At 51.6% G+C, this 69846-nt stretch overlaps 2 protein-coding genes across 5 annotated transcripts; one reads left to right on the forward strand and one right to left on the reverse strand.

Moving 5' to 3' along the window:
* Positions 1-22001: 22001 nt before the first annotated feature.
* On the reverse strand, positions 22002-25424 carry ZIC1 (Zic family member 1). Its single transcript, XM_056121696.1, has 3 exons — positions 24377-25424; positions 22658-22821; positions 22002-22245 (listed from the first exon to the last, which is right to left on the reverse strand). Exons 1-3 carry the CDS (start codon positions 25356-25358, stop codon positions 22048-22050), a joined length of 1344 nt encoding a protein of 447 aa, XP_055977671.1. The 5' UTR covers positions 25359-25424; the 3' UTR covers positions 22002-22047.
* A 396-nt stretch (positions 25425-25820) lies between these two features.
* Positions 25821-46601, forward strand: ZIC4 (Zic family member 4). Of its 4 annotated transcripts, XM_056121697.1 has the most exons (6): positions 25821-26380; positions 29215-29350; positions 32749-32833; positions 38641-39258; positions 43418-43739; positions 45826-46601. In XM_056121697.1, coding segments are annotated over exons 3-6 (1011 nt in total). In that variant the 5' UTR covers positions 25821-26380; positions 29215-29350; positions 32749-32763; the 3' UTR covers positions 45827-46601. The 4 variants fall into 4 exon arrangements, with proteins under 4 accessions (XP_055977672.1, XP_055977675.1, XP_055977674.1 ...); XM_056121700.1 differs by lacking the exon at positions 29215-29350; XM_056121699.1 differs by lacking the exons at positions 25821-26380; positions 29215-29350 and adding an exon at positions 30938-30991.
* The last annotated feature ends 23245 nt before the right edge of the window (positions 46602-69846 follow it).

A 69846-nucleotide genomic window follows, 5' to 3' on the forward strand; every position in this document is an offset into this window, starting at 1 on the left:
TTGGTTTTGGTTTTGGTTCATACCCAGCAATGCTCAGGGCTTACTACTAGCCCTGAATGCAGACATCATTCCTGACAGTGCTCAGGAGACCAAATGCAGTACAAGTGATCAAACACAAAGCTGCTTGTGTGAAGCAAGCAGCTAATCTCCTGTACTATCTCTTCAGCCCAAAATCCACAGATCTTAATACCAAGGGAAGAAGAAAGCTAAGTCTGATTTGTGGTGTTGTAGATTTATCTTAATTTGTATTATTTCACCTACCATCATTGTTTCATTGTAAATTGAATTGCAATTGATGCTATTATTTATTCAATTAAAGCACCTTAATTCTACCACACCTACCCATCAATTGGAACCCTTTTCAGCCTGAATATCCCACATGGCTGATGAGAAGTGGCAGGTAATTCGCTTCTCCTAAAAAGTACATAAACTTATGAATCATTTCTCTTTATTTTAATCAACAGTTGCTGCTTCTTTCTTCCAAAAGCACTTGTCAGTGGAAGAGAGTAGTGGGTTTCTGGTAGATTTAAAGGAGTGTCAAGTTACCTCGGTCTATTTTACTTTGTCCCAATCCCTAATTGGAAATAGATGAATGAAGTATGTTAATACATACATGAGCTCTTTCTGCCACCCTCTGTAACATTTGCCCAGAAACAGAATTGCACACACACTCTCTCTCTCTCTCTTTCTCTCTTTCTTTCTCTCTCTCTCTTTCTCTCTCTCTCTCTTGCACATTGCTCCGCCAACTCAGTAATAATTTGTTCTTTATCATCAGACATTTGTTTCTATTTATCTGTCCTCCTCACTAGAACATTATTCTCCATGGGAGTTTGCCTTCCATGCAGTCAACCTGGGTTCGATTCCCAACATCTCATATGGTTCCCCTGAGCATCACCAGGAGTAATTACTGAGTGCATGGGAGTAACCCCTGTGCAACGCCGGGTGTGACACAAAAAAAGCAAAAACATAAAAAAGGCATTAATAGACTTTTGTTAGATGAGCAAGTAAAGGTCGAAGTTTGTCCTTTTAGTTATTGCTGTTGTCAATCCCTATAGTGCTCAGGGGCTGTTCCAGGCTCTGTGTTCTGGAGTGACCAAGGGTAGTACTCAAAGAGAGACCAAATGTGATGCCAGGAATTCTCTGGCCCAAAGCAATCTTTTATTTGGCGGAGTGAAGGTGAGTTGGAACCACAATCAGTGATGCTCGGGGCTTATTCCTGGTTGTGTGCTCAGGGGCCACTCCTGAATTTGTTCAAAGACTGTATGTGAAACAGGGGGTTGAATCAGGGTCAGCCACATACAAAGCAGGCACATTAGGTCCAGTACAATCTCTCTAGCCTTGAAAAATATCACACTTTTAAAATACATATCCACAGCTGAGATGGTCGGTTTTCTGTAACAGAATAAAAACAGACAACTAAATCATTATTTGAGCATGTCATACTTTTTACAACTATAACTTCATACAGAATAGAGATTAAATGATTGCTTAAAAATTCTATTCCAGGGACTGGAGCGATAGCACAGCAGGTAGGGCATTTGCCTTGCACACGGTCGACCCGGGTTCGATTCTCAGCATCCCATATGGTCCCCCTGAGCATCGCCAGGATTATTTCCTGAGTGCATGGGAGTAACCCCTGTGCAATGCCAGGTGTGACCCAAAAAGCAAAAAAAGGAAAAAATTATATTCCAGGGGGGTTGGAGTGATAGCAGAGTGGGTAGGGCATTTGCCTTGCACACGGCTGACCCGGGTTTGATTCCCAGCATCCCATATGGCCCCCTGAACACTGCCAGGAGTAATTCCTGAATGCAGAGCCAGGAGTAACCCCTGAACATCTCCAAGTGTGACCCAAAAAGCAAAAAAAAAACAAAGTTTATATTCCAGGGCTGGAGCGATGATACAGCATGTGCTTGACTTACACACGGCCAACCTGGGTTCAATTCCCAACATCCTATATGGTTCCCTGAGTGGCCAGGACTGATTCCTGAGTGCAAGACTTGGAGCAACCCCTGAGTACTGCTGGGTTGGTTGCCATCAAACCAAAAAATATTATATTCCCAGGTACATATAGATTTCTGATTGTATGTAAGTGATTTATGATCGTTAACTGGTTCAAATTTAACCACCCTTACCTATGAGTTGTCAAGAAATAAATCTTCTCATCTTTCCTCATATCAACTGAAGCTAAAATTGCAAAGGCTTGGGGACCAGAGCGATAGTACAGTAGGTAGGGCGTTTGCCTTGCACGTGGCCAACCCAGGTTCAATCCCTGGCATTCCCCAAGCACCGCCAGGAGTAATTCCTGAGAACAGAGCCAGGAATAATCTCTGAGCATGGCTAGGTGTGACCCAAAAAGCAAAAAAAATAAAATTAAATAAATAAATAAATAAAATTGCAAAGGATATTTTGCTACAATTAAATTGCTATTGAGACTTGGCAAATATTTGCCTGTATCCAATGTATACGTAAGAAGACAGGCCCACTTCTAAGGAAGAAATTGCCAATCTAAACGTCTGTTCACATAGGCTGGAGTGATAGTGGGTAGAGAACTTGCTTCGCACGCAGCTGACTTGGGTTTGATCCCTGGAATCCTGTAGGATTCCCCAAGATCTACCAAGAGTAGTGTCTGAGTGCAGAGCCAGGAGTAACCCATGAGGATGTTGGGTGTGGCCCCCAAGTCATAATAATAATAATAATTAATTAAACAAATAAGTCTCCTTGCCATGCCTACATCCCCATGCAGAACTCAGTCCTACTTCATAACAAAGTGGGTGGCATCTTCCTCTGAGTTGTGTAATCACAACACAAGCCCCAAGACACTGACTCCTGAACTGGCCCTTTTCAGGAAGGCAGCAATGCCTGGACATGGAAACACATACCATTAAAGCTGCTCCATCTTTGATTCCAGAAATCCCTCCTTCAACAGCCAACCCCAGCCACCTTCCAGCACCTGCCAGCTCTCCTAAGAGTTGACATCTTGTGGAAATCTTTTTTTTTTTTATTGAATCACCGTGAGTTACGAAGTTGATCATGGTCAGGTTTCAGTCATATAGTGTTCCAACACTCATCTCCCCACCAGTGTACATTTCCCCCATCAATGTCCCCAATTTCCCACCTGCCCCCCAACCTGTCTCTGTGGCAGGCACTTTCTCTCTCTCCTCTCTCTCTCCTCCCTCCTCTCTCCTCTTTCTCTTCTTTCTCTTTCTCCTCTCTTCTTTCTCTCTCTTCTCTCTCTCTTCTTTCTTCTCTCTCTCTCTTTCTCTCTCTCTCTCTCCTTTTTGGGTTTGCAATACTGAGAAGTTATCATGTTTGTTCTTTTATCCATTTTCAGCACACAGTTCTTATCCAGAGTGATCATTTCCAACTATTTTTGTCATGGTGGTCCTTTCTCTAGCCCAGTTGCCTTCTCTTCTAGCACTTAAGGTAGACTTTCAATACTCCTGACTCTTGTTTCTACTATCCTTGGGTATTGGTTTCATATTACGTATTTTTGTATCCCCCTTATGGAAATCTTCTCTGGGTGTCTTCACTCTACCATAAGAACATAAAGATGGCCAACAATCATCTTTTACATCATGAGTACACTTGGTAAGCTGGAAATGTATCAGTCAACATAACATTCTCCTTCCTACCCTTGCACCTAAGCACCAATTAGTTTGCAAAGCATCACCAGTGGGGTCACCAGACCTCCAGAGCACTGCGGAGCTTCCCAAAATGCTCATTCTTATGCTGGTGAGATGGGCAGGCATTGAAACACTTGTCTTGCTGACCTGGTTCAATCCCTGGAGCTGCAATTTCCACCCACCCCCTGTATATTGACTACAATGGATGATCACTCTTGAGCACAGAATGAGGAATAGCCTCTGAGAGGCATGGCTTAAAAATCAAAAACAGGGAAGAAAATGCTCAACCTCTTGGAAAGCACCTATAAAATTCATCACAATAACGTGAAAACAGACAAATGTAAAGATGGCAAACAGCAGAGGTTTGATAGAGATAATTACCAAGAGCAATAGACGCGTCAGCAGTGGATAGTACGTTTTAATCTGTATCTCCCAAGGCAGCGGGGTAGGGGGACACTGAAACTCTGAAGTATTTGAAATTGTAATATGAAATACTCAAAACTCTGTTACTAACAGCTCTATAAATCAAAGTGTTGAGATTTAAAAAAAATTTTTTAATGGACTGGAGAGATGGTACTGTAGGTAGGGTGCTTGCCTTGCTGACCAGGTTCAGTCCTTGGTACATCATATGGTCCCTGGAGTCCTGGTAGAAGTGATCCCTGAGCACAGAACAAGGAGTAACTACTGAACACAGCTGAATGTGACCCAGAACCAAACTAAGACAAAGTCTGAGAGATACAAAACAAGGGTTAAGGCACTTGCCTCACAAGCAGCCGACCCCAGTTGATCCCCTCCCCCCACTCAGCTACTGAGCACCACTGAGTGTGACCCAAAAAAACAAATTCACTAATTATAATTAAGATTCCATTAATGCAGAAATGGTCAGGGGGTAAATAAAAATCAACAAAACATTTTTTGGCTTTTTGGGTATCACACCCAGAGATACTCAGGGTTTACTCCTGGCTCTGCACTCAGGAATTACCTCTGGCGGTGCTTGGGGGACCATATGGGATGCCAGGGATCGAATACATGTCAGCGCATGCAAGGCAAATGCCCTACCTGCTGTACTATCACTCCAGCCCCTCATTTTTTTTAACGATGTAGATTCTTCATTAATGTCCTACCCCAGACTTTGTGTCATAAGATCTGAAGGCACACAAATTTTGGCAAATATCTCCCAGATAATACTGTCCCACAGCCTCTGAGAAACACCAGACTGACAGAACTTCCCTGACTCACTGCAAAAGTTAACCTAGGCAAGGTGAGTAGAGGTCTGGGTTCGAGAATGACTAATGCTGTGACAACAGCAGGGTACTAAAGCGCCTCTCTCTGAGCTGTCCAGATGTTCCAAGATCCAACAAGTCCAGGAAACAAAGAACTAGAAAACTTCTCAAGTCCTAGTCCCATATTAATGGACTCAGGTTGATTTATACCCCAAAGACTCTGAGTTTCAGGCAAGAAAACCAGGAGTAATCAGCATGGGGAAGAAAACCAAGAGAGAATTCTAATTTGGGCGTGACAGCTTGGAAGAGAACCTCCCACTCTGGGTTATTTGTTCTCTCCCAGAAAACTGCTTTAATTCTGCTAAGGAGATGAGGAAAACCATCTAAACAGATAGTAGAAACCGACTCAGACGTGGGTCTGGAAAACGCCAGTCCCATATTGTATAATGACAGAGAGCTGAGCATCTTTTCTACCTTGAGCAAGAAATAGCCCTTATGGCTGGAGCAGTAGGTGCTTTCTTTGTATGTAGTGAGCTCTTGTTAGGTCCCCTGCAGTTTGTAATCCCCCAAGCAACCCCAGAGCACAGAAATGGCAGCAGCCCCCAAGCACCTGGGACTGTTACACAAAAGGGAAGGGAAAGGAAGGGGAGGGGAGGGGCCTGAAAGAATTCCATCATATCCAGGGCATAAAACAAATAGAACGTAACAAACATAATTCTCTGGACCTGAAACAATTAAGTGGCCAACATTCAAGCAACTGCAAATTTATCTCATTAAGCAACAAGGTAAGGTATTTTTATGAAATGATATTGAATGCCTAGTGGTATGAGGAGAAATGTTCACATTTATTTAAACCAAAGGAAATATCCATGTTGAAATCACAATTAAAAGATGTGTGCTGACTTTTCCAAGGATATGTGCCAATTGTCCAAGATGAAGAAATTTACCATCAGTTTTCCCCCACCCACCTCATAACATCTTCTGCCTTTTTAAACTCTAAATATTTTCTTCTTACTTTTTTAATTCTCTGCTGTTACATATAGACCCTTCAGTATAATTTCTCCTAATCTTTATCTCTTTTTGCTAATGTCTTACTCAGAAGAAAATATAAATAATCTAGAATGGAAGTACTATAGAAACTTTGCCCAGCAATAAAAATCTTAGTAATAATAATAAAAATTTTAATTCTTAGATATCCTCTCCCAGAGTACTTGATGCAAATGTCAGACATTATATGATTCCATCATAGTTTGGTACAGATCTCTAGAAGATCAACATTATCTTTTTTTAAGTCACAATCAGGTATGTCCTTATGTAAATTTTGAGACAAGAAAGCATTACACTTGAATTATAGTGTGATTCATATTTATCATTTATTAATATTTGTAAATTGCCTTGAGTGGTAATAAGCTGAAATCCTGTGGGCTTGTGAAAGTTTTTGAAGTACAATGGTTTTTCCATACAAAGTAAAAGTTCATCTGATATTTTTTAACAAAAGGAATTCCTCATCATCACATTTTCCCAAACTGTAAAGCTTCTTGAGTGAATTATTCTGAATCCATTATGACTACTGGACCCTGGGAATTGTAAGTCTTCCACTTGAAGCCTCATCTTCATTGATTATGATAATAATCAACTGAATTATTCTTTTCCACTTGAGAACCACAAAGCTCCTTGATTCCAGTGGTTAATAAAGGCTCTGACATTAGGAGCAAAACTGTTAAAAGGATCAAAAACAACAATCCAAAAGCTCAAACCAGCAGTGTCTAAGAAAATGCATAAGTTGCCTCCAAAAAAGCCACTCTGCTTTGTAACAAGCATTAGCTGCACATTAGTTGATAACAAATATTGATAGATTAAAATAGCACGATGTCTAGGGTGCGCTTCAAAATAATCCTGGGTGTGTGGGGGGCAGGGGTAGTGGTAGATGGGTTAGAGGTAAACTAAACCGGCTATGGATCCATCAATATTGAAGTTGGCAGACCACGATTTATTAACATTGCTGTCTTCATGTATGTTTGAAATAGCAATGAAAATCTTCAAAAAGGGATTGGAGTCACTTGGAAAGGACAAAAGTCATTGACTTAGTGATCCCTTCTCCATCCCAACTGCCTTCTCTCTCAGCGCATGAGGCAGACTTCCAACCATGGAGCAGTCTTCTTGGCCCTGTCTCTACTGTCCTTGGGTGTCAGTCTCATATTATGTTACAATTATAAATATATATAATATAATATTCTATATTCCAAAAGTAGAGAGAGAGTATGGGGGAAATTGTCTGCCATAGAGTCATGGGAGGGGTTGGATGGGGGAGGGGATACTGGGGACATTGGTGGTGGGAATGTGCACTGGTGGAGGCATGGGTGTTCAATCATTGTATGACTGAAACTCAACATGAAAGCTTTGTAACTGTATATCATGGTGATTCAATAAAAAAAATGTGTCTGGAAAGGTGGGAAAAAAGAAAATTACGAAAGTCTTCAAACACACTCTGTCACCTCTCCTGTCTGAATTCCAAAATCCTAGTGGGTATTAATCAGACTTGTCTGGATTATACCGTTTTCCAAGCCACAGTGGTTCCAAGGAACAGCAAGAATGGAGAAAAATAAGAAGCTGAATAACATATGAACAATCCAGTCATTTTTTGTTTCTTTGATTAGTTAGTTACAGGTTACATCTACTTAGAGCTTCTACAGAATTTGAATGAAACCATTTTGGGAACATGAATAATTCCCTGGTCTCATGGAGTGACTACCAAACAATATAAGGAGGACACAAAATTTCCTTGGAAAATAGAACCAGAAAATTAAGCCAGGTTTGGGATGGAGAGGAGAGGGTGGGAGGAGAAAAATAGGACTTAATATTTTAGAACAGGTCAAAAGTCATGAAAAAAAATGGTCAGTATGCTGATATTCCACGGCAAATACTTTTTAACTAAACAAATTAGAGGGAGAGAGAAGAAGAAGAGAAGAAGAAGAAGATGAAGGAGAAGGAGAAGGAGGAGAAGGAGAAAGAGAAGGAGAAGAAGAAAGAAAGAAAGAAAGAAAGAAAGAAAGAAAGAAAGAAAGAAAGAAAGAAAGAAAGAGTCTGCACAATGTGAATGTCCTGTTAAATCAGTAGGGCCTTTTTAAAAAAAAAAATTAGAATTTTCTGAACTTGATCAAGGTTTAGTCTGACCCACTTCAACCATAATAACGGACCCCCTGGTTGCTGAGAAGCTCTGAGCTGAACTCACTGAGCCTCAGCCTAGCCACGGGAGCCCATGCAGGCTGACTGTGGATAGGCACGCAGACAAAACTGGCCCTCAAAGACAAAGATCCAGCGGGGATTCCGGAAGCCAGTTCACCACACCAGCGCCACCACCACACCCAGAGAGATCTTTTGAAATTCCCCAAAAGTCTTAGCTTCCAAAGTCCAGAAAGGCAAGAGAGGGAGGAGGTGAGGGGGAGGGAAAGGAGGAGAGGAGAGCCTGGAGGAAGGAGAAAAGTTAGTCACCTGTTATTCCAATATTCTAAATCAGCCCCTGACAGCTGGGATCTTCTAAATAGGAAGGTTAATCAATTTCCCACTGGAAGTTTGTGGCTGTCTCCATTATGACAAAGTTTACCAGATTTTACCTGTGCATCTATTTTAAGGGCATTGTGTCTCTCCTATTCCATTCCTGGAGGGAACAAAAGCTTGAGAATTTAATTTTTTTAAATTGCCATATAGGTTCTGGAATGATGGCCATGCTTGACTTTTGTGTTGGGGCTAATTAATAAATTAATAGGTGCAGTCAGCAGAGAGGTAACAAGCACCAGCTGCAGAACTTGGGGATGAAACAATATATCAGAATATCCCGATCTTCCCACTCAGCCAACAAGAAGAGGGCATAAGGGAGAACTGGCTTCTTCTACTTCTGTGACTCTGTGCAGAGGGATCTGGATAACCTTCTTACACACAGAGTAAACATTCTCCCTCTGTTTATGTCCGGTGAGAACTTAAAGTGTGCACCCTCCTAGATGCACCCCCATGAAACTGACTCGGGTTTCCTTCTCCTCAACACCCTCCACCCCTGGTTGGTGAGAAACAGTCTTTAAAGTCCATGTAAACAAAACCCCAGAGATATATTCTATTTCCTTCTCAAACTCTGAAACAGAGATAGATTTTCTCCCCTCCCTTTTTATTAGAGCACCTAATTCAGAACTCTGGGAGCGCGGGGGGGGGGGGGGGGGGGGGGGGGGGGGGGGGGGGGGGGGGACCCTTCAGCAAGAGATTTTACGTAGGAAATGCCAGCAGTTGGTTTGCATTTATATCCAAGTCAGTTCAGAAGGTTTCCCAGAAATAATTTTCCCCACAAATATAACTCTACTTTTAAAAAGCTTTTTTATTTCAAAAAATCATAAGAGAGAATAAGCAAACTCACTGCTTTAAGAACTGTATAAAAAAGATTATTAGTGAACAGTTAATTCCTAAAAGAAAAGCTGAGAGCTAGGGAGACCAACTGATTTCACAGGCCAACAAGTGAAAGCAAAATAGAAGCAGTATCTAAAAATCATATAACCCCCTAGAATATTGTCTACACCATACAAACCACTCAGTTGAAGACCCGCACTCACATAACAACCTTGCAATTTGCCACTTCAGCTCAATTAAATCTTAAATCTGTATTTTTTTTCAGAAACTATAATATTAGCTGACACTTTAAAATCTAATGACTGTCCTGGGAGTACTTACACACATAGCCTGGGATATATCTCAGACCTATAAATTTCAGACTTTTCTACCAAAAAATAGCAGAGTTCTCTGCAAAGATATATGGTATAGAAAAGAGATAGTGAGCAAAGTGGGAACATAGCACAGAAGCCGGTCAGTGCCTGACTGCTATTTCCAATGCAGTTCTTTTTAACTGCAGTTAACACACATTTCTGGAAATTTAAATAAAGTCTAGTTGTAGGAACTATCATAATATAGATAGTAATCATTCAAAGAAAAAATAATACTTTGGACTGTGGTCCAAGTTTATTTTTATTTACATTGTATGAGGTAGCTTTGCATTTCTCGTTCTGTGTACAGGTATTCTCTTGTAATCCATTTAACACACTTCCAAAAAATTTTTGCTCATACACATTTGAGGCATTTGGTACATTTATCGACATGTTTTAAACTTTAAAAAATTATCCTTCAGAAGGATTTTAATGCTACTAATCTATTTTTGCTTTGTATGAGAACGAGCTTCATTTTTGCTTCTATTTTGCAAGGCAATTCTTGCACACTTCTGAGGAATATATTTGCTAAATATTTGTCACGCAATTGCTGGTTCCAAGTAAGTCACTAATTTTAAAATAAAATCATCGACATCATAGCTCTGAATCAACAGCTGCCTACAAGACTATATAAATTGTTGCAAAAAAAACAAATGCCAATGTGCTATTTTTCTGTTTATGAAACACTAAGTCAAATTACCTACCTTTTAAAATACTTTTCAGATATTTCTACCTCACATACATATAGCTAGATGAGGCTTTTAATTCTGGTTCTGTAAAGACTGACAAGTATATTTTACATTCATTTGTATGAAGATCATTTTTCATCTTTGAGAGCTGCTACTTACTGGCGATAGGCAATAACACGTGTGAGTTTCACTTTTGTACACAGGATATTTCAAATGCATCAATCAATTAGTGAATTACAAAAAAGCAATGTAGGACAAATATGATAACAAGTAAGATGTTTGAATGTATGCATTATTGTTCCCACTATATAAAATTGCCATCATTGGAAAAGAATTTTCGCTTGGTTATAGTTTTTTGTTTTTTGTCTTGGTTTTGGTTTTTTTGTTGTTGTTTTTTATTTTCTTCAGAAAAATCACTTCACATCACCTGTTGGAGCTTCATCATATATGACTTGGTTTTCTTGTTTATTTGTTTGTCGCTGTGCTGGAAATGCCCGAGAGAACTGTCTCCCCATCATGGGCTGTGGAGGGGGCAGCGATCCTCAAGGAGAATTTTGAAAACGCAGTGGAGCCCAAGCCAAGAGCTGGTGCAAGTTTGCAGAAATGTGCCTTTGAAGCCAGATGGTATAAACATAATTCCTTTCGAAACAAAAGGGGGCAAAAAGGAAAGCTGCTTCTGCCGTTACAAAGGAAAGATTTGGCTCCCGAGGGCGCGAACGGCCCTGTGCCTTTATCCTTGCGCCATCGGTGAGCGGGGGTCCCCCCTCCCCACTTCACACTCAACAACAACAATAATCGTAACGGATCTCTCGCCCCCAAGGAAAGGTCGAAAAGCGCATCCTAGATCCAGCTTTGGGAAGCGCTGCCCGGCTCCCCTTAGCTCCACCCCCCCAAAGGAGCTTCTTAAGATGAAGCTTTGTCCACGTCCATATCCACCCCCCCCCCCGACCACACACTGGCGCCTCCGCCAAGACACCCCCTTAACCAGGTGCAGAGTGAGACTACGGAGGGGGACCCAGAAGGGCAGGCTGGGAGTGTGAGAAGTTAGAGGCTGTGCTCTGCGGAACCCCAGCCGCTCCTCAGCGTTCCTTCCTCTTTCTTTCTTTTGCTTTCCCCAACTCCAGAAAGAGACGCACGGCCACCAGCTCCCGCCCCAATTGGTGGAGCTTTGCTTTGCCACATTTTGTGCCTGGTAATTAATGATGCCCGCGCCAGGGGCCTTGCGGCCAGGGCTGGGGTCGGCCACCCGGAGCCCCTGACGTCAGTCACTATGTCCAGTTTTAGGTGTCATCCACCTAAGTGGCCTGCACGAAGGCTGCGGGGAGGGGAGGGATGGGACTCCAAAAAGTGAGAAATCAAAAAAATCCTGGAGCGTTCGCGATGCGGTTTGGCAGCTGCTGGGGAACGCCTGGACGCCCCCTCCCCCATATTTTCGAGCACGGTTTGGACCCGCACCTGGAGCTAGGGGGTGGGGGGAAGTGGAGAGGGGGTGGAGATGCTGGAGAAAGGGGTGGGGGTCTTCTGGGCGGGTCTAGGAGCGCCCCTCGCTTCCAGGGTTTCGACTTGGATTGGAGCAAGAATTAAAAAGTGGATCCTGAGAAGAGGAACTGCGAGTCCACCCTGATTTGAAACAACTTGGGAGTTGGGGGGTCCCGGCCTTTTGCGTCCTGGGACGGGGGGGGGGGGGGGGAGGGGGGACTGAGACCAGCCGGGGAGGAGGGGCTCGACCTGGCTTGGCGGTGGCCTCGTCCCTGCCCAGAGGCAGTGCCCAGCCCCTGGTCGCGCCCTGCCACCACCCACCCCATCAAGCCCCACCCAGCGAGTGGCGGCCCGGATTCCAGACAGGTGTGGTCCTTCCGAGGAACACCAGCGTCTCGGCAGCCCCCAGCCGCCGCACTTGTCCTTGTCCCGGGGCGGGGTGTCGGGGCAGCTGGACGAATGTCCTCCTGGGGCGGGCTGGGCTGTCCCGCGGGCCGCCTTTCCCCGCAGGCCTGCTCTGGGTGCGAGCCTCCCCCTGGAAACGTCATTTCCAAACGCTCGCCCCCGCCCCGCCCCCGTCTGTACTTCCTCTTTCTCTCCCGGAGTTAGTGGGGGCTTTTTTCTCCTCTGTTTCCCACCTTTGTCTCCACGCTCGGAGAACATTCCCTCGGCGGAGCTGGGACACTGCACCCCGCTTCGCCAACACTTCCGCCTGGAAGAAACTGCGGTCCCAGGAACCGACCCTGCGCGGCCCCGGCCACAGCCGGAGCGCGCACCCGGGGCGATCCTGTCCCCCGGGCTGTGGCCGTGGGGTGGCTGCGCGCACCCCTCCCCGCCCCCAGCAGCCCCCACGACCTCGGGGCGTTGCCCCCAGGCCCCTTCCAGCCCGAGTGGTGAGGCCCAGCCAATCCCTCCCCCCGCGCGCCCAGTGCAGCACTTAGAGGGCGCGGCGTGGGGGCGAGGGCCGTGGGGTGGCTGTTTCGCCAAGTTGAGATCCTGAGCATCAACTCAGAGGAAATGACACCCTCTCCCCTCGACGTGGGCCCGGGCTGTGTGACCTCGGCGTCCTCGGCCGCCTCTCCAATCCTCCGCACAGGCCCGGCTACCCGGCCCGTCTGCGCCCCAAAGTCTGGAGCTCACAGAACCACATGCAACCAAGACGCACAACTTCGAAAGGGCTTTAAGGCTCAGTGGCCGGCTCCCCTCCGCCGGTACCCCCTGCTTGGCGGACAAGACGCTGTCTCACTCAGATCTCCAGCCAGCCAAACAGAAAGAACCCTGAAGAAGTCTCTCCCCTCCTCCACCCGCCTCTCCCCCCCCCCCAAAAAAATAATGTCCCAGCTGAGGACCTGCCTTCACAGTCTTGCTTGGTACCAGGGTTTAGCCCCACGAATGCCCGAGAAAGAGCTGATGGGTCTGATTTCCAAGCTCTGCGTCAACCGGGGAATCTACAGTAAATCTTCAACGCCGGTTTTGAGGTGTTGCGTTTTGTTGCTGTGTTGGAAGAGGGCGGTCTGTGGGTACGCGGGGGAGCTAGGAATGTGCCCCTCACCCAGAATTCCGGGGACAGCGGCGGGTTGGCCTCCTGACACTTGGGTTGAAGCTCCAGGACTGTCCCCAGACCCTCTCCCCGTAGACTCTAGTAGAGCGAAATCTGTATTCGGCGTGTGGGTTTCCACGCCCAGCTCGGGTGTCTAACGGATCAAATCCTCGTTAACGAACGGCGGGCACCGTGGCCGTGTCAGCCAGAGGTCAGCCAGTGCGACCAGGCAGCGCGGTTCCAAAGCGCCCCTTCCAGCGTGGCCGCCCCCTCCCTGCCCACCCCACCCCCAAATCCATCTTCCCCACTTCCAGCGCCGGCCACGCAGCGCAGCTCGGACACAGAGCGCGGCGTTCTCGCCCTGCCCGTCCCTCTCGCCCTAGAGACGCGTAAGCCGCAAACCGCGGGCCCTGGGGGCAACTGCATTGACTTGAAGTTGATCCCCCCACAACCCCCGGGGTTGGGGGGAGGAGTGGAGTTTAGTGAAGTTTAGTGGGGAAAGGCCATTGTCAAAACGTCCTTAAGCACACAGATGGGAGACGCTGTGACTCTTACATCTTCACTTAAAAATAGTAATAATGATGATGGTGATTATAATAATAACAATAATAACTTCGCGACATTCAAACGGAAACTGAGAAAACTTCGCTGGAAACCGTGGGGATTTGCAACTGCTCGGGGAAAGGAACGATTAAGGTCCCCCTGTGGCCCCCTCGCCCCCAAAGACAAACGCGCGCACACTTCCAAAAACCAGCAGAAACTCGTGTTCTCCGAAGGTGGCTTTGGGGTCCAGGGGGACAAAGGGGAGAGCCAGGCCGGACTCTGTGGCTCCCGCCTTATGAGGGGGGGGCCCTCAGCAGTCCTGAGCAGAGTGGGGTCCCCGGCGTTGAGAGACCCGGTCCGCCCGCCGAGGCCCGGTGGATTCGGCCCAGCTGACGGGAAGGCGGCCGGGCGCGCCGGGGAAGGACTTACCGGGCCGGGGGTCTAGAGCAAGGCTGGCAGCGCACAGTCCTCCGGGAGACGGGCAGTTTGGCAGGGGCGACGGGGTGGGTTGGGGTGGGGAGAGGCGAACGCCTGCCGCCGGTTGGGTTTGGGGGTGGGGGTCCCTCTGCCCGTGGGTCCGGCCTGCGCCCTACCTCTGCCTCGGCAGGCTAGACTCGGCCTAGCGGGGCAAGGCCGCCCGGAGCCTGAGCCCGCCGCGCCGCGATCCAGCCCGAGCCTGGGGCCTCCGGGACGCTGACGCCGGCCCCCGGGGGCTGGGGGGCGGGGAAGGGGGAGCGTCCCCACTCTGACCCGGGACAGAACGGTCGCGTCGCCCTCCCGGACGCTGGTGGGCCGTGCCGGGCCGCGGATTGAACGACCCCGGCCCACGCAGGCCCGCCTCTCCTTTACCCCCAGCCCCTTGCCGAATGAAAAGGGTTTCTAGGGCCTTGGCCTTGGAGGTTGGGGGGGGGGGGGGGGCAACGCAGCGTCCACGCGGGCTGGGCGCCCTCAGGACCACGAGAGAGCCACGTCTTCCTTAGCAGAGCACCCGTGGAGGGTCTGGGCTCACCCCCCACCCTGGGACTCAGCCCAAATCGCTGAAGGTGGGAACCGGGGTGCTTTGGGGTAGCCTGTGGCAGGATGGGGGGAGGGATGCAGGGATTCTGAGCCAGGCCCAAACGCTCTGGCCTCCCGACCCTGGGCCCAGGCCCTCTTGCGCCAGGCCTGCTAGATCCTGCCGAGGACACTCGTGCGGTGTCCCTGAGCTCCAAGCCCCGAGGCTGGGTAGGGGGAAAGGCCCTGGGTCTGCTGGGGACGCTGCCAAAGCCCCCCCCCCCACCCCGCAGCTGTGCGCCCACAGGGGCTGCCTGCGAGAAGCGGACTGTGACCCCGGGTGTCGCAGCTGGAGCGGGGACGCCGGCTCTGTGGCGGGCGTCAGGGATGTTAGGCCTCTGCTGGGGCGGCCAAGGGGATAGCGAGAGGGGCGCCGGGCGCCGCCTCTACCGGTCCCTCTAAGAGGAAGACGCCAGGCAAGGGTTGGAAGCGGCCTGGAGCCTTTTTCTGGCGTCCCGGGCAACCTTAGATGGTCAAGACACCCCGAAAACCGCACTCCCTGGGCAGGGGCCTGATTATCCCCCGCCCTCGCCCCGTCCTCGCGATTTCCAAGTGACCGTCACGCCACCAGACAGTTCCCACTCGCTCCGGACAGGCCCCTACTTTGGCTACCAAAGGTCCAGCAAGCGCGGAGTGCCAAGAAGGTTGCCTGAGGCTGGCGTCTGGACGGGAGGGGAGGGGGGGGTCCTCGCCCCAAAGCCTGCACTGCCCACCCCACCTCCCCGGGGGGTCTAGGACTGTTCCCATTGGGAGATCCGAGCTCGGAACCACTTGAGAGGTGTCGAGGGTGACCGGAACCGAGCGCGCGACTGGTAGGAGCCAGGGCGCAGCCCGCAGGGGCGCACGAGGCCTAGCGAGAGGAGGTAAACACGCAGGTCCCAACCCTGGGTCAGAAGAAAGACATAGGTCTCCAGAGTCCCCAGGGCGCCACACCCCAAATTCTAGCTGGGCAGCGGTGTTGGGCGCAGGAAACGTCTCCCCGCGTCCCAGACGCCTGCTCCCCCCTTGGGCGGGGACGGGCAGGCCAGGAATTTCCCCCAACCTCCCCAGGTGTCAGCGTGGGGGGGCGGGGGGTCCCACAGGGACTCGAGGAGGTCGCAGGGGGGCCGGGCTCGCGGTTCCGAGCGCGGTGGCCGCAGGTGGCCGGGCTTTGTGGCCTCCCGGGCCCCGGCGGCGTTTGGAAACAAACACGTGCAGGGCCGGGCGGCCGGGCCCGGGGCCGGCGCGGCGCGGGGCGGGGGGCGGGGCGCTCATGCATATTCATCAGCACGTGGCGCGGGCCGCGGGCCGCGCATGCGCACGGCCGCGCCGCGCCGGCCCCCGCCGCCCGCGGCCACTCCGGAAGCGCGCCGGGCCCTGCCAGGCCCCCCGGACGCCGAGCTCGGGGCCCGGGGTGGAGGTGCCGTGGGGAGCGAACTGGGTCTTCCCCACTGGACAGCCCCCCACCCAGCCTGCCCGAGCCGGCGATTCTGTGTTTGCAGCGAAGGTCCCTGGGCGTCGCACCCGCACCCGTCCCTGCCTCGCCGCCGTGGTGCAACTTTTCCGTTTTCTTAACCAGGGGCTTCGGTTTTCCCCGGCTGCAGAGAAGAAAACACAACTTTTTTTTTAATAAAATAGAATGAGGATGTGAGCTGCTGACATCCCATATCACCTTCTTGTGTTGACTGTAGGTTCGTGGAAATTGTTCCACAAAAGTCAGATGCCCGGATGAAAAATGTTTCACTTTGCTAAAATTGCATGCCGTGAGACATCGAGGGTATGTTTAGATTTTACTCGCAGCTGTTGATATCCACGCTTGCCTGTGTGTGTGTGTGTGTGTGTGTGTGTGTGTGTGTGTGTGTGTGTGTGTGTGTGTGTGAGAGAGAGATCGCCGGGTACTTTGCTCACACCCGGGGCCTTTCCCGCCTGTACTTACAGAGGTGCCCGCAATTATCAGAGGCAGCCAAAATATTGTGGACAGTTGACAGACAGTTGTAAATCCCTGGCATCCCCACTGCCAAACAATGTCATTTCCATTACCAGATAGGTAAATCTGATTTCTTATTCTTGAGTCAAATATAATCACCTGCAGCAGAGCATTAGTTTGGAAAACTTGGTGTCATTTTAAACTGCTCGCTCTGAAGTGGAAACGAACGTTAGGAAATAATGCCAGATTTCATCTTGCAAGGTAAAAATAGCCCCTGCTTTGGTCTGATCGTGTTTCCTCTTGTCCCGGGAGAGACTCGGTAGTGAACCAGCTTTACGCAGATTAATGGAGAACATTGTCCCTATCTTATGCATATTATGCCATTACATTTGCAATAAACTTAGAGGAAAAGGCTCAAATGTGACATGTTGTAGGAAGTTATTAACATTTGTTCTTATTTCTAGCCCCAAACTAGCAATTATCATTTAAAGAAAAGAAAAAGACTACAGCATAGTTTTCCCATGAAGTCTTACTTTCTATATCTGAGCAGTGTGACCAAGTACCTATCACTGAGAGTGGCAAAGTTCTGAAAGGAGAGAGAGCATCACAGGTAATTTGAACCTTAGTAGCTTGACTGGAGTGATGAAATAAATTCTTTGCCACCTTATTTTCAGGAATTCTGAAACCAGAGGGTGATATCAAAGATGACCACTTTTATATAAAAAAATAATAATAACAATCCTTTCCCTCCTAATATGAACATATTGCTGAGGCATAAGGCATAATGCTAAGATTCTTAGGTGTTTAGGTTTAGGCCACAAGTCTATACACAAGTATATACACAAGTCTATATCTCCACAAGAAAGGAGGAGATAAGTTTGTAAATAGTATTTTGATTTGGAAACAAGAGGGGGAGAGAGAGAGAGAGAGAGAGAGAGAGAGAGAGAGAGAGAGAGAGAGAGAGAGGAGAGAGAGAGAGAGAAGCAGTAAGTGTAGGGTGTCTAAAATCCGATGCCTTCTGTTTTAGTTCACAAATAATGAAAGGCACAAACTCAGTGTCTTCTTTTTGAGTTGGCCAGGTCATCTGTACTGAATTCCCAAGCCATCTTAAACTGATGGAACTCTGTAAGGACCAGCTCCTTCTCCAAGTTGCTTCCTGGAAAGCAGTGTTCTCAGGTACCAATTCCAACAGCACTCATTCAAAGGGTCCAAGGCACCCAGTGCCTATTGGCCTCAAAAAAGGGAACTTCTGGAAGATTTGGGGGTTGGACAAGACCTGGTTGGGGGGAAAGTATTTCTGTACACAGCCCTTTCCAAGTTCTGAGAAAACTTCACAATCAACAAATAAAAACATTTAAATGCCAGCCCCATCAGTAAAGAAGGTTAGTGCTATTTTCATTGTCAGCCAAAGCAAAAAAAAAAAAAAAATGATAAGCATATGAGGCAATTGAAAGGTTACATCTTTCTTTTGGAGGTGGTTTGCTTCTTAAAGGTTAACTTGAATGCTTGACTTTAAAAAATCAAAATCATCAGCTGCAAATGCTTAAAGCAGCTGGGGGTAGCTTCTGAAGAAGAAAACAAAAGAGCTGAAATGTTTGAAAATTACTTAGCCCCACATAAATGGTGCTTGTATATTTATATGCTTACTCTATGAATGTACACACCCGCATCCCACAACTCATTTCTCAAATATGATTGCTTGTACTCAGAAATATTTTGTTGACACAATACAACTTTTTAATAACTTGTTAGCTGTGCTAGTCATTTGGTGTATCCAGAATACAACGCAATGGAAATACGAACCAGGGCAGCCCTCTGCCTAAATCAAAATCCACAGCTACACACAGAACCAGCCATTTGCAGTATCTTCAACTCCTGCTAAATAGGGTCTAACAATATATTTCGCTGTTCACATTCATGTATTTCAAAACCTAATAGCCCATGAAGAAAAGTATGAAGAATACATCTCAAGAAGCAGACATTAAAGGTACCAGCAAAATAATAGACTGCATTTAAGTTTGAAGCATTTTTTTAGGCGACCTACATCATTAATGACATTTTCTTTGTGGTGGGTGTTGGAGAAGATGCATGAGGGACTGACTTGACTGTTTTTGTGTGCCATAAAAATTCCTTCCCTGTGAGTGTCACATCCACACACAGTATTGCTCTCGAACATTCATGTGTGCTTAAATATTTTACCTCCAACATTTAAGAATATATTTAAAATCTGGAGTAAATATTCACGCCTACATATGATCCTTAAAAATACCCAGTTAGGTCATCCGCCATATATATAGTGTGGCATTTGGCTATTATACTATGATATTTTAAGGCACCAGACACATAACATATGAGACATTCCTATTTCCAAATTTGAAGTAAACTCCTTGCTTAAGAAATGGCCCAAGGGAAAATGCACTGAGACAGTTACCAAGGTGCTGTTGTTATGTGCAGGCTCCCTGACATTCTCATCTCTAAAGGCAAAGGGAAGGGTTATTAATTGATGTATTTCTCTTTCCTAGAGAGATGCCTCTTCCTATTTTGCTAGTTTGGGAGACTGATGCCCAGGTCACTTCCAATGCTCTCTCACTGGGTCATTCCAAACCTCCTAGGCCAATCGGGGACAACTTTTGTTCTCACCAATCTCTGGATCAGTCCCTATTTAGGTGTTCCACTTTGAGTCTCACCAAACCTTGCAAGGTGGCGCTCTTTTCAGAAAAGGTTGATATTTACTTCTATAATAACAATAACCTCTAAAAAAAAAAAGTAAAACACCACCCTCTCCTGTTTTACTGCTGCAGAAAGTACAGCTCATCCCTTCCTGGGCCAAGGAAACTTTGTTGGCTGGAAGTGACAAATACAAGAGACAAAAGACAGGCCAACAAAGGAAATTTAAAGAGAAATGTAACGTTTTCATCTGGGCCTGGGCCCAGGGTGTATTCTGAAGCCTTGCTGTCACTTCAAAAGCTCTATGAGGAGCTTAAGAACCGTGTTCTCATCCTGTTGAGGGCTTTTCCTCTTGCTTTTCTCTCCTCGTAGTCAAGAAAGCCCAAGACTTGCAGAAGCTCTGAGTTTCTCCCTGGCCACAGTGAGGTCCGTTACTGTTTCCTGCTCACCCTCATCCCCACCCTTGCAGCTACAGCCAAGACCTGACTGTGATCTCTGGCTACACTGTCTGCTTAATGGGGCGATCATGCAAGCTACAAGCAGAGACAAAGAAGCTTGTGGTTCCTACCAGCGCAGCGAACTTCGAGGGAGCAGTATAGCTTGCAAATCTATCAAACTAAACTGCAAGAAAGACAATCTGATTTAGAGAAAAGGCGTTCTGCCACAGTCATTAAGCACAAGTAATTTAGATTTTTTTTGTATTGTCTCCTCATTTACAAATTTACTGTATCAACGCCAGCCAATGGAACGAATTTCTTAAGTAAATGAGAAATAAATAAAAGAGATAGAAAGATAATCAAATTACATAAAATAATTCTCTTCCCTAGATGTACTTTTGAGAGCACTAATAACAGTGGCAAAATTATGGAAATAATAACATATCATAGGAAGTAATTAATTTAAATTAGCATCACATTTGAAGAAATACAAGTCAAACGCTTTATGGACGTTTACTTTTGCACAAAGAAGGCAGGCCTGGAAAAGCATGCTTCGACATTCTGAAAATTAGTTATGGCCATAAATGGTTTAATTGAAGACAGCGATTTAAAATATGATATTGTAAATCTGCAAGTCGGTCTCAGCCAGGGGAATTTAATTTGGGGGGCAATGGAACCATCCACGGCAAGTTCATTTGCAACGCTGCAGAGCGAGCCCCTGAGCTTCAGACAATTCGCCCACATTAATATTGATGTCGCCTATGCAATCTATTTCTGTTATTTTTATGGTTGTTATTCTATGTCTGCAAAGGTCATTTAAATTATACTGCGGCCGAAAATTTGTTTCATAAATTTTTATATAAATACTAATTACACCCTCTCGGAGAGCCAGCAGGGCAGCGTTCATTTATCACGGTTATACGACCTGGGATGACAGAAAGAAGAGGCGAGGGAGGCTGACGGGCTTGTCCCAAGACCCAGCAGAGCTGGCAGAAGAGGCAGCAGCAGGTAGTTGGGGGTGATGAAGAAATTCCTACCACAATCGCTGAGATTTAAGAATCTTTAATAAGGTACGAAAGGTTACCAAACAGTTCTGGAAACTAAAGTGTACATACGAGAGTTCTAGCCATAAATATTGAATAGCTGTAACATGAATAAACCGGCTCTTTACATGCGGATAAATATGGAAGCTAGGAACTATATACATTATGTGGCTGTATCTTTTGCCAAAAGCAACGGACAGTTATAGTTTATATCTTTTTTTAATATCACTTTACATAAACAAATGAAACAGTTTGACACGCAGATCCAGGCTCGTAACTATACGAAATTCTTGACAGGACATGAAACATTTTACTGCACTAAAGTACTTAGACTTTGGGACGAGATGTTTGCACTTTATACAAAAAAAGCACATTAATACCAATCAAAGTCTGTTAGGTCGACGTGGAGACTGTAATCGTACAAAGTAATTCACATTTTGGTGCACATTTACTAGAACATTCTTGCCATTCAGTACAAACAGTTGGACTTCGGCCGCCCGCCCCCTCCCCCCACCCTCCCGCCCGGCCCCTCCCCCCTCCCCCAATGCAAAGACCACGACGCCACGACCCCGCCCGCCCGCTCCAACCGAGATATAACTATTTACAGAATCCAACAGTACAGCTGTAAGCTAATAATTCTGTATTTACAAGAATGCAAAGCCCACCAAAAAAAATCAGAAGGGGGGGTGGAGCCAAAGGGGACGCCCCAAGAGCCTGTTTTGCTGGCGCCGAGAAAACCGGCCCTAGGGGTGGGCATCCTGGGGTCCAGCGGCCGCCAGCTCCTTGGCCCCCTCCCTTCCCGCCCCTTGGCTACCAAGTCTTTGCAAGAAAAAGAGAGAGGAGAAAAAAAACAGAAAAAAGACCCTCCAATAAAAGGAAAACAAACGAAAGATCGGAGGGACTGATAGAAAGGTTCGGTGCTCGTCTCACTGACTCGGCCCTGGGGGTGGGGGGTCTCTCGGACGGTCTAGCCCGAAACGAGACCGCGAAACCGGCTGTGGGGGAGGGGTAGGGCAGGGGTGCCGCGTGGCTTCCCGGGCTTCTGCCCTCCGCGCGCGTGTGCTCAGTCTCTTAAATAGGGTGGCTGCCGGGGGCGCTGAGTTTACACGTACCATTCGTTAAAATTGGAAGACAGCGCGCCGTGGCCGGCCGAGTGGTGCACCGCAGACGAGGAGGGCGACAGGGAGCTGGTGGTCGGGTTGTCTGTGGAGGGAGACACGATGGTGGGCGGCGTGGACGACTCGTAGCCCGAGCTGGCGGCCGGCGAAGGCTGCGAGCCCTGCGACGACGATTCGTGGACCTGCGGGAATAAAGCGGCGTTTTTACCGGCATAATGGCGCCCCCGGGCCGCCCGCCGCCGGGGAGCTGCCGGCCGGAGCGCCCTCCCCGCCCCGGCACCGCCGGGCACCGACCCCCCTCCCCGCAAAGGGGGCACCGAAGGCCGCGGCCCGGCGCGCTGGCCGCTGCCGCCCGTGGCCCGCGCGGGTCCCACCGCTGGCGCTGGCTCGAGCGGGCGCGGCCCTTGCCAGCCCGCAGCCCCCGGGGCCGCCCTCGACGCCCCCCTGGCCCGGCCGACTAGGAGGCGACGCGGCGGCGGCGGCGGCGGCGGCGGCGGCGGCGGCCCGGGTCCCCCCTCGGCTGCGGCCGCAGCCCCGCAACCCCGTGGCCGGCCGGCCCGGCTCGCGGGCGGGCGGGCGCCGAGCGGCGATTACCTTCATGTGCTTGCGCAGCGAGCTGGGGTGCGTGTAGGACTTGTCGCACATCTTGCACAGGTAGGGCTTGTCGCTCGTGTGCACGTGCATGTGCTTCTTGCGGTCGCTGCTGTTGGCGAAGCGGCGGTCGCAGCCCTCGAACTCGCACTTGAAGGGCTTCTCCCCTGGTACGAAAGGCGAGGACAGAACGCGTGAGGGCCGGGAGGGCACATTCCGCCGCAGCTGCTGCTTTTTTTTAAACCAATAAAAAAATTCTTTTTTTTTCATTTATTTTATTTATGTTTTAAAGCCAGAGACCTAGAGTTATCAGCGCTTTTTTGCAAGCTCAAAAACCCGGATCTTCAATACGGTTCCTCTATCTACAGTGGAATTTTAACCATCTGCACTATCTTAACTCTTAATCCAATTAGATCCAGATTTTATTATTGTCGTATTATCGGCCTTATTAGGGGCCGCTCCTGAGAACCCACAGGGCGCTGCGGGTCAGGCTGCTGGTTTTTCTGCCTGGGGCGACTCGGAAGGTTCCGCCGCCACTACCGCGGCTCTCGGGTTTCCCCTTTCACATTCCGGGCTGATTCCCCCGCCGCTTTTTGCTCGCCTAGCCTCCCCCCACCCCCTCCCCGCCGCTCCGCACCCCCCAACCGGCCTCCCGTACCCCACCCCACCCCCTACACACACTTGCAATTTGGACCCACCGAGCTGAGGCCGAGAGCGTCGGCGCCGCAAGTTTTTGCCCGACTCGGGCGCGAAATCCTGCCCGAGTCCCCAACGCCGGACTCGGAAACCACCTCGCGCGACAAGGCAGCGACGAGGGTCCCGGACCTCGGAGGCACCAGGGACCTCAAACGGCCGGGCCCACCCGGGACCACAGCCCTGGGCCTGTGGAGAACTTTTTTAGACGCTGTTCCCCGACCAGTTTCCGCATCTTTCTAAAGGCCAGCGCCGGGGCTGGGGGTTTTGTTTTTAAACTCGCCTCTGAGGATCTGACGGACGAAACCGAACTCCCACTTGGACCGACATTCTTCCCCCTCCCCCCCCCCCCCCACTCCTCCCACCGACTCACAAGCAAGTCCCTGCTCAAATCGGGCTCTTGGAAAGCGCCGGAGCTACGGAAGACGACCCCAGGCCCGATTAGGCGGCGGCCACCGAGAGCCGCCCCCTTCCCCGGCCCCTCGGTCTGTTTTTGTTCCTCTTTCTGGCCCCTTGCTCTCATCTCCCGGGCTCCCTCGGCTCTTTCCCCCCGCGGCAGAGGCCTCCCTGAACTGCTTCCGAGAGGGACGTCGGCGGGAAGAGACGCGTTTGGCTTTGCCTGCGCGCAGCCGGAGTGGCTGGCGCCGCCGCCGCCGCCCGGAGCCGGCCACCTCTCCCCGGCTCCGCGCGCGCGCTGACGGCTCGGCAGAGCCGGGTCTGCTTCTGCCCCAGTGTCCCGGGCCTTCTGTCCACGCCCGCCAGCACCTCGTTGCTGAATGCACACCCCTGGCGCCTTCTCCCCGTCCCTCCCTCGGCTTCTCCACTCCAAGCCTCCTGCAGAAAACCCAGCCCGCCCGGCCCGCGGCCGGCGGCCGGCGGCCTCCTGCAACGCGACACCCGGACTCGGCCGGGCCCGGCTGCTGCGCCCTGCCCCGCGCCGTGGACCTGGATCTCCGGTCCAGGGGGGCAGGGAGGGAGACGGGGGCGGCGGGGAGTCGCGACCGTCCGCCGCAGCGCGCCCTCCCTTACCTGTGTGCGTCCGCTTGTGGATCTTCAGGTTCTCGGAGCGCGCGAAGACCTTGCCGCAGCCCGGGAACGGGCAGGGGAAGGGCTTCTCGCCCGTGTGCACGCGGATGTGGTTGACCAGTTTGTATTTGGCTTTGAAGGGCTTGCCCTCGCGCGGACACTCCTCCCAGAAGCAGATGTGGTTGCTCTGCTCGGGGCCGCCGACGTGCTCCACGGTGACGTGCGTGACCAGCTCGTGCATGGTGCTGAAAGTTTTGTTGCACGCCTTCTTGGGGCTGGCCAGCTGCTCGGGCTCGATCCACTTGCAGATGAGCTCCTGCTTGATGGGCTGGCGCATGTAGCGGAAGAAGGCGCCGGCGCCGTGGTGCGCGGCCATGTTCACGTTCATGGGCCCGTAGCCGTGCAGCTGCGGCGCGGCGTAGTGCTCGGAGCGCGGGCTGGTCACCTGGCCGTACTGCTCGGGCCGCGGGTACATGTCCCCCGAGAAGCCCAGCCGCATCTGCCCGTTGACCACGTTGGGCGACGCGTGGCCGGCGGCCTGCTCGTGCAGGCCGGGGAAGAGCAGGTGGCCGGCCGCGTCCGTGTGGCCGTGGGGCCCCCCGAAGCCCCCGGCCGAGGCGGCGAACAGGCTGTGCTGCGCGCTGGCGGCCGCCGCCGCGTCGCCGAAGCCGCGGTTGCGGAACAGAAAGTCCCGCGTGGAGTTGAAGGCGGCGCTCGAGTAGGAGCCGACGTGGCCCGGGTGGTGGTGGTGGCCCAGCGCCGCGGCCGCCGCGTAGCCGGGCGCCTGCGACGTGAAGGCCGTCTGGCCGGCCGAGGCCAGCTCGTGCGAGCTGGGGTTGAGCTTGAAGGCGCCCATGCCGTCGGCGAACGGGTTGATGCCCAGGCCCACGTCGCGCTCGGCCACGTCGCCCGCCGAGTGGTGGCGGGACGCGCCGAAGGTGGTCACGCCGATCGCGGGGTACTGGGGGCCGGCGTCCAGGAGCATCGTGGCTGCTCGGGGCGCGCCCCGGCCTCCCCCGCCCCCCCCACCCTCGCCCGCCGCGGAGGGAAGATCGGGAGGAGGAGGCGGCGGCGGCGGCGGAGGAGGAGGAGGAGGAGGAGGAGGAAGAGGAGGAGGTGCGGGAGGCGGAGGAAGAGGAGGAAGGAGAGGAGGAGGAGGAGGAGGAGGAGGAGGAGGAGGAGGAGGAGGAGGAGGAGGAGGGAGGGGGCGCCGACCCACCTCGCGGAGTCCTCGCCCGCCGGGCGCGGGGAAGCCGGACGGCCGGGCCGCGAGCGAGCGAGGCGGGCTCCGGGCAGACCCCGCCGCCGGCCCCGGCTCGCTCTGGCTCGCCGCTCAGTCGCTGCCGGGCGCGGCCCGCGTCAAGGCAGCCCCGGGGAAGGCAGGGCGCATCTCAGCCCCCCAAAAAAACTTCCTCCCGGATTTGTAGCATAGAGGAATGTGAGCGCCAGAGCCGCGACTGGCTCGCTCGCTCGCTCCGTCTCGCGCCGTCCGCCCCTCCTCACTTCTGCGCTACCCCCTCGCCCTTTCTTTTCTCTCTCTCTCTCTTTCTCGTTCTCTCTATCTCTCTCGCCTTTCTCTCAGGCTTGCCTCCTCGCTCCTTCACTCTCCTTTTTGCCCCCTCTGCTTTTTTTTTTGCAAAAAAAAAATCGGGGGGAGGAGAGGGAGGGAGGGCAAAAAAAGAAAGAAAGAAAATGCCAAAGAAAAGGCGCAAATCATGCACAATATTGTCTTTTGCGGTTTATCTTCCTGGGGAGAAACTTTCACCTCCTCAGCCGGGCGGTGAGCGCGAGACTGATAGCAGCAATCATTCCTGCAGATAAATGAATTGAAAGGACGACACCGTCCCCCCCCCTTGATGAATGGGAGCAGGGGGAGGCGTCACGTGCCGCCGACGCGGCCGCCCATTGGCGCGCGCGCTCTCCCCCCGCCCGCGGCCGCCGAGCCGACGGAGGGCGCGCCGAGGCGCCGCGCAACGCTCATTGGCCCGCCCGCCTCATCAATCCCAGGTATTGTAAAGCGCTTGACATCCCCTTTTGACGAACAGGGCTGCCAGGAGTAGCAACTTTTTTTTAGCCAAATTTTTCCCCTCTTCTCAAGGAAAAAAAATTGGGGAAAGGAGGGGGAGGCCCACGGCTGCTTTTTCTCTTCTGCCCGGAGCCAGGCATCCCCTCTCCCGCTCCTTCGCCCCGCGCCTCTCGCTCTCCGTCTCCCACCACCCTACCCCTGGCTCCGAATCCCCAGTTCGGTCTCGGTGTCGGTCTCTCGCGGCTCGTCCCTGCTCAGACCCGCTCGCGGCCGAGCGAGTAGCGACTCGGGGCGGCCGCGAGGGCTGGAGGCGGGGATGGGGCCGGTCGACGCGGCGAAGGCACTTCCAGAATGTCCCGATTCAGCAACTTTCTTTTCTTTCTTCCCTCTTCCCCCTCACCCCCCACCCCTTCAAGGGCAGCAAAGGAGGCTTTTGTTATTTGCTCCTTTTGAAGTTTGCTTTCCTCTGCCCGCATCCCCCTCCTGTTTATAATTTAAGATCTCGGGAGCGCTCGGCCAAATCCACACTCTCTTTGCAAGAAATGGGATTTCTCTCGAAAACCCGATGCCTCCATGTTCTCACTTGTATCGGGTCCCTCGGGCTTTCCGCAGCCCCCTCCCCACACCCAGCAAAAGAAATCCACGTTTAAATAAATAAGTACAGGTGCTGGGAAGCCCCAAACTTTCCAGATTATTGAGGTTTGGGCTTGGGAGTCAAACTGGAACACTGTCGATTTTTTTTCTTTTTCCCCCTCTTGTGTTATTCTTCTCATTTCTCCCTTTTCCCTCCCCTCGCCTGTCTGCCCCCCCCACCTCCAGCCCCCTCCTCTCGCTCTCCTGTTCCCAACCCACAGGCCCTTTTCATTCAGGTAAAACTGTAAATTTCCCAACGAGCCATTGTTCTTCGGGACTGCTGAAAGCTCCCTAGAAATTCCGAATACTTTTTTTGGTATTTAAATCCCCGATAGATAGGACCAATGTAAATTTTGTGACATTCAAACCTTTTCTAGTTCACAAATCAGTCACCCTTGTCACAGTTATTGAAATGCCGCAACTCGCCACACCAGGACGGTGGAAAAAGCGGGCGCGGTCTTTGTTGCCGACCAGGCTTTTGATCGCCAGAGAAAATTTACTTACCTTCAGATGAGTGAGCAGAAAAAGAAATAACACTCCCTTTGATTTAGTTAGGAAAATGCAGACATTTGGATTCAGTGCAAACATACAACACTCGCTTGTTTTCGCGATGCAGCCCTCGATTAACCTGTCCTTGCCCAGTGCAAAGTCTATTCAACAACTGCGCGTAGTTGCTTTTTGTCCCATCCACAAAGAGCCATTGACTATATATTAAAATGATTGTTGAAAGGTAGAGAAGTATGGCACTTAAAAGCAGGGGGAAAAATCCTTGTGACTCAATCAATTAAGGCGAGCAACATTTATGCATTTCAAAAAGTGCATGAGAATTGATGGGGCGGGGGGGGGGGGGGGATGCGAAGGATGGAGGTTGTATTTCTCCACGGCTCTGTTTCAAACCCAGCATCCCGAGCCCTGGGTTTAGTTGGAGCGTCTGCATATTCATTAGGTCTAATTATTTTCTAGTAAGGAAAACACAAAAAGCCAAGAGTCGGAATCCTTCAATTTGCCCTTTGTTCCTAACTTCATTTGGCTTCTTGCAGCTGAATCAGAGCCCTAAACTCTTTGCTCAGACAAAGAAACCTCAACTCATCCTTCCACAGGCGGCCCCTGTTAGGAAACTCACCAATGCCCAGGCGAAAGGAAAAGGAAAATGAGTATTTTTGCCCAGTCACTGGGCACGAGCGGCCGGAGGATGGCCGGGTCAGCGACGGCGCTCCTGCCTCTCTGCCTTTCAACTCTGTTCATTGACTAGGCTCTCCTTGGGGGTTGCTGAACTCAGCTGCCCTTTCCCTGGCTTCTCCCGGCTCCAAATTCGACTTAGGTATCTGGGATGGTTTCCCGGTGTCTGCAGGGACCCTGCCGAGCCTTTGCTTGCTTGTTGTTGGGCTGGGGAGTAGGAATGAGAGAGAGAGAGAGAGAGAGAGAGAGAGAGAGAGAGAGAGAGAGAGAGAGAAAGGTTCTCTTCCAGCAACAAGTCTCAGCACAACCCTATCCGCCAACTTAAATTGGACCCAGGATGGAAAAGGGAGATAAAGAGCTGGAACTGGAGGGATGGTGGGTTTGGGGCTTTGAGAGTTGTATTTTGTTTTTTGGTTTTTTTTTGCAATATAGATTCTACACTTTGTGCCCCAAAAGATATATCAGAGCCACTCGGTCTTTTCTGCTGCCCTCCAAAGGGAAGTGTCACCACATCTACAGATTGGAAAAACCTTATCTGCAAGGAGAAGTTTGCTCTGGAGGCTGTGCGCTCTCACTAGAGAGGAAAAAAAATATTGAACCCACCTCGCCAGCTTTTCAAAAAAAAAAGCAAGGGAGGGGACCTGTGGGGGGAGGGTGGTGGTGGTAGCCCTTGGGAGAGAGGGAGGGAAAATATTTCTTCAAAACCGAAAAAAAAAAACGTCCGTCTTCGCCACTCCAGCCAGTGGAACATCCAAGGGGGCACGTTGATAAGAGGGTATTTTTAGGAAAGGCGTCCAAATATACAGGGTAAGAGTGAATGTGAGAGAAAAAAAAAGTTGTGGGTTGTAGAAGTTATCAAGAGGGATTTGCAGCGCTCTCTGCAGGGAAGGCGAGCCGCTCCAGTTCAAAGGCACATGCACCAACGTGACATATAAGCCATTAAAATATCATCCTGACGGCTCATTTCTGCTTCATCATACATTCCCTAACTGCTCCCCGAAAGCTGGAAAAGGAGAAATGAAGGATGACCGCCTTGCTGGAACAACCCAGGAGAGGCTACCAGGGGGCTTGGGATCCCCCTCCGGCCACCCCAAAGTGATGTGCTGAAATGAGGTGCTCCGGGCAACAGGTGGAGTCGGGTAAGTGTGTGAGTCCGGGGGGGGGGGGGGGGGGGCACGACAGGCGCGACCTGTTCCCCCAGGAGGGAGGCGGCAAGTGCCCTGGCCAGTGGCACCCAACCCCACTGGGGGGTGGGGGAAGTCCCGGCTTCACTCTTTCCCCTCTCCCCTCCCTCCCTAACCCCCCAACCTCGGGGACAGGCGCCACCCCACGGACACAGAGGGGCGGAGGGGGGGTCCTTCCGCCCAGGGGCGTCGCTGGAGATGAGTCCATGCCCAGTTCCCAGGAGAGGGAGGCAAGGGGGCAAAGAGGCCCCCTCAAACGCCCCCACCACCACCACCCGCCTGCCCTCCCCTCCTTCTCAACTGCCCGGCTGCCCCATGGGGGCCACGAGCAAGGGGAGTCGCGGCCCAGAGCTGCCCTGCAGGGCTGCCAGCGCCCTCTCCGCCACCGTCAGGTGCCCCGAGGGAGACCGAGGGTGGGGGGACCGCCGCCCCCCTCCTCCCCGGCCCCAGGCGCCGAGCGAGTGGTCTGGCCGCACGAGGACGCGACTTCCCGGCCCCGACCTGCCGGCGGGCCGCTCTCAGCTTGATCGCCGCGGGTCCGGCGCGGGCGCCGGCGCTGCCCGAGCTGCACCCCGCGGCCCCCCGGCTGCCCGCCGCCCCGGCCGGCCGTAGGCTCGAGCCCGGGAGCGCTCGCTTCGGAACGCCCGGCGGAGAGAGAACGGGCTTTCTGGGGGTGCAGGCCGCAGCTGCCTGCGTTCTAGGCTGCTCCCCGAGACTCCTAGGGATCCTGGGAGGAAGGGAGCCATGGTGGAGGCGGGAGGGGGTCCGGGGCACCAAGGACTCCGCCCGGGGATGGTTGATGCAGGGCCCAAGGGCACAGCCCAGAGCCAGCCCGGCCTAAGAAGGGGTTAGGGGCGCCGGAGGGCTGCACCTCGGCCGATTCGCCTGCAGGCGATCCCCCTTTGGGCGCCAAGGTCGTCATTTGTCCCCTCTCCGACAGCCCTGGCCTCCGCACAACCCTGGAGTGGAGCAAGCACCACCTTCAGCTGCCCGCAGGTTGGGGATGGCAGTGACAGGGACGGGATGGGACGGGGTCAGGCTGGTACTTCTGGAAGCCCGATGACAGACTCTGGCCTTCAGTCCTGAACGGGTGGGGCACCCCCGGCGCCCCTTCCTGCAGAGAAGAGGCCGCTGAGAGCCTCTTGCCCCAACTTCCAGTGCTTGGTTGCCGGGTGGAGAGCAGCCAGAGAAGTTTCCAGTGCCACCGGCATCCCCCAGGTCGGGGCAGGGGCCGCTTTCAAAGAGGGGTTTGCCACCAGACCTCAGGGCCCAGACCATCACCTCCTGGCTCTGCTGTGCCGGGCGCTTTGTGGGGAATCAGCCTCCGAAGAAGCTTTGCGGCCTTGGGGACTGAAGTCTGACCTCTGACCTCAATCGGGTCTCCTCTGCCCCGTGACCCCACAGCAGGCAGCCTCAGTGTCCCTCCCAGAACACCCCCCCCCCCCCCAGAGGACAACCCGTGTCTTTTGCATATACCCACCAGCCCACTCTCTCCTCCCCCTAGCACTGTCACTGCGGGTCTTGGCACTCTTTCTGCCCCTTCAGGAGAGCAGAGCTGGGCAGAGCTGCTGGCTGGCGAGTCAGTGGCTGAGACAGGTATGAGCAGCTGAAACAGGAGAAATCATTGGGAGGGAAAATGAAGTCCAAGCAGATGGAGACTTTTGGGGGGACTGTGGATCCCCGGTTGCTATGAATCTCAGGTCCAGCGACTTGGGGCAGCTTCCAGCCTGCCCACCACAGCCCTGCAGCAAACCCTGCCTTACTAAGGGGGGTCAGAGTTTGCTCCAAGGAGAAGCGATTCCCCCCACTTCCAGCCTACAGTGTGAGAACTGCTGCTCAGGGAAGCTCTGAGTCCCCGTTTCCTGCCCACATCCAGCATCTTCGGACAACTGTTTGTGTACCTGGGGACAGGAATCCATGCACAAAACATGGCCAAGACCCAGGGTAGGAGTTACCCAGGCTTTGTCAAAAGGGGGAACTTGGGCAGTTTTGTGGGTGGACAGAATTCCCTGGGGAAACTCACACCCCTTTCCCTCCAAATCGAAAAAGAAAATTCTATTAGTTCCAACCAACCAGGACTTTTCCCATGCCAGACATCCTGCCATGAGGAAATTTTAGAGCGAGGACGCCCAGCATGCCGCCCTTCTGTGGGGATGCAAACTTGGGCCTCCTTTCTTTCCTGGCTTGTGCAGGGAAAGAGCTTATTACCTCTGGGGACCGATGCCTCTTGGTCAGAAAGAATTGAAAATAAATAAAACCCTCTGGGAAAAGGTGAGTCTACCCCTCACTTCTCAGGCTGGGATCTATGAGAGAAGGGAGCAGAAGGGATGTGTGTGTGTGGTGGGGGGAACACCCAAGCTTGTATCAGCCGAGGTGGGGATTGAAGGGGTTGGGGAAATCATTTAACAAAGAGCCCTAGAAAGCCTTTGAGATAACTGAGTCCCACTTGGATTTGGCCTGAGGTTCAACAAGTTAAATAACTGCTTGTTCTGTGGGCTGGAGTGTCACGACAGGCAGATATCATCAATGACAGAGGGGCCGACCATGTTTGTCCGACCTTTTCAATGACTGTTTGTCTTTCTAGGCCACACTGAGGGTTGGGCTGGGTGGATCGCTTCTGTTTATCTGCTCCACTGCCTTTAGCCTCGCCTGACAGAAGCAGAGGTCAGCCAGGACAAGAAGATAGAAAGAATATGTCTCTCCCCCACCCTGGTGAATGTTAATATTAATTTCAAAAAACCAAATAGTGATGGCTTCCTAATGAATCTGCAGGGAAGAAGTGATGTGAAGATTAGGGATATCTTACCATTTTGACAGAACAAGATCCACAAAGAAGACCTTCTCTCAGCTCCGACACTTAGAGCTCCATTTGTAACCTGCTTGCCTCCTACAGGACACTCAGCCCTTCTCATGACATTCTCACTGGAATCGGTTCATAAGTTTGAGAAAATAATGGGAGGGGGCTTCAATGCAACTAATTGCATATCTAGAAGTCAGGGGTGTTTGAATACTAACGGGCTGAGCTGGGACTTAATTCTCTTTGCAAGACAAAACAATAAATGAGTTTCAGGTTTCAAAGGCCTCTAGTTGGGAAAATAGGAATATGTATATATGTATACATATATATGTATTTATATGTACCGCCATGGATAGATTAATTTGCAATATATTTGGGCAGTTCCCAAAGGAATCCTCCTAGCTCATCCGCAATTTTGAAAGTGGTCAAGGACAGAGTAAAATAATCTTCAGATCAACCTTTGCTTTTGTGCCTATAGTCAGGTAACAGGATCTTTCTTTCCAGGCATATGGAAAGTTGTCTAATTTGTGACTCTTACTTTTGTCTTTCCCAACAGTCTCAACATTAGAAAATGAGATACAAGACTTCCTTGGTGATGAGGAAACGGTTCCGGCTTTACCGAAACGCCCTGAAAGACGCAAGTAAGTCAAAACCCTCTTTTGAATACTGACTGGTTTGCTGAAGTGGAGTTTTGAGGGAGGGAGTTTTATTTTGTCATTTGGTCATGCTGCATTGTGTGTTTGGGGTTGTCCCCAGAGTTGTGATGAAACTTAGAGCACTATCTCTGGAGGTTTGATGCTTTCACACACAAATCAGCAACATAAAGTCCCACCAGCAGCCAGTCAATCCCCTTCCATGCCTACTCATCTGGATGCTCTAGAATTAATATTTGACGACTCTCTCATCGAAACAACCACCTCTGACCTTCCGCAGTCCCACTGTCACATTATTCTATGACATACTCATCTTGAATTCATTTCCGGGCGATTTGATTGGAATGAGGTTTGACATGTATTGGTTTCCATGAAAGGAGCAGACTTTGATCTTGGTGATGGGGTTTACATGATAGGCATCATCTTAACCAGGGACACCAGCCTTCTGCAATGTGGCAGCCAAGACGTTCCCACAATGTGGCTGCTGAAACAGAGAGACTGACAGCTGCTCAGTCAGGAATACCTTCATTGTGAAGAATTTAATTTGATATTCTATTTGGAATAAGCATATGATTTAGGGTTGGGTGTTTCCCCTTCCAGGCCTGTAGCTTCCTCATTTCAAGGACACCACCAGCTGACACGGTGCCTCCAAGGTGTTGCCTTAGTGATAGGAAGAGCATCCTTCTTAACAGAAGTTAAATGGGCAGCTAAAAAACATGGCTCTCTTCTGTTATTTGGGATGAGGGTGTGATTTGATGACAGAATTCTCCAGAGAGATGTGGCTATTATGCAAATTCAGTTGTTTTGATTCCTCACTGCTCTTCTGGAAGCGCCTCTATCCATGTTGCTTAATCTTATCAAAAAGATATTCTGTTGAATCGATACTTGGAAATTTCATTTCTATCCAAGTATATTTGTATTTCCTTTCATGCTCGGTCCCACTAATGCTGATTAAAGCCTAAACTTGCAGAGCAGAGAGGAGAAATATCCTCCTTTATCTACAAAATCCTGGTAGGTCTCATCTCTTTTGTGCAATTTGGGCTTGCACATACAGGCAGGCTCTTGGGGTTTAAGTGATTCTTTTTTAAAGACTAGAGACAACCTCTCACTGCAGGAATCCTGGAATCTGTCTGCGAATAGCCTAGGAAAGAGATCTGCCCCTTGCTTTGGGTGGTAACCTACCAGAAACAGGCAGGAAGGAATAGAACAAGTGACCTCAGGTCTCTAAGCAGCCTGTTCAGGCAAGGCTGTTCTTTGCCAGGCTCTGAACAGTATACCTCAGCTTGGGGGGATTCCTGCTCTGGCTTGAATTGCAGCAGAATTTAGCATAGTTTAAAGGGTTCAGGGGAAAGTAGCCCAGCCAGTCATCTGAAATCTCCTTCCCATCTCTCTTCTCCAAGTGAGGAGACAGTCTTATTTCTCTACAATGGGACAAAAAAGTCATTCGAGTTCAAGTTTTCATGGACCTGGTTGGAGTAAGCAAAGATGGGTAGGGCATGAGTGTTAGAAGGATGTTTGGGATCCAGTGGTGCAATGTTCTCCCGACAGACCCCCATGGCAGCCCCCCCCCCCCCCCCCAGTGCTTTGTTGGCCTCCGTTGAAGACTTTTGGGCTGCAGTATGGCTCTCTTCTCTGCAAAACAGGCTGAAAAGCAGATTGAACAATGCTAACCCCAGCAAGGTTAGATATGGAATGTTCCAACCCAGCCTGTGGTGTTGGGAGAAAGTGTTGGTGACTTTCTGAAAGGAAGATTCTGAGTGAATTTTCTCCTTTCCTCTGCCCACCCACACGAGAGACCCCGAAACCTGGACTCCAGGCTCCCTAGGCCTTAGGCGACTCTGAGGAGCTGACGTGAAGAGTAAAATATGCTTCCCTGACAGTAGTGGCCCGCCTGCCATCTGTGATTAGCCTGATACTGCTTTGGGGGTGGATTTCAGGGCCATGCCTTGAAGTCCCTTAAGTAATCACCCATTGTCCCCTGTCTATAACTATTAGCAGATGAAATTGATGTTTCCCTTCCTCTCTGTGTCCCTGGGGAAATGTCCTCTGGGAGAATGCCTGGTCCCATTGCTGTGTTTAGCCAATTGAGGTGAGAAACCCCTCGCTTCTAGGGTCAAGACAGAGTCTTTAGTGCTTGCAGGTCCACTGCCAGCCCGTCTCTCAGCTCCCACCCCCGCCGCACTCCAAGGCAACTCGCAAAGCATCTACCCAGAATGGGTCCAGATGTTTTCAGTGCTTCAAGGGAAGACTGCATCTGGGAAGGAGCTCCATGGGGCCAGGAAAATTTGGCTGAATCAGATGTATCTGCCTTTTCATTGTTGGCACACACAGCCATACACATGTTCAAAGCTTTCCAGAGGTAATATTTGTGAGCAAAAGTGTGCAGTGCATTAACAGTCTTTTTTTTTTAATTTGCTTTCCATTCATAGAGCCCATGAAATCCATGCTTAGCATTCAGGAACCCCACAAACAGGGGAAATACTGCCTTTTTATTTTCAACACCTTCTGAGGGAGTTAGTGTTGCTTCTATGATAAGTGTGGGCCCCTGACCTCACCAGACTTCCACAGATGGGAAAAAGGCTAAAGCAAATTCAATGCCCCAGGTATTCGTTGTTTTCTGCTGCAAATGAAGGGCTGTAGTGCATCTGTGTGTGAGGGGGGTCTATTTCTGTGCCACCCAGTTTGAATAGAAACCAGAGTGGATGGTGGGTCTGACACACATTCTGACCAGTAGGTTCAAGTGGGGAATCCGATTCTCTCTCATTGAGGGATGGGGCAGAAGTTGGCCTGGTTGCTATAGAAATTTTCTGAGCTCAGTGTGGAGGGATGCTCGGGAGAAATGAGTGGGCAAGGGCACCCAGGGAGGATCACACTTGGCTCTGTGTGTGTGTGTGTGTGTGTGTGTGTGTGTGTGTGTGTGTGTGTGATCTTCTGAGCTTTTCATGGGGCTCAGTTCAGGCTGCACTAGGGAAAAGCGTCATTCAACAGACACCTGCCTGAGAAGGAGTCTTGAAACCCCCAATCCTGAGACTGGGGCTTCCTCCAGAGAGCTCCTTGGAAGGCTGCAGCCGCAGGTCCAGACAGGAGGCCCAGTGGAGAGAAAGTCAGAGGGAAAGACGAAAGGAGGCAAAGGCACCAAGTCTAGTCTCAACACTGCTGGAGGAAGCCTTGTCACCTCGGGTTGGGGTGAGGCTGTCAAATGCTCTCCTTCAGTTTCTTTTAAAACAGCGCCAAGCAGCAGCTATTGGTGGTGTTTCTTAAGCTCTTCCGCTGGAGAAGCAGAAAGACCAGGACTTGTCAAAGCCCAGGGAAATTGTTAAGGAAGTTAATCCCTAGCGAGAACGCCGCCGTGAGCAGGGAACAATGCGCTAAATGAGGAGAGTCTCAAAGAATCTGCCAACCATTCTAAATAAGTTAATTATTTTTAAACGTGTAAAAAGAAACTTTTATTTTCGGGCGAGGCAAGGTAGAAGAGGACGTCTGGGTTCTTGGGATGGGCTGGGGTAGCTCCATCCACCCTAACGGGCTCACTGGGTCTTTGACCCAAGCCCCCAAAACTTCACTTCAAAAAAATCGCAAATCTTTCTGGGCTTTGGGGGCATTGAAACCCACCGCTAGGGAGGCCCGAGTATTTAGGCTGCGAGTTTCCACTCGACAGCAAGACAAGAGCTGGGAGGCCTCAGGCCCTTTTTAAAAAGAGCTCCCGGGCGGGACAGCCAGTCCCAGCCGGCCACCTCGAACAAAGGACATTGGCGTGTCTGCCACACGCGGCCGGGCCAGAACCAGGGATTTCTCCTACCGATCCCCCACACCCAGTCCCCGTAGGTCTTGCACCGGACAGACTGACAGCGCCTCGTTCTCAGTCGCTCCAACCCACCCAGAGCCGGGAAAGCGGCGGTCACTCTCTCCAGCTCCGGGGCCAGACAACAAGTGGCCGGGGCGGGCGTAGAAAGGAACCCCAAGTTCCCTTCCTCGAGGCTCCGACAGGGGCCGGCGGAGTGAGGGGTGCAGGTTATTCAAAGCGAGGTGGTAGAGGAGGACCCCGGGGCTGAGGACCAGATCCCGGCCGCGCGCCCCTCGCCTTTGTTTTCCAGGCTCTCCCGGCCCGCGCCGTTCGGTACGCTGCGATCTGCAGCGGAAGGGACGCGTGGGGCAAGCTCGAGAGGGCGGTGCGGGTTCGAGGTCAGCCTCCCCCCACGCAGGTCTCCACTGCCGTTCATTACCCCCCCCCCCCCCCCCCCCGGCCTCCCGCTCCGGGCAAGGCGGGATTCTGGGTTTGGCGCCGGGGTACCTAGAGCAGAAGCGGGCGGTGAAATGGGAAGGATGGAGTTGGGGAAAGGGCGGGGGGGGGGCAAAGAAAGGATCCCAGTGGGGAGACCCAGTGTGCCCAGGGGAGTTGGGGAAAGGAGGGGGATCGGCGGAGGAAGGAGGCAGGCGAGTCCTTTCGGAAAGCGACAAAAGACAATTAAGCGCCCCCGCGGCCCCGGCTGCCGCTCGGGGGGCTCCTGCCGGCCCCTCGCCTCCTCCTAGAGCCTCCGGGCCCAGGCCGCCCGCGGGGCACTCATCAGCCACCCCGGCAGGGCCGGCCGCGGGGGCGCCCCAGGGCGCTTCGGCCGCGCATCACCCGCTTTTTCCGAGGTGACGCGGGGCGCCGGTCCAGGGATCCACCCCGCTTTCGGGGACCGGAGGGGGCGGGCGCGCCCGAGAGTAGAAAAGCAACCGAGCCCGGGTCAGAGCGCATGAGCAGTGGATTAGGGGAAGGGGGGCGAAGAGGGGGAGGGGGAGGGGGAACGAGCGCGCGTGTGTCTGTGCGTGTGCGCGCGCGTGTCTGTGTGCGCGCGCGCGCGCCCGCCTGCGCCGGGACCTGTCATCGCTGACGTCGGGCCGGGCCGCGGGCCAATAGGCGACCCGGGCGATTGTTCCTCTCGGCGGGCCCCGGCCGCGGCCCCGAGTCTCTATTCACCTCTTGACGCGCCCCGCTGCTGCCTGGGCAGCGGCCGGGATTTCAAGTAGGCACGAACGATCGACAGGCAGAGCTGGCGCGAGGGAGGGGCGAGCCGCGGCCCCAAACTTGGAGGGGAAAAGGGAAAGGAAAACGACAACAACAACAAAAACAACACCACCAAAAAAAAAAAACCCAAAACTTCGCGGAGTTGTGTGTGTGTGTGTTTGGGGGGGGGGGGTTCCTCCCCGTTCCCTGCCGTCAGGTGACGTTGGCGTGAGCCCCCTTCCCCCCCAGGTGCGGAGCTCCGGGGGAGCCGGGGCCGAGCTGCCGCGTGCCACGGGGCACAGCGATGAGGCTCTCCGACCCGGCGCTCCGCGGGCACCACCTGCGCCCACCACCTCCCACCTCCGTCCCTTCCGTCCACCCGCTGGACGCCGCCACCCCTAGAGCTCCGGGGCGTTGCGGCTCGCGTACCCTCGAGGGCGCAGGCCAGGCCCCTCAGGACCAGGCCCAGGGCCCCCTCACCCGTGCCCCCCGCGCCGGCGACCCTCAGGCGACCCTCAGGCTCTGCGCTGCGCACCCCGCTGGCCCTGCTCCGCTGGCGCGCTCCCTCTCGGGCTCCCGGCGCACCAGGGGCCGGTACCCAGACGTCGGCCCGGGCGCAGGGCCTCGCGCGCTCCTCCCAAGCGGCAGCGGCAGCCCGCGGGCTCTCGGCTCCCGCGCTGGGCGTCTCAGGGGCGGCGGCGGCGGCGGGCCGGGCCGGACCTGACCCCCACCCCCATCTCCGAGGCCCGGGGGCGCGCAGGTCTCAGCTCCCCGTTCTCACGCGCGCTGTTTGTCTCGACAACAGGTAGCAGCGCCGGGCACCATGGCCCCCAGCTCGCGGCGGCCTCCAGCCCGTCGGCGTTCCCGGGCCTGCACGAGCAGCCGCCGCAGGCGTCCCCCAGCGGCACTCTGAACGGACTCCTGCGTCTGGGGCTCCCCGGAGACATGTACGCGCGGCCCGAACCCTTCGCGCCGGGGCCGGTGGCCCGCAGCGACGCCCTGGCAGCCGCCGCCGCCCTGCACGGCTACGGGGGCATGAACCTGACCGTGAACCTCGCCGCGCCCCACGGCCCCGGCGCCTTCTTCCGCTACATGCGCCAGCCCATCAAGCAGGAGCTCATCTGCAAGTGGCTGGCGGCCGACAACCCCGCGGCCGCGCGCCTCTGCTCCAAAACTTTCAGCACCATGCACGAGCTGGTCACGCACGTCACCGTGGAGCACGTCGGCGGCCCCGAGCAGGCCAACCACGTCTGCTTCTGGGAGGAGTGTCCACGCCAGGGCAAGCCCTTCAAAGCCAAATACAAACTGGTCAACCACATTCGCGTGCACACGGGCGAGAAGCCCTTCCCCTGTCCGTTCCCGGGGTGTGGGAAGGTCTTTGCTAGATCAGAAAATCTCAAAATACACAAAAGAACTCACACAGGTCAGTATTCTGTACTGTCTGTCTCCTTCGGACGCTGGGGGGACCAGGAGGCCTCTTCCCGACCCCCCTGGCCTCTCAAGTTCCACAGAAGGGGGATGGGTGCGTGGGGTGTGTGGGGGGACTGTTTTCTAGAATCAAGTCCATAAAGTGTTAATTATAACTTTCTTTGCTTAGACTCACGGTTTTCCCCGAGGCTGTGTGTGGAGGAAAGCACAAGATTTCTGCAGAGAGGGTGGAATGGGGGTCGGGAGGACATGCGTGTGATTGGGTGTCTATGAAAATGTGGGCTCCCTGCTGATTTTAAGGCATTTATTTGAGCTCTTTCAAATGCCACCCTTCCCCAAAGTGCTCAAGCCAGAGACAGCTGTCTAACTTTCCCGGGTCCCTTTGGGATCTTTGGGGATCATTCTTCCACAGTCAGCCTGGGAACCCGCTGGTCATCTAAGCCTGAAAGAAGGGAACTCTTATCACCCCTTCCTGGGGATTTGGGGGCCCCATAGGGCTAAATTTGATCCCCTTTTTTGAGCTTTCCTGATTCGACTCTTGAGGTATGACAAACCCTCCCTCTTTGTTTTAGCTGAGACCCCAAGGAGACTCACCCACCTTAAATGTCACTTACTGAGCTGTTAAGTGAAATGGGGACATGTGTCAACCACATCTGTTAGTTCTAGTTAACAGAAAGAAAAGAAACTCCTCCTCATACCCGCCCCCAGCCGCCTGCACGGTGGAACTCCTCTGGCCAGGAGCGTCTCTAATTAATGCAATTGTAAGAAGAAAGTTTTCACACTTCCCAGAACAGCCTGTGAAGTTACATTAATTAGTTTAGCAACCGAAGTTGTACCACCTTAGCTAGGGTTTTCTCGCACCTCCCCCCTCCCCATTTCAGGTTGAAGAAACCAACATCTCCCTCCCCCATTTGGGGGAGGGCAGGGAGAAAAGTGAAATCCATTCCAGTGGGTGTTGCCCTGCCTTACCTCCCTTCGAGGTGGAAACATCAGCCTTTAGAGTTACAGAATGCCTCTGGGCTTAGCCCCACCCGCTCTCCCAAACCTTGTGTTGTAGGGGACAGGGCACAGGGACATTTAGAGGCCAGACCACAGTCCATTTTCAATGAATCAACTTTATTTCCGGAATCTTTCTGGAAATGCAGGTTTCCATCTGCTGTTTTTCTGGAGCCACCTCCCCCTTTCTTGCAGGGCCTTCCCCCCCTCCGCCCCCCCATTTTATATATGGGGGGAGCAAATTGGGGGCTCTGACTGGTCCCTGCTGGCAGGCCCCGCCGTTTTGGGCTGGCCACCATGTGCACACACGCATGAAGGTAGACGAGTACTCGCCAGCCAGGGAAGGAACTCATTTTTAATGACAGGGGGTTTTTAAACAAACAAACTTTTACTGCTCTTTGCCGGCCTACTGTTTGAAGTCTGTGAAGCAGAAAATGGTTAAATTCTTGGTGCAATCGACCTACAGCAGAGAAGTGAGTTGAGTGCGCCAGGACTGGCTCAGGTTTGCATCTATTCAGGACAGAATCCTAAGTGCCTCCTTTCCACTGGCGGTCCTCATTCATTACCGCTGGAGTTAGGGGGGATCTCCAGAGTCTTGCTCACCCCCCCCCCGCCCAGTAATATAAAAAAGGGGGAAACTCAACAAAATGTTTCTCAAATGGCAATAGACCTCACTACAAATTATTCATGAAGACAGTTCTCGATTCAACAGGAAAATAATTGCCTTTTCAAATATTAATGGCGTTGCCTTTCCTCAGTGGCAGAAGCGGTGATAGGAGCCAGAGCCGGTATCTCTGGCGTGGCGATGCTCGGAGACCCGGGTTCCTGGCCTGGCTGGAGGCAGAGGTCCTCAGACCACAGAAACGGTTCACTTTGTGGTGGCCACAGCCAACCCAGGACAGGGTGTCCAAGTGGTGGGCCCGTCAGCAAGGCCGCACCTTCCCTGTTGGAAGGGGATGGAGGAGAGAGAGTGAGAGTGAGAGTGAGAGTGAGAGAGAGAGAGAGAGAGAGAGCGGCCAGCAAGCGCTAACCTAACTGCTTCTCGTGGCCCAACTTTGTGTGAGCTGGCACAGGCCTCACTAGTCCCTGAACCTCGCTGAGAGAACTCCAGCTTGTCCCTACTCGGTCCCCAGGGCTAAGCCAATTCAGGCAACTTGAGGACGCTGGCCCAAGCCTGCCTCTACCCAGGGCACACTGCCCAGGCCGGGTGGGAGGGAGAGGGCCAGGGCTTTGTGTCTCGAGGGGTGAGGGTGGTGGTGGCTAATGTCAGCCAAGCAGTCGCAGGGGCCAGCAGCCACGGGCCAGCAGCGGGCCAGGGCCGGGGGAGCAGCCTTACTTAACCCTGTCTGGCCGGGATAGTTCAGACGTCCCTAACGCCCTCCCTGCCCTGCATGTGAGTCTGTTCCTCCTCTGGGCGGAACCTCTTGTTTCTGTTTTGTGGGGATGTCCAAGGAGGAGCTCTCAGACGGGCTAAGTGTGTGGAGAACTATTGGAAGGAGACAGGGAAAATGAATCTCAAATTCTGCTCCTCTGTCTTTTCAGCAAATATTTTTTCTTCTTTTTTGCAGGCCCTGAAATGCATGGTTTTGTTAATGATTTAAGAAAGGAAGGAAGGGAGGGAGGGAGGAAGGAAGAGTTTTAATTTTGCAGGCCAACAGGGATCCGAGGAGATAAAATGAGGGGGTCACTGATTTATTCTGCATCTTTTTTTGTATAAAAAAATTGTGCTGGTGTCCAGAGAAATGGGGAAAGTTCGTACTAGCAAGTCTCAGGAAAGGCCGCGTGGGCTGGAGCCGTGAGCTCCAAACCCGCTGCGGGGCCGAGGTGAAAACACGGTGCAAACCTCTGCGTCCGCCTGGGCCTCAGAAGGGCCGGGCCGCGGCCTTTGTGTGTTCAAACCTGCCCCCCTAGCGCCCTTCTTTCCTGGACTCGGCTGGAGAGCCGACCACAAAGGCCAGCAGCCCGGCATCCCTCTCCGACTGCCGAGAGCTCGGTAGCCGGTCCCGCATCCCAGGGCGCCCGCGGCATCCGTTGGTTTAACTCTCCTAGAACGGTTCCTCCCTCCTCCCCGCCGCATCAGCAGCTCCAGCGGCCACCTGAGTTTCCGGCTTCTCCAGGGCCCTTTCTGCGCCCCCAAAGGCCAGCGAATCCTGAGGCGGTGAGCTCCGCGCTCGCGGTCCGGGCCCGGCCAACGTTTACGCCCTAACTCGCGCCTTCCCGCGGTTGCCCCGGGCGTGGCAACGCCGTTCCGGGCCCCTCGCCGACCCTCCGGGCTGCGCGCTCGCCCTCGGGGCCAGGCCGGCTGGGCTCCAGGGTGCGGTGGCGCGAGAGGCCTGGGAGGCTGCGGGGCCGACTCCAGGCGCGGGGGGTCTGCCCGGGCCGCCGACCGGCCGCGTCTCCCCGAGGCCGCTGGAGCGGCGGCATCCAGGGCTCCCGGTCGCGCGCGGAACCCGGACGGTTTAGGCAGGATGGAAAGAAGACTGCTGAGTGCTTGCCCTGGGGGGGTCGAAGGGAAGGCAGGGGAGGGGGAGGGGGCTCCAGTCCCATTAAAAAAAAATCGCCTGGGAAATGAATCGTGGCTCAGGATTCCTTTTTCGGGAGGCTCGGGTCCAGGTTCTGACACACGCCATGGGCTTCAGGCCGCGCCGCCGAAAAGCAGCCCACCGCCTTGGGCTTTTGTGCAGAAACCCCCCCCCAAAAAAAACCCACCTCCTTGGGGAAGCGACTGGGGCCGGGCCCGGGTGTGTGGGGGTGACCGGAGGGGCGCAGGCCTAGACGTGGCGCTCCCTTCTCGGCTCTGGGGCGCCCAGGGAGGAACCCCCGGAGGCCGACAAACGGGGGGCGGGGTGGGTGGGGGAAGCAGGCTTTGCCCGGGACGGGCAGGCGACTGAGATGGAGTCGTGGTCGCTCCTCCTCCCCCTAAGCTTCCCCCCCCCCCCCGCAGCCCGGGAGAGGGGGAGGGGGAGGCGCGCCCGAGGGACTCCGGGGGGCGCGCGCCGAGAGGGGGTGTCCGGTCTGCGGCGGGCGCGGGGGCGGGGGGCGCAGAGGCTACGGGAGAGCGTTGGTGTTGATGGGGTGGCGGCAGAGGCCGGGTGGCCGCGCCAGCTCCCCCCCAACACACCCCGGCGCGAATAACGTCTGTGCGTTGCCTCCTCCAGGGGAGAAGCCCTTCAAGTGCGAGTTCGCGGGCTGCGAGCGGCGCTTCGCCAACAGCAGCGACCGCAAGAAGCACTCGCACGTGCACACGAGCGACAAGCCCTACACGTGCAAAGTGCGCGGCTGCGACAAGTGCTACACGCACCCCAGCTCCCTGCGCAAGCACATGAAGGTGCACGGGCGCTCGCCGCCGCCTCCCAGCTCCGGCTACGACTCGGCCCCGCCGTCCGCCCTCGTGTCGCCCTCCTCCGACTTCGGCCGCGAGCCCCCGGCGGCCTCCTCGGCGGTGGCGGCGGCGCGTGGGGGCGCCGACCTGAGCGAATGGTACGTGTGTGAGGGCGCGGGTCCCACCGCAGGACGCCCCCCCCCCCCGACCCCCGCACCTCAGTCGGGCCCTGCGGCCGACGCCCACGCCTCCCGCGTTCCTCGTTGAGACTCGGGCACCGAGGCCTGAGAGAGGTGGCTGGGGAGAGGCCAGGCAGGCAGGCAGGCAGGCAGGAAGGAAGGAAGTTTGGTTGAATATGCTGCTATCTAATTTCCCATATACTTAGCTATTTAAAATATGTATAAGGTGCCCCATTAATTCCACAATCGGATCCAGCTCGCCCCCCCCCCCCCCCCCCCCGCCACGCACTCAGTAGTTCCTGACCTGGTGGCATGAAACCTAGTGGGGTTAAAGAAGTGTGTGTGTGTGGGGGGGGGGGAATCTCATCAGAGAGTTTCTCTGTAATTTTGGTAACTGCAGTGGCCACAGTGAGACCAGAAGGCCCCTCTGGTTCCCCAAATGGGAAACCTTCTTCTCCAGTTCTGGGTAGCCCCCACTTCCCTTCCCAGCCCCCAACCACAGCCTCAGGAGACGTGCAAGTTGCAAAAGTGGCCAAAAGAATTTCCAAATCCTTACAATCTTCCCCTTGTGTTCCTCTGCTTCTTTGGGTTCCCTGCAATTCCCCTGCCACCCCCCAATGCCCCCTTGAAACAAAAATACACAGCATCCCAGACTCCCCAATTGCCAACCATTTTGAGAGATGAGGTGAGCTAGAGGGGAGATCCCAGAAGACCCCTGTTCCCTGGATCCCATGGCCTTCTCCCCCACCAAATGACCCTGCACCAGTCCTGGTCCTTTGCCCCAGAAGCATTATATAGGTGGGGCAGGGGTGAGTCCAAACAGCAGGAAATGGAGACAAAAGAGAGCTGCAGGGGCTGTAGGATTGAATTTGGGGAGGTCTCCCCAATCTTCCAGTCTGGCCCCGATGGCATGCAGTGATGGCAACTTTAGGGTGGCTGGTGGAATCCGTGACGTCATTAGACTTAGGCCTAGGTGACAGTGGCTGGATGAATCCTGTCATTTCTGTGGTGGTTTGTCAACAGTTGCACAGTGTTGGGTTTAATTTTAAAAAAGGGTGTGTGTCGGGTGGGGGGGGGGGGCGGGGGGATGAATTGCATAATGAATGTCTGGAAGGAAACACCCAGTGGGTCTAAACTGAATTGTGTATTTGCTCTTCCCAGTCCCAGACTCCCAGAAAAAGAGCCCCATGTTGAGGGCAGGGGCAAGAAGGCTTTGACAATCCTTCCCAAGTCTATGTGTGTGTTTGGGGGTCAAGGGGTGTTGAAGTTAGAGGTGTCTCCACCTCTGCAGGGAGGTCGGATTGCCCCCCCACATCCTCACTAAGATTTGAAACTCACACTCAGACACACAAAGGAAAGTAAACAAGCAAGTGAGGAAGGGCTACAGCTGCCAGAATTTGGAGGTAGCAGGGGTTCAGTATTCCCACGAGGGGGAGCCTCCCTCTCCCCAAGCCCCCTCCCCACCTCCAGCTCAATTTTAACAGTGGTCTCTGGCGTGGCACTCTGGTGGGCAGGTTGCCATGTCCAGCTCCCCGAACCCCTTTATGAAACATTCCCCCACGGAGCCCCACACGTTCACGGAGGTCGTCTTTCCCGAGTGGGACGCGGTTGACTGTTTTTCCGTTCACGCAGAGCAAACTCGAGTGTCCCCCAAAACGCATCGCCAGTACCCGTGCCCGGGAGCGGGGCTGGCCAGTTTCCTCCACCCTCCTGTTCCGCCAAACACACACAATAGGGGCCAGAGACCCGCCAGCCCAGGGCCGGCCGGCAAACGTCTCCTCCCCACGGGTCACTTCCCTCCCCACGGCCAAGGTGCCGCCGCATCTGGGAAAGTTGCGGCCTCTGACGGTGTTGAACCCCCGCCCCGCGCCCACCCTCTCCCCCGCGCCGGGGCGGGGGTGGGGGGGCTCGCTTCTCGCTTCTCGCTTCTTCCTCTGCCCCCGGTGGGGGGGCCCTTTGCCTTCCACCCCTCACCCCCCACCCGGCTCGTCCCAAATCATGAAATAAAATAAAAAATGTCTGGCCGGCCACTAATCGCCTTTAATTTTTCATTTGCTTGTTACAGATGTCCACTGCGGCGCTCGCAAGGTAATCTCTCCGGGCGCAGCTGAGCGCCCGCGTCCCGCGCCGGCCACATCAAAGCGCCCGCGCACAAAGCAACGTTTCTTCGCCACGGCGCATCTTCATGGTAAGTTAGGATTTCTATGGCAATGGGCGAGTCGCACTGAAATCCTGAAAGGCCGAGCCTGGAGCCCGTCCAGGCTTTTCATTAAGGACATAATATTTACGTCTAACAGGCCTTTTTTCTTGTGTATACAAGTATATATTTTTGTTTGACGCGGACTAAATCATTTTCATTTAATTTCCGGTAAACAAAACCCACGCGAATGGGCACTTGTTCCCGATCATAATAAAAATGGATGATAATGCGAGGGGAAGAAAGAGCCGCCTGAACCGCCGCCCGGCCCTTTGTTTCTGCTTTTCTGCGGTGATCAGAGGGCGCATTTGGGTTTGATGGCGAGTTTCTAAAGGCGAGGAAATGGTTTGTAAGCGGGGAAAGAAAAGGAGAAAGGTCTAATCAAGCTCGGGTTGTTCAAAGAGTCGGGTTTTGGGGTTGAAAGTGTGAGTTGGACGCTGCATCAGCACGCCGCGTTAGGCTCGTCATGGAAATGTGCGCGCAGCGCGGCCTCTTCAAAGCCGACACACTTCGCCGCAGACACTCTATTAAGATACATTTGCGCTGACCTTTGCTTTCACGCCATTTAATACTGTCACCGCGGCGCTCCGGTACAGACTTCCTCCCTAGGACCTGCCTCTCCCGCCTTTCGGGGGTCACCCCGCTCTCCGGTGGAGGGGCTGGGGATGGGGAGGGGTGCGTTTTCAGACCGGGAGGAGCCGGACTCCAGAGGCTCAGGAGTAAGGAACTGGGGGGGGGGGGGGGGGGCGGTGCGGGCAACCTCAGCAGCTTCACAAATGAGCAGCCCCAGATGTTGGGGGGAAGAGCGGCCGATCCCTGATCCCAGGCCGGCTGGGGAGCACTGATTTAGAAAGGGGAGCTGAAACGGAGCCCTCCTGGGTCCACCAGGGGTCCAGTTTGGGAGACAGTGACGTCCTGGCCCCCAACGTAGCCCAAGCCTCCATCCCAGAAGTCTCCATGACCCCCAAGTTTGTTTTTCCCCAGAGTGGGGGTGTTTGATGCCCCCCAGGCCTGGACTGGCCCTGGGCGGGAACTCAAAAGCCCAAGGCCAAGGGGATAGGAAAGATGGCAGGAAAGTTAGAAGTCCATGTTCCCTTAATTGTCTTGTTGTTTATTTTATCCAAGTACCCCAGTGAATAGGGGAAAAATAAACACGGTGGAAAAAAATCAAACAGTGGAGTCTTCTTTAGTGCTAGTCCTTGTGGTTGAATAAAAAGGATGGTCCGGTTTCTATTGAGCTGAGAAATCTTTGAAGTGGGAGTTATTATCTGAGACATTCCTGCTTGTCGTCCTAACAACGCTGATGAAACGTAAAACGTTCTTTGTCAGCGATTTGTTCTCCTCGCTGTCAACTCCCCCTGCTCCGTTAGTTTCAAACCGTTTCTAAAGAGATAAAAATCAAATTTTTTTTTTTAGAAAAAAAGGGCAAACTCTACTAGCTAATAACTTTAGGGGTAAGTCCTGCTAAGGGAAAACAAAAACACAAAACAAAAAAGCAAATAAGGCAGAGAGCTGGGGCACGGGGTCTACGGAGGTGTGCAGATGTGGAGCGCCTGGGCTGAGCTCCGGGATCTGGGATCTGGGGGAGGTTGCTAAGAGGTAAGTGCAGGGAGAGACTCTGAACCCCGAACCCACGCTGTACCCACTTCTCCCACTTTGGCCTACCCCCAGTCCCTCCAAGTCCCCTCGCCCTCATTTGCATACTCTTGGGACCCCTTGAGCTCCCAATACTCTTCTTGCCCAGGATGCTTTGAACTAAGGCTTCAGCCAAGCGATGGTTAATATTTCCTGCTCCTCAAAGACAATCTTTGCTAAAAATAGGCCCATTGTGTGTTCCTTCCCACTAGCTGCAATCAGCCAGCCCTTTCTGCCATTAATAGAAAGGAGAAGTGGCTGGAGAGGGAGAGACATTTTAATACTTTCCTGTTTTCTTCAGAAGCTTGGCAATTGGGGCTCAGGAGATTCTGTCTACAAGATAATGACTCCCCAGTGCATGCCAGTGCCCCTTTCTACCCACACGTGTGTGTGCAGTTCTTTACTTTATATTGTGCCCAGGGAAGAAACTTCCACCCTGTCCAGCTGTCCCCAAATCTCCAAGTTTTAAAGGTGGTTTTAAAATAGAAAAAGTAAAAAAAAAATACCCAAGGATGTTCCAGCTTCCCCACCCTCACCCCCTGTGTGCTGAATAAATGATTTGTAAAGAAGTTTCCCCAAGCTGTAACCCATGCTGTTATTATAGTCGCTACAAAATGTTGTATCTTATATTGATTTTATTTGTTTACTGGAGGTCCCCATATGTTTGTTTATATCGCTAATTTATGGGAAAATGTAATGATTGTAATGAATGTGAATTATACAGACAGGCAAATGTTTTGTAACCATAATTCACACGTACAAAAAAAAGGGAAAAGCAAAAAAAGAAAAACACCCTGATTGAAACCTTACACACTCTCCCCTCACTGTGATTTTTTTCATCAGCCCCTTAGCATCCTTAAACTGTGATCTAACTTGAAAGAAGAAAAAAGTTGTTATGTATTTGACTAAAGTGATTGTCAATGAGCACATAGTTGAAAGCCCTGGTTTCATCATTGCTGTAAATATGTACAAATGAATTGAGATCTGTGATTCTTTTCCCTCTAAAGATCTTTGTGTACATGGAGATCCGTTTTGCTACTTTCTTTGGAAATAAATGATGTCATGTTTCCCTTCCTCTTTTGCATCTGAGTGGCCTATTATTGCTTCACTTTCTAGGGGCGGGGGAGAAACTCAGGTTCCTTAGGCCCTCTGTGCCCTCACAGAAACATTTCCTGGTCATCTTGAAGGAGAACCCCTTGAGGGAGCCCCCAGTGTCACCCTAGAAATCCTGGTAGTCATCAGTAAACTCCCACTCTGATAAAGGGGCTCTGAGTGTCGTTCAGGAAAGGCTGCTTTTTAGGGCTTCCAAGCCCCCACCCCCCCACCACACGGCACCCTCTGATCTGGAAGAGGAAGCTTGGGAGTGGCAGGAATAAAAAGTCTCCTGGAAGGAGGTGCTGAAGGAGGGTCAGGGAGCAGTTTTGCCCATGGGGGTCTTCCGGTGGTTTTCTTTATTCAGACCTCAGGGTTCCTTTCTCCAGCAGCCCAGGACAAGCCCTAAGGCTTTTTCCCTGGACTAGACCCAGCATATTCCCAAATTTGAACATTCCTGCCCCGCCCCCCCACCCCCTCACCCCCAGTAGATGGGATTGAGGGTCAGGGAGTTTTCTCTGGCCCAGCTACTGCTGAGTTGATTCCAGTAGCCTAACAGCTTTGGAGGTATCAGAATCAACAAATTCATCTTTTACCCCCAATGTCCATTCACCCCCATCCCACCGCTGATAAACCCCTCATCTCACTGGTTCCATTTATTTATTTATTTATTTATTATTTATTTTGCTTTTTGGGTCACACCCGGCGATGCACAGGGGTTATTCCTGGCTCATGCATTCAGGAATTACTCCTGGCAGTGCTCGGGGGACCATATGGGATGCTGGGAATCGAACCCAGGTCGGCTGTGTGCAAGGCAAACACCCTACCCGCTGTGCTATCACTCCAGCCCCTCACTGGTTCCATTTTAGTGGAAGAAGAGAGTTGGTTCCTGTGGGGTGGAGGGATTTCTTCTGGGATGCCAGGATGAAGGTACTTCTCTGAGGAATCAGTTCAAGAGCAAGCGCTGCAGCTGCAGTGCTACAGAGTGAGTTGGGGGGGGGGCGGAAATCCCAACGGCACCACGGATATGAAAAAGTGGGGCCACTGGGAAAGTGACTGGAAGCGATGGGACCAGGAAGAGTCCAGGGAGGAGGTTGGGGAAATTAGCCCTGGAATGAGCGCCCCCTCCTGTCTCTGTCGTGGAAGATTCCTTTTCCTAAACTGGAGACAAGTTAGGGGACTTCTCCTGCCTTTTGGGCTCTTCACCTTGATCTCCAGGAGCCAGAGCACCCCTTAAATCTCTCCCACTGCATCCACGTGCTGGGAAGCCGGAACCGGATCCTAGAGGTTACTCAGCAGTGGGGGCACCAGGAGGGATGGTGCTTGTCATCCCTCTGTCCCCACCGCAGTTCAGGAAGGGTACCAGGCCCAACCACCTTGGTCTTACCTCCCAGGAGAGAGGAAAGGGCGGGAAAGGAGGGACACCCCTGGCGGGGAGGGGAGGAGGAAGAAGCTTGGGGGATGAAAAAGCAGCCAGGGCTCCTGGGGGAATGAGGCGGCAAGGGGAGAGAGAGGGAGAGAGTGGCTGGCGCAGGCTGCTTTCAAACCAACAATGGGGACAGGAAGTTGAATGAGGCCATCCCTGCTCCCAGGTTGAATTCACTCCCCAAGAGCCCAGGGTTACTTGGCTCCCAGAGACAGATCTGTTACATCTCTGGGGGGAAACAAGCCACCACCTGACACTCTGCAGTGTGGGGAACACTCGCTCTGCCTTTCTCCAGTAGATCCCAGGAGAGCCCCAGGTGAGAGGGCTCAACGAGGATGCAGGCCTGGGTCCTGTCTCAAACCCCAGTACTGCACAGCCCCCTGAGCACTACCCGGAGTGAGCCCAGGGAGCATAGAACAGGGAGAAGTCCAGAGCATCACTGGGTGTAAGCCCCTGACCAAAAGCAAACCAAGCAAACCCAGAAAAACCATCTGGAGGGGGGGGACGGGGGACGGGAGGGAGCAACTGCTGCTGGCTTGGTGACTTGGCTACAGCCACAGCCAGGAGCCAGTTACTCAGATTTGTCCAGCTCAAGCACAGGAAGGAATGAACCGACCCTGCCTGCCCCTCTGTTGCCTCCTCTGATGAAATGCAGAGAAAGATGCTCCTTCACCAGTTTACTTGGGACCCTTCACTAAGATGATCCCCCCATGCCCCACCCCGCCCCACCCCACCCCACCCCGTGTGATTTGGAATTGCACACTAAGTGTTGCTCTGATTACTTAGTACTCATCTTTTAGGTCTTCCCTAGCGCCTCCTTCCCCCAGACCAGTTAGGAACTATGGAACCCCAGGGGTCCCCAAGTTCTCCGCAGCCTGAGGGGGTTAGCCAAGCACCAAGGGCCATGTTCCTGGAGGGTGAGAGTGTCAGAACCCAATGCAGCTGGGCACAGAAGCAGGACCGACTCTATCAAAGGTCCGAGAAAAAATGCACGGGAATTGAATTTGTTTTCGGGTGGAATGAAGCTGCAGAAATCTGCTTATTTTAATATCACCCCCCATGACTTAAGACCCTGGCATTGCGGTAAACTTCACTACCGCTCTCAGGCCCAGCTGTTGATTTATTTTATCTAAGTCTGTTGTGATGGAGTCTGAATTGGGCTTTTCAAGACCTGGATGTGGAGGTGGGAACGTGCAACTCAGCTCCCCTCCAGGAGGTGAGGTGGGGAGAGAGGGTAGGGGTCCCAGGTTTGGGAGAAACTCACACAAAAACACATTCTCCCTGAGAAAGCAGGAAACTTTATCAAGTTCCTAGTTTTCTGTTACTGAATCCTCACTTGGGGGTGATTAATAACCTCCAGGTTACCAAGTGGTTTCTGAGTTGTCAACTTCCAAGCCAGATATCAAGACAATGTTGCCTTTTTTTCTACCCAAATCTCTTGGAGGAAAAATATGCCCATGGGCTTTATTTGAATGTTATCAAAGTCAGACCCCAAACACATTCAGGAAAAAAACGAGAAGCTCAATAGGCAACCAGAGATGTTCAGGGATATATCTTGGAATCTTCCAGGGGAAATTTTGGAAATTTCCACAATGTTTCCGAACAGCTTTGCAGCTGGACAGGATGGAGGAGGGTGGGGAATGCTTCAGGATGCAAGGGAATCAAATATGAACACCACCAGCAAGATGGTCTTTGGTTTTCTCCAGAGCAAGGGTATTGATCAAACGAAAACAAGACAAACAGGACTGTGATGGTTTGGAATCTCACAATAAGTTGGAAATTGCCTACAAAAGGAAGAAGTCAAAAATAGAGTAAAATTTACACGATTCAGGCTGTACCATGCAGCTAGAGAAGAATGGCACATAGGGAAAAAGATCAATATCTTAAAAGAAGAATCTGGTGTTCTCTTATCTGTGACTGAGAGCTGGTTCAGACAAGATTACAAGATTCTTTTTTTTTTAGATTACTTCTGGCAGTACTTGGGGCTTACTCCTGGTTCTGTGTTCAGGGATGATTCCTGGGGAACTGAGGCAGGAGGGACCATATGGGGGATACCAGGGATTGAATCCTGGTCAGCAGTATGCAAATCAAGGGCTGTACTATTATACCCCCTGTACAATTACTATACTATTGTACCCGCTGTACTAATGGTATCCACCATCCACCGTACCATTGCCCTGACCCCCAGTACGATTCTTTTAGGCAGATGAGAATGCTGCTTTATTTTGCCAGAAATGGGAAGAAACTGCAGAGGGCTCAGAGTTTTTGGCTTATGCCTGGACACAGATTTAATGAAGACCTCCTGGGCATTGCAGTAACAAGAGTTTTCCCTGACGCATACATATTTGCAAGTTATGAAGAACAGCAATCTACCCCACCACACATACACACACATACACACATACCCCCACACACAACACAGACCTTTGCCTATTTACTCCCTCAGGAGAAATGGGGGGAGTTGCTGGAGGTAGAATTCATGCAACAGCTCTTTTCTCCACCAATTTGTCGTCCCCTTCACCTGAGAAAACATTTGTGTTTCCAACCTGTCAGAAAGTCTCCCAGGCTTTCTGCCCCTGCATTTGGGAAGCAAGGAATTCATGGTTAAACTCTTCCTAGTGTCTGGGGAGGGGGGGTGGTGAATTCTGCCAACTCTCTTTAACAAAAAGCCAAACCTAACCAAACAAAACATCATGCAGAAACAGAGCTTCCTTTAAGTGTGAAATATCATTTCATTGTGAAAAGTAAAAAAGAAGCGGTAATCCAACTTCCGGATACTGTTCTGAATTATTTCACCAGGCCTTTTTAAAAGGGGATTAGCGGGGCTTTGGGAGCAAAATCCTTCTGTTTTATTCAATCTCTGATTTTATGTTATAATTACTGCTTGTAAAGGCTCTGGAATTAGTATGCAGGCACCGTCAGGACACGTTGCAGGTGCTATTCTAATGGTTCGGCTTTTATAATTAAGAAAAGAGGTAAGAAAATGGAATCATAAAAACACTTTTGTGGGAGCCGAGAACACTGGAACAACTGCATGAATAAAGCCTTTATACCTTCCCCTGACAGGTCAGCTACCCAGGCGCTGACTTACGACCTTTTCAAGGCCAGACAATAGTTAACTCTTTCTCACCTTGTCCACACTTAACCTTTTCTTCTGGATGGAGCTCAGAGAAATCACCTAGAGTGGCTTGACTTCCACAAAGAGACTGCATTTCTGCACTTGGAGTGGTTGCCTCACCATCTCAGAGCACTTATTATTTAGTCTCAACCCTAGCTCTCCCCAATACCAGCTCTTAGGGGGGTGGGGAAATCTGAGAGAGTGTAGGGAAGGGGTGGGGGATGGAATCCAGGTAAAATACCCACACTGGGAGAGGCCCCCTCCCCTGCCCCCTTCTGCCCCGGCAAAACAAAACTAAAAGAGGGTAGGGCTGTACGGCAGTTCGGACTTTTCAGAAAGGGCTCTCTTTGGGGGAACAGATTTGACCCTGCCACACCAGGGAGGCAGCCCCAGAAAGTGGGTAGCCTCAGTTCCTGTTAATTCCCTCAACTCTGCAACCACTTCAAAGGATCATCCCTTGTCATCCAGGTTGTATAAGTCCCGGACTCTTCCTGCTCCTGCCTTCCCACCAAAATAAAGCTGGGCCTGTCCCATACTGGGTATGCTGGACTTTGGGGCCCATCAACACCAAGGATTTCTCCTTGAGACTCCGAGCAAGACTCTTCTCCCTGACCCTAGGAAATTGTTGCCCATCACTGTTTCTTCCAGAACTCCAACAGGTTGTGCTCTGGGGCCCGATAGGAAACTCGGTGGTCTGTCTGGGCCAGGCAGCAGGCCTTGGCCTTCTGAGGTCCCTGAGCACAAATGCCAGTATTAGTATTAGGATATCACCGCCCTCCCCATGATCACACGTTCAACGATTTTGTTTTCACGGCTGAGGGGGCTTTTTTCCAATGTAAATCAAGCGCTTTAGTTATTAAGGCCGAACACTAATCTCCAACAACCTTGACATAATGTGGCCAGGCGCGCCGGCCCACTTCGCACCTGCAGTCTGAATAGGGCGCCTTGTCAATGGGGGACACGCTTGTTGCCCCGGCTTGCAAAGGAGGGGAGCGAATAAGTCAAGCTTTGTGAATGCCCATGCGCACTCGCCCTCCCGCCTTTGATCACGGAAAATGTCTTCTAATTTGTCCCTTTTTTCATTGTAACAACGTTTTCAAGGCTCTTTCTATTTTTCCCGACCACATTTTGATAAAGAACATAAATCGCCCCCAGAAAACAAAAGGGGCACGCCCCGGCCAACGGGCGCCATCACGCTTCAGCGTCTCCAGGCGCTGGAAAGTTTGTGGCTTTCCGGAGGCTGGGCTGGAGCGAGGCATCCCGCAACCCCCGACCAGTGTCCACCAGCGCCCCAGCTCGGGACCCCTGTGCTTTTCCCAGCCCCGGCAGTGGTGACGAGCTGTGGGAGACAAGATGCCGCAGAAGAGAGGGGAGGCTGGTCTCACCCTACTCAGGTGGTCATGCAGGGGGCACCCTGAGTAGAGCCCCCCCCATGTTCTCTGGCCTCTCCTGGACTCAGCAGGCGGTCGCGGGTCTCTGCTGCCCTGCCTGCGCTTCCCTGTCCGGCCGCGTGGCCGCTCCACGCTCTTTTCTCCCTTCCTCAACCCTCTTCCACCGCGCTCCATCACCGCTAACTCCGAGGGTTGGGTACCAGTCCGCTGACTCCCACCCTCTACTCCTCCCCTCTAGGTTTGATTTTTTACTTTGGGGGCCACCCCCAGCCACGGTCAGCGGCTACTACTGCCTTGGCAGCACCGAATAATTACTCCTGAAGATGCTGGGGAGAGGGTACGTATGGGATGGGGTGAGGGATCGAACCGGATCAGGCGCGTGCAACGCAAGCGCCCCACACGCTGTACAACCTCTGCAGCTCCAAGTTGAGATATTTTAATAATACGCCTTCCCTCTATGACTCCTGCAAGGAAATCAAATATGCCCCGTTCCCCCTGCCTCCACCCTCTCTGAGACCCTGAAACTCCCCTCTTCACTGAATGTGGCCAGTCCATTCTGACTCTGTCTGCTGGGACATAAGAGTCCGCAGACGTTGATGTCTCTTTGGCGCGATATTGATTATGAAGTTGCCGATTGATTGACCGCCCCTTCTGTACCTCCTCCGGTGCTCCCGTTCTAACTGGCAGAAGTTTAGGTTCCCCCCACTCCCCCCATGGAGAGGAGCCTCTTCACGAACCCTCTGATCGTGGAGATTTAACTTTTGTTCCTTGTCGTCCAAAACCAAATCATTTTTCCAGGATAGAAGCAGGCCGACTTCCTCTTCTCCCCCTTTTTCTTTCTTTCCTGTTTCTTATTACTTTGCTCAGGCACCGGGTAGGAAAACTAACATCACCCACTAATACAGTTTAAAACACTTTAATGTCTTGCCAAGAAACACACTTCCTTCAAGAGAGAAGTCAACATTTGTTTTTCACATTAAATGGCGTTTAGTTGCCAGTGGAAAAAAAATAATTCTAAGGACCACTTTTTAATTCGATGGATAACAACCGCAGGGGTCTAAAGGAAAATAACCACGATAGCTATAGACACAAATAACTAAATTACCAAAACGTTAGTATATCTCCCGGCTTCATTAATATGTAACAGACTCCCAAGTTAATCTCCAAAAGCTAGTGTTCCCCTGTAAAATAGCACTCTGGGACGAATTGTACATGAGATCAATCACTGCTAATGCAGGAAGGTTTACTGCAGGAAAAGGGGGGGAAGCTATTTACACCTTCAAATAGAAGCTTTTCAGATTTAAGAGTAAAAGCCATACATCACCAAGAATAAATGATTATGAATTGGTAAACGCGCCCTCCAGCGATTAGCTATGCGATGCTATTTATCATTTCTTGGGTGGTGATGGTGGTGCAGGTTTTTTTCCTCCTCTTCCTTGCCTTCTTTTCTTTTCTTTTCTTTTTTTTTTTTTTTAAATCATCGGTCTGCTTGGAAAGAAAAGCTTGACAAGAAGAGGCAAAGGCAAAGGGAAAAAAAATCCCTCTGCAGGAAAGTTTGTTTTTGCATATACTAGGAGTCATCAAAACATGGTCTGCAGATATAAACATGGTCACGTTGGGGAGAGCTTCCTGGGAAATCATGCCCCCTTTTCATTGTTTCTGTTGTTAGCATATTGTTTGCCCATTGAAGTTGACACATCAGCAGGTATTATTTTTTCCTCTCCTCTCTTTATTGATTCCCTCCCTTATTAAATTTAATTCACCTCCACCCACACCCCCCCCCCTTTTTTTTTTGAAATCAAGTCCACAAATTCAGGTAGTTTGAAATCGGTGCAATTTTTCATTCTTATTTGTTGGCAAGGAAGAAAGGAACTTTTCTTTTTATACGAAGGGACTACTACTGCCTTGACAGCACCGAATAAATACTCCTGAAGATGTGTCAGTTTCGGGGGATGGTGGCAGGGTCCTGGGCCACGTCCAGTCTGCCGCAGGCTTGCCCCATCACTGTCGTCCAGGGAAACGGTGCTCCCACCGAGGCACGAGGCCAGGCACTCCTGGGGACCCCGCTTGCTGTTTGCAACACAAAAGCATATGCAGCCCCTAAACATTCCAAGAGAGACAAAGGCGGAAGCCGAGGACTAACATAAAGGACCCCCAGCCCACCTCCTTGGGCCAGCCTGGGGCTCAGAGAGGCCGGTATAGAGCCGGGCAGGGCCAGCAGTTTGGCGGCCCAGGCTAGGCTGGGCTGAGGATCCGCGGTGCAGCCAGTGCCTGGCCTTTAAGAGTGAAGCGCAGCTTAAACCTGGGTGGGAAGTGCCCCCAGGCTGTTGGTGGGATGGGGGTAGGGCACTGTGACCTGGTCCCTAATCTAAAGCCAGGCCCGCTGAGCACGCCGGCTCTCTTGGTGTGAGAGAGAGTGTTAGAAGCGACTATGGATAGTGAGGTCAGTCTGGGGTCCAAGTGTCCCTCAGGAGATGCCAAGGAGCACTAGATCAAGGGCAGGGGCTGCTCACTAAACCCAAGACTCATTCCATGGCTTGTCTGCAGAAAAGTCAGCCACAGTTTGAGAACACCCGCGTTTGTCAGCCTGCAAAGACTTCATGGACAGCATGTGTCCAGGCCTCCTGGCATCCATTTGGGGGTGGGGGTGTCCGGTGGTTCGGACTGGGAAAGAGGGAAAAGCTTCAGGTGGGGCAAGGGTAGTTAGAAAGATACCACCCATGCAACTGAAGGCATGTTTCAGGTGTTTGGGAGTTCGAGTTGTGTGAAGAGTCTTTATTCTTAACCTGGAGTGATGGAACATGACAAAGAGCAAGGTGGGGTCTGTGAGTGTCAGGCTAATAGGTTGGTCACGTGTGCCAGCAAACTTAGAACAGGTCTTGCAGAGAGCCCCAAGGGCTTGGAATTAAATCCGGATATCCCCTGGCTCTACTCCCCAAAGCCCCAGCTCAGGAATATTTTCTGATGATTCTGACCACTTTTAAAGCTGAAAACAGCCAAGTTATAAGGACCTAGGAACTTCAGAAGTGAGAGTTTCCCCCCTCTTTACCCCCCCCCACAAAGTTGATATGAATAACTGGAGGCTGCATCAAAAGATTCCAACCATACCCCCCCCCCCCCCCCATTTTAAAACATTTTGGAGTTGGAGCAAAATGAATGTCTGGAAAGAGGGAGGAGAAGCGACTACCCGACTACCCTCACTCTTGTTTTTGAATTTCACTGATACTTTTTCACCCCTCCAGCCAGGAGTTTTCTCCGGTTTTGATAGTTATGGCAGATCCGCTGAAGAAAATCTGGAATGGTTCAGGCCTTACTCCCCTTCAGAGAACTAGCTTTTCAATTCCTTTCCAGAGACAGCCAGCCCTGGACTTTAGAAAGAAATGGAGAGAAAGAAGGAAGTGAGAAGTTTGAAAGAGGAAATAGATTCTGTTTGTGTCTCCTGGCCAAGAAACTGTTAATACCTTGTCTGGAAGAGTGATTCCTGGAAGGAAAAAATTTGATACCAAACCTGGTGAAACAAACAAATTGTCACTGCAAAAATTTCATTTTGTCCCTCTGACTGGGAACATTACTCATTGGCTTTCTATTCTTCCAGGTTTTATTCATTTTTTCAATGTTTTATTCTTAATTTTAAATGTTCATGTCATTATTCTTTCCTGCCCAACCCATTTCTGAAATAAAGGTTTCCCTTCATGATATGTTTTCACTAGTGAAAGTCTCTAAAGATCTATAATATTATTATTTATCTGAATTTCACAGCTCTGAGGGCTGTATACACGATGTAATTGCTTTAACATGTTTTCATAAATTACATTCAGAAATGTGTCATAGTAAATTACCTTTGTAATAAAATGTAAAAAATGCAAATGGCTGTTGTCTTTATTACGTTTTAAACCATTGGTTTATCTGCACTATTTCACTTGTCACTTGCACAATATGTTGGCTAAAGGGGCGGCACAGTTTGATAACACAGCGCTGAGTCCTGTGTGTAATCTTGCAGGCACGTACAGTTTGGGTCATTTCCTCATCTCCCGCAGAAAAGACATTATCCCGCTCATATTTACATACTTTTCAATATTTGTCAAACAATCATAAATTATAAATTAATGAAATGTTCGACAGTCTTCAGAGATCAGACTAATGAAGACATTTACCTTTTTGGTGATTTTGAGTCTCATCTTTGTAAGTTTAATGACATTGCGACACTCACGCTTTATTAGGCTTTATTAGATTTGTCCTTCACTCCCGCTGTCATTCAGATGCCTCTGCAGAAACATCACCTGCTTCAGGTAGAAGAACAAATCGACTTCGACCAGGAAGCCTTCAAAACAGAGACTCTGAGAACTTCGTTTCTCAGAATTAATGTTGAGTTGGGTTTAAAAGACTACTGGAAATTTTTACCCTTCTTAAATTTTTAAATGCGACTGTTGTTAGGTTTATTTCACTAGTAAGCAATAACTTGGAAACTCAGACAGATGTAGGTCCCAAATATCCTGTAATATCAATGTGATTTACAGCAGCACTATAAGGAACAGGGTGAGTGGGGGGAAGGAGGGGAAGAACAGTTCTGATTTTGATATAATCTTTTAGAATTTTGTGAAATGGTCTTTGGAGTGAGCCTGGGGACACAATCTGTAAATCAAATCTTGAGTCCAAAAGTGGAAGATTGGGAGGGAGGGAATTTGGCTTTATTTTGGGGCTGAGCACCACCTCTCCTGTCCCTTCAGCAAGCAAAGCAAGCAAAAAAGAATCTCTCCTTTCTAATCCCACCATCCAAAAGATGCCGAACTGCCCTGGAGCCTGAAAGGCACCCCAAGTCTGTGTCTGCTCAGTCCAGCACTGGGGGAAAGGGGTCACTAAGTGCTTTGTGTCAATGAGGTTGACACATTTCCTTTGAAAATGTTAGCTCCCCACGCTCTCATTATGATTGATGGCTATGGGGCTTTTTAATAAAATTATAGGTGATGAATTTAGTTCAATCCAAAGAGGTCAAACATCAGTCCCGACTTAAGATTCAAATAGTAAATCACATGGAACAAATGGACATCAACACCATCCATCCCTAGCCCTGATGGAGGGGAGCTGGGGCCCTGGGGCGCCATCTTACCCTCAACAAAGGGGCAAGGAGCCCAGAAAGTGAGGCTGTCAATAATTCTACCGTCAGGTTGGGTAATTTTATTAGTCTCCTTGCAAATTTTATCAATCTGTGTCAGCACACACTAACCCGCGGGGCCACCCCTTTCTGGATTTCCTTAGTCTGGTCTGTCCACCATGAGGGGTGTGGAGCTCATACACCTTTGAGAACGGCATCTATGGTGGATGTGAGAAGGAATGTACAAGGGAGGAGTGCAAGGCTCCCCTCAATTATCTACAAATGCGTGTGTGAGCGCGTGCGTGCGTGTGTGCATGTGTGCGTGTGTGCATGGTGTGCATGTGTGTGTGGGGGGGGGGGAGGGGGGGTTGCTGACCCGATGCAAACCTTTTTTACAGGTCCATTATTCCTCTTCAACCAACTCAGTTCTAGCATGTGTGAGGCATTTGCCCCAGACGTGGGGAGCAGGAGGGAGACTCCAATTTCCTGAGTATGGACTTAGAGTTTAGCCTCTGCCCCTTTATAAAATATACATCAGGAATAAAACGGCAGCCCATTAAAGGCCACAACTAGAACCTATAAAAATGTTGAGAATGACTTCAAAATATTTCCAAACACCACTTTTTTAATACACAACAGAGAGTTATTAAGCGGCTTCTGGGTGAAGCGAGCATGGCTTTGGCAATCATCAAAAATTGATATGTACCTCTAGTAAAGCAATTATGCACCATCCTGAGGACCAGGGAGCAGGCAATTGTTAATCCACTTGCACACCCGTTGACTTACAGCATCAAGCTGCAAATAGCTTAATTAAGTCATACACGTGAACTCTAACCATATTGCTCCATTGCATTATGGACACTATATCTCAATTTATTGGGACAATTAATGCCAGAGTCCTACCTCAGGCGAGGCACCCGAGTTCCTTTTGATTGATGCTTACACAACCCAGAAAGCTCTGTGTGTGTGTGAGAGACAGAGAGAGAGAAAGAGAGAGAGAGAGAGAGAGAGAGAAAGAGAGAGAGAGAAAGAGAAAGAGAGAGAGAGAGAGTTGGCAGAAGGGGTGGGGTTTGTGTTGAAAAAACTGATGGGAAAGTGATAGACACCTGTGACAGAGGAGGGATGGAGGGAACTGAGTGCTTTAACTGAAACTCAGGCTCAGCTGATATACTAGAGCTGATATAGTATTTCAGCAGAGTCCCTAATAGTTTAATTATCATGGTGAAGTCAAAGTCTTTCATTAATCATAAGAAATCTTCAACCTGAAAGGTTAGAGTTCCGTTTATTTGCTTGTTTTATTATTATCATTTTGGTTTTGGGGGGCCACACCCTAAGGTGCTCAGGGCTCATCCCTGGTTATTCTCTCAGGGCTCACTCCTGGAAGGCGGGGCGGGGGAATCATATGGGGTGCTGGAGATCAGCCTGGGGTCACCTGAATGCAAGGCAAACACCTCCACTGTATGGTAACACTTCCGCCACACCCATGTCCACTGGGAAATTTTATTTTTTTTTGATAAGAAATTACAGAAAGTTCAGTTGAGCTCCTCCTGCACATATTCATAACCCCCACAGAAGGGTGGAATTCTCCCCGCACCGTGTTCTTCAGGGGGGCACCTGTTGCGACGATGTTTGGGTGGGAAGGTGCCTCCGTGGCATTTGGCAGTGGGATGGGAGAGGCAGGGAGAGCCCTCCAATCCAGCTTCTCCCAAGGTTCAGAGTAGAACTTCAGGTCTTCCCCACTTTTTCTTAAGGGTGCAGAGAACCCGCCCCATTCGCCAGATGGAAGCCACGGAGTGTTTCCTGGGGGCTGGCCTCAGGACGGGCTTTAATTTGTGGTGAAGGTCAAGGTGCTTAGTCTAGCTCTGCATTCGTGCACTTCAAACACTGCGGGGTCTCGGGAGAGCGGAGCGCTCACATGTCTGCCACGGAACCCGGCAGCCCCCCACATCCAAGCGTGCTTGTAATTCGTTTGTGCACAAGCTGGGGACACCAATTTTGACACCTGCAACTTGGAGGTGTGGCCTGAGTCCCCAACAATTGCTGTGTGTCCCGGCCGCTAAGATCCTGGAGCTCTAATGGGCTCCCCCCACCCTCGTCCCCTTAGCCCCTGAGTGGGGGCGTGTGTGTATGTAAAGAGGGGAGGTATGGGGGGCGGAGCTTTTTCTGGGCATCCTCTGCGAAAATTCTAGAACAGTGGAGCTCAGGGGTGTGAACTTCGAACTTCCGGAGCCCGAGCCCACTGAGTTGGGGTGTGTGTGAGGGCGGGCGCCAGAGCCAGCATCCTCCCGAGGTTCTCCATCTCCCAGCGATTCTTCTTTGGCCCCCCAAAACGGAGCGCCTCGTTTCCAAAGCGTCAGTGCTGCCCCGTTGTTGCAGGCTCTTTGCAGGATTCCGGCACTGCTGAGGGTCCCCGAGGGGAGCGCGCTCAGGCCCTGCGGTTGACAATGAGGTTCTGCGCACCTTCCCGGTCCCCATCTCCGCAGAAGGGGGCGTCCATGCGTCCACGAGGTCAACTGGACACGGTGGGAGGGACTCTTTGTTCCATCCTGGGTTCCCGTCCTGTACCCTCCATGAGTGCCCCAGCTGGGCACCTGGGTTCGCTTGCTGACCGTGTGCGCACCCGGGACCGTGAGGGCCAAACCTAAGCCAGCAGTTGTGAGTAACGCAGTCACAGCCGTGGCCATGCAAGCGCTGTGGTCACGCAAGCGTCACGTCCAGAGATACGTAAAGTTTCCTCGGGGCGTGCACCCTCCTTTCTGCTTGAAACTAAAGAACAAAGAACTTTGCTCGGAGCAGATTTTCTTTTTGGTGCCAGCCTCACAGCTGAAGAAGCAGAGGGTTGGGTGCTGGAGAAATTTGAGGCCTGAGTCTGGTTAATGACCGAGTATGCCAAAGGCTCCCATTTTCTCCTTCCGTTGGGACCCTTGTCTTTAGGAGCTTGGGGATTCCCCCCTAAAGGTCTAGTTCAGAGACGACCCAGCCCCCTGCGAATTAAAGCCAGTACTAACACTTGCACCACCCCACAACCCCCCTCCCTATTGTCTGGTGGGTTGCTCTCTGGATTAGGCTTGGGGAGCTGAGAGACACATGCTAAGTCCATCGTCTTCTTTTCCCTTTTTAACGTGATTTTTTGGGTGTTTTTTACATTTTTATTTGATTTTTAAATTTACTTATTTTTAAAATTGAATCTCTGTGAGATAGTTACAAAGTTTTTGTGATAGGGTTTCACAGTCATAACAATGTTCCAACAGCCATCTCTCCACATTTTCCACCACCAATATCCCCCTGCCCCCAGTCTGCTTTTATGACAGGTTCTCTCTCTCTCTCTCTCTCTCTCTCTCTCTCTCTCTCTCTCTCTCTCTCTCTTCCTCTCCCCTTTGGCTTGCAATATAGAGGCGGCATCATGTTTGGTCCTTTACCTACATGTGTCCTTTTTAGCACACATTTTCCATCCAGAGCAATCCCTTCCAACCGTCATTGCCATAATGGTCCCTTCTCTATCCCAACAACCCTATCCCTATCCTCTAGCCCTTGAAGCAAGCTTCTAATTATGAACCAATCCTCGTGGACCTTGTTTGTCAAATATCCAATCTCAGCCTGGGATGTTGGTGTTAGGAGACATCTGGAGGCCTTCCTAGAGGTGGTGATCAGATGTACAGACCCACCTAAATTCTCTTAGGAATGAGGGTGAGGCAGGGAATCCTGGGGGGGTGGGGGGAGAGGGGTTGAATCCTCCCCCACCTTCGAAGCTGGAGAGGGAGAACTTGGGGCTCTCACACTTCTTTCTCCCCAGAACTTTCTCTGCCTTCCCAATGTCTGACTCTGAGATCAGGGCTCAGAGAAGAAGCCATCACCCTCACAGCTCTCCCACTCCCAAGTGGAAATCAAACTTCAATGGCCACTCCAGTCTCTGACTCTCTGCCTCCTAAAAAGCATGAATAGGGGTTGCCCCAAACCTTACCAGTGAACTTTCAGGATGGGGCTGGAGTGCGGGTGCTCCATGAAGGATCTGAATAAAGGGTGAGTCCATTTCACTGTTTTTGTTTCATTTTACTTCAGTTTTTCATGCGGGTGGGGTGGGGTGGAGTAAGGGTGGGATTAATGTATTTGTCTCTATTTTCAAATTTCTCAGTTGTCACCAAGTGTCAAAGGTCATGACATTTCCACCCAACACCCAATGACAGCCACAGATAGCTGCCCATAGCCAGCAAGACCAGCTGCGCCCTGTCCAGCCATGTGTGGGCCTCAAGTGTAACTCCGATCAGAGCAAGGAAATTGCAAAGTGACTTCGGCAAAATCCCAAGACAGGGGCTGACCAGCAATTTCTGGGGTGGGGTGGGGGACAAAACTCAAAGTGAGGTGAAAAAAAGAGGGGGTGGGGAAAATCAATTGGGGGGGGGGAGATACACACGGGATTAAATAAGCTAAGAGGCTCAGCCGGCAGGATCCTGGGTGTTGGTTTTGAAATCGAGAGGGCCCTTCTCCCTGGCCATCTGGCTGTTTTGAGCTCTGCCCCATGCTGTATGATTTTAGCTGAAAATCTCTTCCGTTGCAGCTTCGCTTTTATTGAATTCATCAAAAGCAAACTTTCCCTGAGTTTTTTTTTTTTTAAGAAGGCTAAAATAATACCCCGACCACTGTGACATTCTCCGCGCCCAGAGGCCATTTTTCATAACGCCGCGAATCCGCTTTTGTGCTTCTGAGGCGACTAAACAGATGAATAACGAGCAAAGTCTCCCGAAAAGTAAGCTACCAGCTTTTCTCAGCTCAGGGGGGGAGGGGGGATAAAAGAACATCGTAATGAGAGGTGCGTGTAAAAACCCAGACCCGAAGTGGGGGCCCACCCTTGAGGACTCAGAACACGGACTTTTTAGAAGCAAGTAACTTCCACCCCCACCCCCCAGGAAAACAGGCACCCACACAGAGACACCGTCTCGTTCTCTCTGTCTGTCTCTCCGTCTCTCTCTCTAACACACACACAGACACACACGCGCACGCACACTTGCTCACACAAACTTTCAGCCTGTGAAACTGTCCAGGTGGTGCCAGGACATTTTGGTAAAGAAAGGAGCAAGAAAGAGTTGAGGCCCAAATCTACCGGCGAGCTGGGGGCAAATAGGCCAGGCAGCTTAGTTTGCGTTCAGTTCTTTTTCCCCAGTTTTCGATTTTGGTTGTTTTTTTTTCTTTCTTTCTTTCTTTCTTTTTTTTTTTTTTTGTTTCAGTGGCGCCTAAAGAGGGAGAGAGTTTGCAAGTAGGTTTCTGGCAGGACGAAAAGCAAAAAAGTCCGCAGCAGCTGAAGGAAGAATCCAAGTGTCAAAGGGCCGCTCCCAGTGTAGTGTGTTGGCAGGTCGGGGTAAGTCACCTTGGATTTGGTTTTGCTTTTGTTCGGGGCGCTGTGGGTTGGGAGTGAACGCAGGGAAGATACACTTTGGGGGAGTTTTCCTGCTGTTTCCCGTACTGATCCGGGAGCTCCAGAGAGCCTGACTTCTCCTCAGAGGCGTCCCACCACCCCCACACTCCCACTCCCGAAACCAGATAGCCCCCCGAGCGCGGGGGCCGGGAAGAGGCGCGCGCGGGCCGCCCAGGCAACAAGTCTCGGGGTGCGGCCGCGGGCGCGTCTGTAGCTGCGCCCGGGGCTCGCCCGCCTCTCCGCCCGCACGTGTAAAACGCGCGGCTGGTGGACGCGCGCAGCTGCGACCCTCGGCCTTCTCCGGGGGGAAACAAACTCTTCCCTTGCAGGGATGCTTTGGCCAAACTCAGCCATTGGTTCGCGCCAGGAGATTGTTGATGCAGAGGAAAAAAAACCCGCGCGTCGGGGCGCGCGCGCGCGCGCCGTTAAGCCTAAAAGTCGGCCGCGTCCCGACGGCTCTAGGGAACATTCGCCCGAAATCGCGCATTTATTTATTTATTTGATGTCTGTATTTTCTCTCCCCCTCCCCTCCCTCCCTCCCCCCCTCCACCCCTCCCCGGGGCCGGGAACTGCAGTGCCGGCGCTTGCCTGAGCCCAAGTCGGAAGCGAGGCGGCTTTCCCAGGCCAGGCCATGCCTGGGGGTGGCCGGTGGGTGCCCGGTGCCCCCGGGCCAGGTGGGGAGGTGGGTCCCCGACGCGGGCACCGGGGAGTGGGACCGGCTTGGCCAGGTTCTCTCTGGCCGCCTCTGGGATTCCGAGGGAGCGCTCTGGCGGGCAGGCAGCTGGTGCCCGCTCCGAGGGGGCCCGTTCTTGGGAACGGGAAAAGCGCGCCCTGACGGCGTCCAGCGAGAGCTGGAGGAGTCCCTTTATTCTTCCGAGTTCCTCCCCAGCGTCTGGAACGGACAGCCCACACGTGCTGGCCGGAGATTGGGCAGCGCGGCTCCAGATGTTGGCGAGGCTGCCTCTGCCCGCCGGGCGCCGAGCGCTGGTGATTCTGTTCGCTCGCAGGCGCGACTCCGGCGCCGGGGTCTGGCGGGGCGAGCATATAAAATGCAACTTTTGCCCCATTGGTTCGCTAGGTGAATTAGCCCATACTGGGACTGAACAGTCCTTGACCTTTGCCTTTATGTTTGCGCAAATGTTTGCCTAAAGCACAATCGGCCTTGACAAGGAGCGTGCTACCGCGTGACAACGCTATTCAGCAGATAGATGTTCTCCACCACACACGGCCCGGAGCAGCCTTTGAAATAGCTTAGGTATTTGCACAAACCGTATAAATTAATGTCGGATGACTGCTAGTTGCTGGTTAAATAGAAGACAATTTAGAAGTGCGAGATACATCTGTCTCCAGTTTCTCCTTAAAAACAAAACCCCTAACCCCACACCCCCAACCCAAAACCCCTTAAAGAGGACCAGGAAGGAAAGTTTATGTTTGGGGGCATCAGCACATTCTTGTTGGATCAAATGGGCGCGGGAACGGAGTTCCCTGACAAGGCAGCGACTTTTCCCACAGAGATGCGGAGTGGGTGGAGGGGAGAGAGGGAGGCGCTGGGGAAACTGTTGGGGACGGTTGGTAACTGGGACGTTTGCAAAACGAACCCGAAGGTCCTGGAGGATTTATTGTTCCTGGAGGAGCCACGAAAGTCATAAGGCGCTGGGGGGCCCTGGGAAGCCCCCGGGCGGGGGGTGGGGGTTGTTCTCCCACTCCTGAGCTTTATGGTATTGCATACTTCCTCCAATAAAACTAAATACTTTAGCAGGAGGAGAAAAACATCTTGTAAATCCCAAAATTGGTTTAAGCCCTCTTTTTAACCCCCCACATCATCAGAGAACTGAAATGATTTAGAGGATTGAGACGGCTTCTTTCCCCTGAACTTTAGCAGAGAGTGTGTGTGTGTGTGTGTGGGGGGGGGGGGGGCAGCAAAACTTTCTCCGCGGCTATTTGGGAGTGTGAAGATTTCAGGACAACCCTTTCATTTCCAGCAAGGCTGCAAAAGTGCCTCAACATCTAGAGTTTAATTTTTTGATTTAGAGAAAAAAAGCATCAGAGAGGATAAAAGCAGAAAGAAAAAAAAAAAACAAACGGAGGTGGGGTGGGGATTGACAGTGTTCATTTAGGGAGTGTGGATTCCTTTGTAATAAAGGAGTTTACTTTCTGCCTTCCGAAGGGATGCAGTGCAGGAGCTGGGCTCCAGCCAGAGCCCCAGGATGCAGATTTGAAGGTCCAAGCACCCCTCTTCTTTCCCCGAACATTGGCTCAGTCTGTTCCAGGCTTTCTCAGACCATCTACAGTGGACAGGAGGGTGGGTTCTGGGCTGCCCTTCCTTCAATTCTCTACACAGTTTGGTTTCTCTCTGGTGAGCTGTGAGCCAGAGCTAGAGTTAAATTGGTTTTGCAAAGGTCTGTTCCACCCAGAATTTGGGTGTAGTGCAAAAGAAAGGTGTAAGCAACCAGAGCAGAACGCTGAATTAAAAGAGCATTTTGTGGAGAACTGTCATAGGTCGTGAGGCTTGCAGGAAGAGAAAACCTAAGTGCTAGAGATAAAAATTCAAAAGACGGTCTCTATTTTCAACAGTTCCCCCATATGAATTTTGTCCTTCACACACCAGATTCGTTAGTTTTCCTTTATTGTTTAATTAACAAGGTGGACCACATGAATGAGTTCAAAAAGAGCACTGCAAGTTTTCCAGAAAAGGCAGTGAATGACAGCCTGTGTTTTTTGGCTTCCAATAGAGAAATGGGGGCAACTAGACAGGCAGAGAAATCATTCTTTGAGTTTTAAGAGGCCATTTACCCACTTTCTTGAACTTATAGCCATCTTAACTCTGGAGGGAAAATGCCCTCATTTAAAACTAAATGCCTCTAGACATTATCTTTTTTCCTTCACACCAGTCCTCAATCTTTTAGAGGATTTGGCAATTACGGATATTAAGAAAAAATGCACACATTAGAGGTCTGTCCTCTGCGACTTTCTGCAGTGACATTGAGCAAGCAAGGCAGTTGGGTCTAACTCTCCTGTATTTGTAATCATCGTGTTTGTTCAGTGTTATGGATGCATTGTGACTGAGAATTTACAATCCACAAGAAAGAAGGTTCAGGTCTACTTGTTGTAAAAAATGGTTTAGGAATTTGAGAAATTTCTATATTTGCTTAGTTTGAAATGAATGTATTTTGATAAAATACACCAAGTTAGAAAAACAGCTATACATATAATATATAACAATTTTTTTGTTTGTGTCTACACTTGGCAATGTTCAGGGGTAACTCCTGGCCCTGAACTCAAGAATTACTCCTGGTGGTGCTCAGGGAAATGTATGGAATGCCTCGAATCAAACCCAGGTCGGCCAAATGCAAGGCCAACACCCTCGCCGCCGTAATGTCTCTCTGGCCTCTGAACGCATTTCACATATATCTAAGGTGTCAGCAATTCAAGTATTTAGTTATGTAGTCATTTAGTTATCCAATTACAATGAATCAAGTCGAAGATGACATAAACAAGTCAATAAATTTTCCACAGATCTAGAAATTGTGCATATTTGTGGCCAAAGGTAAAATGCCATTAAATATTTATATGATGAAATCTGTAGGGGTTTTATCTAGCAATATTTAAGAGTATATGTGTATGTACATACTTTTTAATTTATCGTTACAAATAAGACATACGTAGCTGCCAAAAATATTCTCATTCTAATGAATAGCATAACTTTTAATGAAAAAGAAAGGAGGAATTTTTAAGTCATTTCTGAAAATTAATGGTCATTTACTTTAATGCTATTTTGCTTAGAAAACCAAATGTGTAAAAGCTTTACTTATAAATGTTTGAAAAAAATCAAAGTAATTGTTATTCTCTTATTTCATGAAGATAATGGTTTATTAGGAGCATTGGGAAAAATGCCACTAAAAATTTGCTTATGAGGTTAATCATTAAAGATAAAATGATCTTGGGGCTGGAGAGATAGTACAGCGGGTAGGGCGTTTGCCTTGCACGGGGCGACCGGGGTTCGATTCTCAGCATCCCGTATGGTCCCCTGAGCACTGCCAGGAGTAACTTCTGAGTACAGAGTCAGGAGTAAGCCCTGTGCATCGCCAGGTGTAACCCCTCCCCCCAAAAAAACCCCAAAAAACAAACAAACAAAAAAGATAAATGACCTTTTATTAGCTGACATTCTCTTTTAGCTGACAATTACATTGAAATCTTTCAGATGAGTCTCTAGCACACATTAATCTGTGAATAATTTTCTTATTGGTATGTGTCAATATATGAGAAATGTCCTATTTTAGTGTGCAGTCAAATTTAAGTGAAGATGACATCAGGGACTGTGGAAAAAGTGGAGATCTTCCTTCCGTTCTATCCTTGCGAAGGGAACTCTTTCCCCAGGAAGTTATGGAGACAGACATTTAGGTTTCAGAGGCCCTCCACAGATACTTGCCACTAAATGCCATTCTAAGTTGCACTTAAAAACTTGGAGACGCTTTGTGAATGTCGCTGTGACTGACCAGATTTCAATTGAAATAGCAGCAGTCTATGCCTCTCCAAGTGCTAGTTTTGAGGATGCTGAACAGACTCGCGGGGTTCAGAGACCTCCAGCCATTCTCTGGTTAATTGCGGATTTCTAGGCAGAGCGACAGACAGAGCCGACAGAGCCCTTCTTCCCTCCGTTTGGATTCACTGTCTCTGTCGAGGAAATGATGCTGTGATTCCCTACATCAGGCCCCAATGACTGAC

This window comes from Sorex fumeus, unplaced genomic scaffold (genome assembly GCF_029834395.1).
Source record: "Sorex fumeus unplaced genomic scaffold, SorFum_2.1 ptg000044l, whole genome shotgun sequence".
In the NCBI taxonomy this organism is placed as follows: Eukaryota; Metazoa; Chordata; class Mammalia; order Eulipotyphla; family Soricidae; genus Sorex; species Sorex fumeus.

Excerpts from the sequence above, each read along its gene's own strand:
- ZIC1 (XM_056121696.1), bottom strand. The coding sequence starts at position 25,358 with ATGCTCCTGGACGCCGGCCCCCAGTACCCCGCGATCGGCGTGACCACC. Across the intron at positions 22,822-24,376 it reads CCACAAGCGGACGCACACAG|GGGAGAAGCCCTTCAAGTGC; the intron begins GTAAGGGAGGGC and ends CTTTCGTACCAG. Across the intron at positions 22,246-22,657 it reads CGCTGCGCAAGCACATGAAG|GTCCACGAATCGTCGTCGCA; the intron begins GTAATCGCCGCT and ends TTATTCCCGCAG.
- ZIC4 (XM_056121697.1), top strand. The coding sequence starts at position 32,764 with ATGAGATACAAGACTTCCTTGGTGATGAGGAAACGGTTCCGGCTTTAC. Across the intron at positions 32,834-38,640 it reads AAACGCCCTGAAAGACGCAA|GTAGCAGCGCCGGGCACCAT; the intron begins GTAAGTCAAAAC and ends TCTCGACAACAG. Across the intron at positions 39,259-43,417 it reads ACACAAAAGAACTCACACAG|GGGAGAAGCCCTTCAAGTGC; the intron begins GTCAGTATTCTG and ends TGCCTCCTCCAG.